Raw genomic sequence first — 60,948 nt, forward strand, 5'->3', positions numbered from 1 at the left:
GTTAGAGTTGGGTCAGGCTGAGGCTCAGGGTTAGGGCTATTGTCTGAGTCATTGTCAGGGTTAAGGTTAGGGTCAGGGTTAGGATCTGGGTCAGGGTCTGGGTCAGTTTTAGGGTCAGGGTCATTGTCAGGGTTACATTTAGCGTCAGGGTCAAGGTCAGTGTCAGATCAATGTTACTGTTAGGGTCAGTGTTAGGGTTAGGTTTAGGCTCACGTTTAGGGTAAGGGTCAGGCTTAGGTTCAGGGTTAGGGTCAGTGTTAGAGTTAAGGGTTAGGTTTAGGGTCAGAGTTAGGGGTTAGTGTAGGGTTAGTGTTAGGGTTAGGGTTAAGGTCAGGGTTAGGCTTATGGTTAGGGTTGGGGTTAGGGAGGGGGTTAGGCTTAGGGTTAGAGTTAGGGTAGGGGTTAGGGTTATGGTTGGGGTTAGGTTAGGGTTAGGGTTAGTGTTAAGGGTTAGGGTTAGGGTTAGAATTAGTGTTAGGGTTAGCGTTATGGTTAGGCTTAGGGTTATGGTTAGGGTCAAGGTCAAGGTCAGGATAAGGGTCAGTGTCAGGGTTAGGGTTAGGGTCAGTGTTAGGGTTTGGGTTGGGTTTAGGGTTAGGGTTAGGGTTAGGGTCAGGGTTAGGGTTTGAGTTGGGGTTAGGTTTGGGGTTGGGGTTAGGGTTAGGGTTGGGGTTAGGGTTAGGGTTAGGGTTAGGGTTAGGTTTAGGGTTAGGCTTTGGTTTAGGGTCAAAGTCAGTTTCAGGGTCAGGGTTAGGTTTGGGGTTAGGGTTAGGGTTGTGGTTAAGGTTAGGGTTAGGTTTCAGGTTCGGATCAGGATTAGGGTTGGAGTTGGGGATAGGGTTGGGTTTGGCATTAGGGTTAGGGTTGGGGTTAAAGTTAGGGTTAGGGTTGGTGTTAGCGATTGGGTTGGGGTTAGGGTTAGAATTAGGGTTGGGGTTAGGGTTAGGTTTATGCTTGGGGTTAGAGTTAGGGTTAGGGTTGGGGTTAGGGTTAGGGTTAGGGTTGGGTTAGGCTTAGGGTAGGGTTAGGGTTAGCGTTAGGGTTATGGTTACGGTTGTGTTTAGGGAGGGGGTTAGGTTTATGTTTGATGTTAGGGTTGGGGTTAGGGTTAGTGTTTGGTTTAGGGTTAGTTTTAGCGTTGGGGTTAGGGTTAGGGTTAGGCTTGGGGTTAGGGTTAGGGTTCGGTTAGTGTTAGGGTTAGGGTTGCGGATAGGGTTAGGGTTAGGGTTGAGTTTAGGGTTAGGGTTAGGGTTGAGTTAGGGTTAGTGTTAGGGTTAAGGTTAGCGTGGGGGTTAGGTTTAGGGTTAGGGTTGGGGTTAGGGTTAAGTGTTGGGATTAGGGTAGCTTTACAGTTAGGGTTGGGGTTAGGGTGAGAGTTCGGGTTGGGGTTAGTGTTTGGTTTATGGTTAGGGTTAGGGTTAGGTTTCGGGCTATGGAGGCTGTTAGGGTTAGGGTGGGGTTTAGGGTTAGGATTAGGGTTTGTGTTTGGGTTAAGAGTTGGGATTAGGGTAGCGTTAGGGTTAGGGTTGGGTTTAGGGTTAGGGTTGTTTTTAGGGTTTGGGCTAGTTTTGGGTTTAGGATTAGGGTTAGGTTTAGTTTTAGGCTTAGGTTTAGGTTCAGGGTTAGTGTCAGGGTCAGGGTCAGCGTTAGGGTTGGGGTTAGGGTTAGAGTTGGGGTTAGGGTCACTGTTAGGGTTGGAGTTGGGCTTATGGTTGGGTTTGGGTTTAGGGTTAAGTTTGGAGTTAAAGTTAGGGTTAGGGTTGGTATTAGGGAGAGGGTTAGGGTATGGGTTAAATTTAGTGTTGGGGTTATCGTTAGTGTTAGGTTTCGGTTTAGGGTTAGGGTTAGGGTTGGGGTTAGTGTGAGGGTTAGGGTTGGGTTTAAGGTTAGGGTTAGAGTTAGGGTTAGGTTTACGTGTTGATGTTAGGGTTAGGGTTAGGGTTAAGTGTTAGGGTTACGGTTAGGTTAGGGTTTGGGTCAGGGTTAGGTTTGGAGTTGGGGTTAGAATTGGGGTTGGGGTTAAGGTTAGGGTTGGGTTTAGGGTTAGAATTAGGGTTAGGCTTAGAATTAGGGTTAGGGTTAGGGTTAGCGTTAGAGTTAGGGTTAGGTTTAGGGTTAAGGTTTAGCGTTGGTGTTAGGGTTACGGTTAGGGTTAGTGTTGGTTAGGTTTAGGGTTGTTGTTTCATTTAGGGTTGGCGTTGGGTTTAGGGTTAGTGTCAGGGTTTGGGTTAAAGTTACGGTTAGGGCTGGTGTTAGGGAGGGGGTTAGTGTTAAGGGATGGTGTTAGGGTTAGGGTAAGGGTTAAGGGTTAGGGTTTGTTTTAGGGTCAGGGTTCGGGTTTGAGTTGGGGTTAGGTTTGGATTTCGGGTTAGGGTTTTGGTTGTGGTTAGGGTTGGGGTTTGGGTTGGTGTTATGGAGGGGGTTAGGTTTAGGGTTAGGGTTAGGTTTGGGGATAGGGTTAGTGTTAGGTTTAGGGTTAGGTTTGGAGTTAGGTTAGGGTTAGGGTTGGGGTTAGGGTCAGGGTTAGGTTTTGGTTTAGGGTTAGGATTAGGGTTAGGGTTAAAGGTTGGGCTTAGGGATAGGGTTAGGGTTAAGTGTTAGGGTTAGGGTTAGAATTAGGGTTAGGTTTAGTGTTAGGGTTGGGGTTCGGGTTAAGGGTTGGGATTAGGGTAGCGTTAGTGTTGGGGTTAGGGTTAGGGTTGTTGTTAGGGTTAGGATTAGGGTTGAGGTTGGGTTAGGGTTGGGGTTCCGGTTAGGTTTAGGGTTAGGGTTAGGGTCAGTGTCAGGGTTAGGGTGAGAGTTAGGTTCGGGGTTAGGGTTAGGGTTGGGGATAGGCTTAAGGTTCGTGTTAGGGTGAGGATTAGGGTTGGGTTAGGGTTAGGTTTAGGGTTAGTGTTAGGGGTGGGTTAGGGTTAGGGTGAGGGTTAGTGTTAGGGTAAAGTGTTTAGGTTTAGGGTTAGAATTAGGGTTAGGATTAGGGTTAGTGTCGAGGTTAGGGTTAGGATTAGGGTTAAAGTTATAATTAGGGTTAGGGTTAGGGTTAGGGTTATGGTTGTGGTTATGGTTAGGGTTGGGTTTAGGGTTAGGGTTAGGGTTAGGTTTAGGTTTAGGGTTAGAGTCAGTGTTAGGCTGAGAGTTTCGGTCGGTGTTAAGGTTAGGATTGGGTTAGGGTTAGAGTTAGAGTTAGAATTAGGGTTATGTTTAGGGTTATGGTTAGGGTTGGAGTTAAGGAGGAGGTTAGGGTTAGGGTTAGGTTTGGGGTTAGAGGTAGGATTGGAGTTAGGTTTAGGGTTAGGATTAAGATTTGCGGTTATGGTTAGGGTTTGTGTTAAGTGTTAGGTTTGTTGTTAGTGTTAGGGTTAGAGTTAATGTTAGGGTTAGGGTTAGGGTCAGTGTTAGGGTGAGGGATAAGGTCGGGGTTAGGGTTAGCGTTTGGGATAGGCTTAGGGTTGGGGTTAGGGTGACGGTTAGGGTTGGGGTTGTGGTTAGGGTTGGGGTTGGGGTTATGGTTAGGGTTGGGTTAGGGTTAGGGTTAGGGTTAAGTGTTAGGGTTATTGTTAGAATTAAGGTTAGGGTCGGGGTTATGGTTAGGGTTGCGGTTAGGGTCAGGGTTAGAGTTGGAGTTGGGGTTACGGTTGGTGTTGGGTTTAGGGTTAGGGTTGTGGTTAGTGTTAGGGTACAGTTGGGGTTAGGGAGGGGGTTAGGGATAGGGTTAGTATTCGGGTTAGGGTTAGTTTGGGGTTAGGGTTAGGGTTAGGGTTAGGTTTAGAATTAGGGTTAGGATTTGGGTTAGGGTTAGGTTTGCAGTTAAGGGGGGGTTAGTGTTAGGGTTATGGTTGGGGTTAGGGTTCGGTTTAGGGTTAGGTTTAGGGTTAGGCTTAAGAGTTGGGCATAGGATTAAGGGTTGGTGTTAGGGTTAGTTTTTGGGGTAGGGTTAAATGTTAGGGTTAGTGTTAGAATTAGGGTTATGGTTATGGTTAGGGTTGGGGTTAGGGTTAGTGTTTAGGTTAGGGTTAGTGTTACGGTTGGGTTTAGGGAGGGGGTTAGGGTTAGGGTTACGGTTGGGGTTAAGTTTAGGGTTAGGTTTAGGTTTAGGGTTAGGGTTAGAATTAGTGTTAGGTTTAGGGTTAGAGTCAGTGTTAATGTGAGGGTTACTGTCGGTTTTAAGGTTAGGATTGTGTTAGGGTTAGGGTTAGGGTTAGAAGTAGTGTTATGATTAGGGTTAAGGTTAGGGTTAGGGCTGGAGTTAAGGATGGGGTTAGGGTGTGGGTTGGGGTTTTGGTTAGGGTTAGGATTGGGGTTAGGTTTAGGGTTATGGTTAAGAGTTGGGGTAGGGTTAGGGTTAGGGTTAAGGGTTATGTTTGGTGTTAGTGTTAGTGTTAGAGTTAGGGTTAGGGTTAGGGTTAGGTTTGGAGTTGGCTTTAGGGTTGGGGTTAGTGTTAGGGTTAGGATTAGGGTCGGGGTTAGTGTTAGTGTTGGGGTTAGGGTTAGGGTTCGTGTCAGGGTTAGGTTTAGGGTTAGGGTTAGGGTTAGGTTTAGGGTTCGAGATAGGCTTAGGGTTGGGGTTAGGGTGACGGTTAGGGTTGGGGTTGTGGTTAGGGTTGCGGTTGGGGTTAGGGTTAGTGTTGGGTTAGGGTTAAGGTTATGGTTAGGGTTAAGTATTAGGGTTAGGGTTAGAATTAGGGTTAGGGTTAAAGTCGGGGTTAGGGTTAGGGTTGCGGTTAGGATCAGGGTTAGAGTTGGAGTTGGGGTTACGTTTGGTGTAGGGTTTAGGGTTAGGGTTGTGGTTAGTGTTAGGGTTACGGTTGGGGTTAGAGAGGGGTTTAGGGATAATGTTAGTATTCGGGTTAGGGTTAGTGTTGGGTTAGGGTTAGGGTTAGGGTTAAGTGTTAGGGTTAAAGTTATAATTTGGTTTAGTGTTATTGTTAGGGTTAGGTTTAGGGTTAGGGTTAGGTTTCGGTTTAGGATTAGGGTTAGTGTTAGGTTTGGGGTTAGGGTTAGCATTGAGGTTAGGGTTAGGGTTACGCTTGTGGTTAGGGAGGGGGTTAGGGTTACGGTTATTGTCAAGTTTAGGGTTAGGTTTAGTGTTAGAATTAGGGTTAGGGTTAGGGTTAGGGTCGAGGTTAGGGTTAGGGTTAGGGTTAGGTTTATGGTTATAATTAGGGTTAGTGTTAGTGTTAGGGTTATGGTTGGGGTTAGGGTTAACGTTGCGTTTAGGGTTAGGGTTAGGGTTAGGGTTAAGGGTTAGGGTTAGGGTTAGGGTTAGTGTTAGGTTTAGGATTAGGGTTAAGGGTTAGGTTTGGTGTTAGTGTTAGGGTTAGAGTTAGGGTTAGGTTTAGGGTTAGGGTTAGATTTGGAGTTGGGGTCAACGTTGGGGTTAGTGTTATGGTTAGGGTTAGGGTCGGGGTTAGTGTTAGGGTTGGAGTTAGGGTTAGGGTTAGGGTTCGTGTCGGGGTTAGGGTTAGGGTTGGGGTTAAAGTTAGGTTTGGGTTTAGGGTCAGGGTTAGTGTTGGAGTTGGGGTTAGGTTTCGGGTTTGGTTTAGGGTTAGGGTTGGGCTAGGGTTAGGGTTATATTTGGGTTTCGGGAGGGTGTTAGGTTTAGGGTTAGGTTTAAGGTTCGTGTTGGGGTTAGGGGTAGGGTTAGCGTTAGGGTTGGGGTTAGGGTTAAGGTTTGGGATTAAGGTTAGGGTTGGTCTGGGTTATGGTTGGAGTTAGGGTAGGGTTAGGTTTGGGTTTACGGTTAGGGTTTGTGTTGGGTTTAGCGTTGGGGTTAGGTTTAGGGTTAGGGTTAGGGTTAAGAGTTAGGGTTATGGTTAGCGTTAGGGTTTCAATTGAGGTTAGGGCTGTGTCCACTCTCTCTCTGGAGACAAATAGGCAGGGCACTGTGTGAAACTAGCTGTGTCCACTCACCCACGGGAGACAGGCAGGCACAGTGCTTTGTGTAACTCTCTGTGTCCACTCACCCATTGAAGACGGGTAGTCAGAGCACTGTGTGGAACTTGCTGTGTCCATCAACGATGAGAGACGGGCAGGCAGGGCGATGTGTGTAACTGGCTGTGTCCACTCCCAAAGGGGATATGGGCAGGTACGGCGCTGTTTGGAACTGGCTGTGTCCACTCACCGATGAGAGATGGGCAGGCAGGATGCTGTGTGGAACTGGCGGATTGCACACACCCACGGAGACGGGCATGACGGGTACAGTGTGTAACTGGTTGTGTCCACTCACACACAGGAGACGGGCTGGCAGGACGCTGGGTGGAACTCGCTGTGTTCACATACCCACGGGAGACAGACATGCAGGGCACTGTGTGGAATTGGCTGTGTCCACACACTCATGGTAGACGGGCAGGCAGGGCGCTGTGTGGAACTGGCTGTGTCCACACACCCACGGTAGACAGGCAGGGTTAGGGTTAGAGTTAGGGTTAGGGTTATGGTTAGATTTAGGGTCAGGATTAGGGTTAGTGTGAGGGTGAGTGTTAAGGTTAGGGTGAGGCTGAAGGTGAGGGTTAGGGTTAGGGTTAGGGTGAGGGTGAGGGTTAGAGTGAGGGTCAGTGTCAGTGTTAGGGTCAGGGTCAGGGTTAGGATTAGGGTGAGGGTGAATGTTAGGGTGAGGGTTAGGATTAGGGTTAGGGTGAGGGTGAGGTTTAGGGTGAGGGTCAGGGTTAGAGTTAGGGTTAGGGTTAGGATCAGGGTTAGGGTCAGGGTCAGGGTGAGGGTGTGGGTTAGGGTCAGGTTCAGGGTGGGTCAGGTTCAGATCAGGGTTAGAGTTAGGGTCAGTGTTAGGGTTAGGTTTAGGGTAAGGTTCAGGGTTAGGTTTGGGTTTAGGGTTAGGGTTGGGGTTAGGGTTAGAGTTACGGTTGGGGTTTGGGTTAGGGTTAGGGTTAATGGTTAGGGTTAGAATTAGAATTAGGTTTAGGGTCACGGTCAGGGTTAGTGTTAGGGTTAGGGTTAGGGTTGGTGTTAGTGAGGGGGTTAGGGTTAGGTTTAGGGTTAGGGTTAGAGTTGCGATTAGGGTTAGGTTTAGGGTTGGAGTTAGGGAGGGGGTTAGGGTTAGGGTTAGGGGTAGGGTTGGGGTTATGGTTATGGTTAGGGTTAGGTTGGAGTTAGGGAGGGGATTAGGGTTAGGTTTAGGGTTAGGGTTAGGTGTAGGATGAGGTTTAGGGTTAGGGTGTCGGTGAGGGTGAGGGTTAAGGTTACGTTTAGGGTTAGGTTGAGGGTGAAGGTTAGGGTTAGGGTTAGTGTTAGAGTGAAGGTGAGGGTTAGGGTGAGGGTCAGGTTCAGAGTTAGGGTTAGGATCCGGGTGAAGGTTAGGGTCTTGGTCAGGTTGAGGATGTGGGTTAAGGTCAGGGTCAGGGTCAGTGTCAGATCTGGGTTAGAGTTAGGGTCAGTGTTAGGGTTAGGTTTAGGGTCAGGGTTTGGTTAAGGGTCAGGGTTAGTGTTGGGTTTGGGTTAGGGTTAGGGTTGGAGTTATGTTTAAGGTTAGGGTTGGTGTTAGGGTTAGGGTTAGGGTTGGGGTTAAGTTTAGGATTAGGGTTGGGGTTAGGGTTAGAGTTAAGGTTAGGGTTAGGGTTGGATTTAAGGAGGGGGTTAGTGTTAGGGTTATGGTTCAGGTTAGGGTTAGGATTGGGGTTAGGTTTAGGGTTAGGCTTAAGATTTGGGGTTATGGTTAAGTGTTGCGGTTAGGGTTAGTTTTATGGTTAGGGTTTAATGTTAGGGTTAGGGTTAGAATTAGGGTTAGGGTTAGGGTTAGGGTTGGGTTTAGGGTTAGCGTTGAAGTTAGGGTTAGGTTTACGGTTGGGGTTAGGGAGTGGGTTATGGTTAGGGTTACGGTTAGGGTTAAGGTTAGGGTTAGGTTTAGGGTTAGAATTAGGGTTAGGGTTAGGGTCAAGGTTAGGGTTAGGGTTAGGGTTATAGTTATAATTAGGGTTAGTGTTAGTGTTAGGGTTATGGTTGGGGTTAGGGTTAGGTTTGGTTTTTATGGTTATGGTTAGGGTTGGTGTTTAGGGTTAGGGTTAGGGTTAGGTTTAGTGTTAGGTTTAGGGTTAGAATCAGTGTTAGGGTGAGGGTTACTGTCGGTGTTAAGGTTAGGATTGGGTTAGTGTTAGGGTTAGAATTAGGGTTATGATTAGGGTTAGGGTTAGGGTTAGGGTTGGAGTTAAGGAGGGGTTTAGGGTTAGGGTTGGGTTTAGGCTTAGGTTTAGGATTGGGATTAGGTTTAGGGTTAGGGTTAAGGGTTGGGGTTAGGGTTAGGGTTAGTGTTAAGGTTTAGGTTTGGTGTTAGTGTTAGTGTTAGAGTTAGGGTTAGTGTTAGGGTTAGGTTTAGGCTTAGGTTTGGAGTTGGGGTTAGGGTTGGGGTTAGGGTTAGGGTTAAGGTTCGTGTCGGGGTTAGGGTTAGGGTTGGGTTTAGGGTTAGGGTTGGGTTTATGCTCAGGGTTAGGGTTGGAGTTGGGGTTAGGTTTGGGGTTGGGTTTAGGGTTAGGGTTATAATTAAGATTAGGATTGGGATTAGTTTTAGGGTTAGGGTTAAGGTTTGTGGTTAGCGTTAGGGTTAGGGTTAAGGGTTAGGTTTTGTGTTAGTGTTAGGGTTAGATTTAGGGTTAGGGTTAGGGTTAGGGTTAGGTTTGGAGTTGGGGTTAAGGTTGGGGTTAGTGTTAGGGTTAGGGTTAGGGTCGGGGTTAGGGTTAGGGTTATGGTTACGGTTATGTTTGGGGTTCGGGAGGGGGTGAGTTTTAGGGTTAGGGTTATGGTTCGAGTTGGGGTTAATGGTAGTGTTAAGGTTAGGTTTGGGGTTAGGTTTAAGGTTTGGGATTAAGGTTGGAGTTGGTCTGGAGTAGGGTTTGAGTTGGGGTTAGGTTTGGGGTTGGGGTTAGGGTTAGGGTTGGGGTTAAGGTTAGGGATAGGCTTGAGATTAGGGTTAGTGTTAGGGTTGGTGTTAGGTTTAGGTTTAGCTTTTGGTTAGGGTTACGGTAAGGATTATGGTTTGAGTTGGTGTTACATTTGGGGTTGGGGTTAGGGTTAGGGTTGGGATTATGGTTAGGGTTATGGTTGGGGTTAGGGATGGGGTTACAGTTAGGGTTAGGTTTAGGGTTGGGTTTAGGGAGGGATTAGGGTTAGGGTTATGTTAGGCTTAGGGTTAGGGTTAGGGTTAGGTTTGGGTTTAGGGTTAGGGTTTGGGTGGGGTTTAGCTTTAGGTTTAGGTTTAGGGTTAGGTTTAAGGTTAAGAGTTATGGTTATGGTTAGTGTTAGTGTTAGAGTTGAAGTTAGGGCTGTGTCTACTCAGTCTCTGGATACTGATAGGTAAGGCGCTGTGTGAAACTAGCTGTGTCCACTCACCCACGGGAGACAGGCAGGCACAGTGCTTTGTGTAACTTACTGTGTCCACTCACCCATTGAAGACGGGTAGTCAGGGCGCTATGTGGAACTTGCTGTGTCCATCAACGACGAGAGACGGGCAGGCAGGGCGATGTGTGTAACTGGCTGTGTCCACTCCCAAAGGGGATACGGGCAGGCACGGCGCTGTTTTGAAGTGGCTGTGTCCACTCACCGACGGGAGATGGGCAGGCAGGATGCTGTTTGGAACTGGTTGTTTCCACACACACACGGGAGACAGGTAGGCACGGCGCTGTGTGGAACTGGTTTTTTCCACTCATCCATGGGAGACGGGCAGCCATGGCTCTGTGTGGAACGGGTTGTGTCCACTCACCCATGAGAGACGGGCTGGCATGGTGCTGTTGGAACTGGCTGTATCCACTCACCCACAGGAGACAGGCAGGGTGCTAGCTGGAACTGGCTGTGTCCACACACCCATGGTAGATGGGCAGTCAGGGCGCTGTGTGGAATGGGTTGTGTCCACACACCTAAGGACACGGACAACCATGACTCTGTGTGGAAATACTGTGTCCACACACCCACGGGAGACGGGTTTGCAGTGCTCTGTGTGGATCTGGCTGTGTCCACGCACCCACTGGAGATGGGCGAGCAGGACGCGATGTGGAACTGGCAGTGTCCCCACACCCACGGGACACGGGCAGGCAGGGGGTTTTTGGAACTGGCTGTGTCCACGCACCCACAGGAGACGGGCGCGCAGGGCGTGTTGTGGAACTGGTTGTGTCCACACACCCACGGGAGACGGCAGGCAGGGCGTTGTGTGGAACTGGCGGATTCCACACACCCACGGAGACGGGCATGACGGGTACAGTGTGTAACTGGTTGTGTCCACTCACACACAGGAGACGGGCTGGAAGGACGCTGGGTGGAACTCGCTGTGTTCACATACCCACGGGAGACAGACATGCAGGGCACTGTGTGGAACTGGCTGTGTCCACACACTCATGGTAGACGGGCAGGCAGGGCACTGTGTGGAACTGGCTGTGTCCACACACCCATGATAGACGGGCAGGGTTAGGGTTAGAGTTAGGGTTAGGGTTATGGTTAGATTTAGGGTGAGGATTAGGGTTAGGGTGAGGGTGAAGGTGAGGGTTAAGGTTAGGTTTAAGGTTAAGGTGAGGCTGAAGGTGAGGGTTAGTGTTAGTGTTAGGGTTAGGGTTAGGGTCAGGGTTAGGGGTTAGGGTAGTGTTATGGTTATGGTTAGGGTTAAGGGTTAGAGTTAGGTTTTGGGTTAGGGTGAGAGTTAGGGTTAGGGTTAGGGTGAGGGTTATGGTTAGGGTGAGGTTAAGGCTTAGAGTGAGGGTCAGGGTCAGTGTTAGGGTTAGGGTCAGGGTTAGGATTATGGTGAGGGTGAGGGTTAGGGTGAGTGTGAGGGTTAGAGTGAGGGTCAGGGTTAGAGTTAGGGTTATGGTTAGGATCAGGGTTAGGGTCAAGGTCAGGGTGAGGGTGTGGGTTAGGGTCAGGTTCAGGGTCAGGATCAGGTTCAGACCAGGGTTAGAGTTAGGGTCAGTGTTAGGGTTAGGTTTAGTGTCAGAGTTAGGGTAAGTTTCAGGGTTAGGTTTGCGTTTAGGTTTAGGGTTAGGGTTGGGGTTAGGGTTAGGTTTACGGTTGCGGTTAGGGTTAGGGTTAGGTGTAGGTTGAGGTTTAGGGTTAGGGTGTAGGTGAGGGTGAAGGTTAGTGTTAGGGTGAGGGTGAGGGTTAGGTTGAGGGTCATGTTCAGAGTTAGGGTTAGGATCAGGGTCAGGGTTAGGGTCAGGGTCAGGGTGAGGGTTGAGTTAGGGTCAGGGTCAGGGTCAGGGTCAGATCAGGGTTAGAGTTAGGGTCAGTGTTAGGGTTAGTTTTAGGGTCAGGGTTTGGTTAAGGGTCAGGGTTAGTGTTGGGTTTAGGGTTAGGGTTAGGGTTGGAGTTAGGTTTAGGGTTAGGGTTAGGGTTGGGGTTAGGGTTAGGGTTAGGGTTGGAGTTAGGGATGGGGTTAGGGTTAGGGTTAGGGTTAGGTTTGAGGTTAGGTTTAGGGTCAGGGTCAGAATCAGGATTAGGCTCAGGGTTAGTGTTAGGGTCAGGGTTAGGGTTAGGGTTGGGGTTAGAGTCAGGGTTAGGGTTGGAGTTGGTGTTAGGTTTGGGGATGGGGTTATTGTTAGCGTTAGGGTTAGGTTTAGCGTTAGGTTTGGGGTCAAGCAGGGGTTAGGATTACATTTAGTGTCTCGACCCGCGGGACCCTCTGTTACTCGCGGGGGCGAGGGGGACCGTGCCTGAAAGAGATGAGCGAGAGAAAGAAACGAGACCAAGGGAATGATTGGCAAGGTCTAGTTTACTTGGATTTTTAGTAGGTTTTATATACAGAAAACAAGGAAGTAGAAACAGAAAAATAGAATGGCGGAATAATGAGGCTTTCCTGTGGGCTAATCAGCCCCCATCAGCATCCCAATGGCACCTAAGCTCTTTGTGATGGATCACTCAACCCCAACGTGGCAGGGGGTTGGGAACAATTGCAGGTAGCATGCCCTGGAGCAAGCACGGCATGGAATGCATTCTTCTCGGAGCTATAGCTGGGGGGCTGGGTGCTATTTTCGTCTTAGGCTATTTTCCATGGGCGAGGCCCGTGGGTAGGACAAGTCAGGACAAGTCGTTGGAATGTGGAGGGTCTTAGTTTCCAACAACTGGCTGTGTCCACACACTCACGGGAGACCGGCAGGCAGGGAGCTGTGTTGAACTGGCTGTGTCCACACATTCATGGGAGACGGGTAGGCAGGGCGATGTATGGAAGGGGCTCTGTCCAATCACCCACAGGAGACAGGCAGGCACAGCGTTTTTGGAACTGGTTTTGTCCACTCATCCACGGGAGATGGGCAGGCAGGGCGTGGTGTGGAACTGACTGTGTACACAAACCGATGGGAGACAGGCAGACAGGGCGCTGTGTGGAACTGGCTGTGTACACTCACCCACGGGAGACGGGCAGTCAGGGCACGGTATGGAACTAGCAGTATCCAATCACCCACGAGAGACGGGCAGGCATGGCGCTGTGTGGAACTGGCTATGTCCACTCACCAACAGGAGACGGACAGGCAGGGCGCAGTGTGGAACTGGCTGTGTCCACTCACCCACGAGAGATGGGCAGGCAGGGCGCTGTGTGGTACTGGCTGTGTCCACTCACCCTTGGGAGACGGGTAGGCACGGCGCTGTGTGGAACTGGTTGTGTACACTCGGCCACGGGAGACAGGCAGGTAGGGTGCTGTGTTGAACTGGCTGTGTCCATACACCCACGCTAGAAGTGCAGGCACAGTGCTGTGTTGAACTGTCTCTGTCCACACAACCACGGCAGACGGGCATGCTGGGTGCTGTGTGGAACAGGCTGTGTCCACTCACCCATGGGATACGAGCAGGCAGGGCACGGTGTGGAACTAGCTGTGTCCAAAGAGCCACGGGAGATGGGCAAGCACGGCGCAGTATGGAACTGGCTCTGTCCACTCACCTTGGGAGACGGGCAGGCTGGGTGATGTGTGGAACAGGCTGTGTCCACTCACCCACGGGAGACGGGCAGACATGGTGCTGTGTTGAACTGGCTGTGTCCACACACTCACAGGAGACAGGCAGGCAGGGTGCTGTGTGGAACTGGCTGTGTCCTCACACCCACGGGAGATGGGCAGGTAGTGCGTTATGTGGAACTGGCTGTGTCCACTCACCCACGGAAGATGGGGAGGCACGAGGCTGTGTTGAACTGGCCATGTCCTCACACCCACAGGAGACAGCCAGGCAGGGCGCAGTGTGGACCTGGCTGTGTCCACTCACCCACGGGAGATGGGTGGGCACGGCGCTGTGTGGAACTGGCTGTGTCCACTCTCCCATGGGAGATGGGCAGGCAGGGCGCTGTGTGGAACTGGCTGTGTACACTCAGCCACAGGAGACAGGCAGGAAGGGTGCTGTGTTGAACTGACTGTGTCCATACACCCACGCTACAAGTGCAGGCACAGCGCTGTGTTGAACTGTCTCTGTCCACACAACCACGGCAGACGGGCATGCTGGGTGCTGTGTGGAACAGGCGGTGTCCACTCACCCATGGGATACGGGCAGGCATGGCATTGTTTGGAACTGGCTGTGTCCACTCACATTCGGGACAGGCAGGCAGGGCGCTGTGTGGAACTGGCTGTGTCCAGTCTCCCAAGGGAGACGAGCAGGCAGGGCACGGTGTGGAACTGGCTGTGTCCAAAAAGCCACGGGAGACGGGCAAGCATGGCGCAGGATGGAACTGGCTCTGTCCACTCACCTTGGGAGACGGGTAGGCTGGGTGATGTGTGGAACAGGCTGTGTCCACTCACCCACGAGAGACGGGCAGACATGGCGCTGTGTTGAACTGGCTGTGTCCACACACTCACAGGAGACGGGCTGGCAGGGCACTATGTGGAACTGGCTGTGTCCTCACACCCACGGGAGACGGGCAGGTAGTGCGTTGTGTGGAACTGGCTGTGTCCACTCACCCACGGAAGACGGGGAGGCACGAGGCTGTGTTGAACTGGCCGTGTCCTCACACCCACGGGAGACGGCCAGGCAGGGCGCAGTGTGGACTAGGCTGTGTCCACTCACCCATGGAAGACGGGTAGGCACGGCGCTGTGTGGAACTGGCTGTGTCCACTCACCCACGGGAGATGGGCAGGCAGGGTGCTGTGTGGAACTGGCTGTGTCCACTCACCCACGGAAGACGGGGAGGCACGAGGCTGTGTTGAACTGGCCGTGTCCTCACACCCACGGGAGACGGCCAGGCAGGGCGCAGTGTGGACCTGGCTGTGTCCACTCACCCATGGGAGACGGGTAGGCACGGCGCAGTGTGGACCTGGCTGTGTCCACTCATCCACGGGAGACGGGCAGGCAGGGTGCTGTTTGGAACTGGCTGTGTCCACTCACCCACGGGAGATGGGTAGTCATGGTGCTGTGTGGAACTGGCTGTGTCCCCTCACCCATGGGAGATGGGCAGGCAGGGTGCTGTGTGGAACTGGCTGTGTCCACTCACCCTTGGGAGACGGGTAGGCACGGCGCTATGTGGAACTGGCTGTGTACACTCAGCCATGGGAGACAGGCAGGTAGGGTGCTGTGTTGAACTGGCTGTGTCCATACACCCATGCTAGAAGTGCAGGCACAGCGCTGTGTTGAACTGTCTCTGTCCACACAACCACGGCAGACGGGCATGCTGGGTGCTGTGTGGAACAGGCTGTGTCCACTCACCCATGGGATACGAGCAGGCAGGGCACGGTGTGGAATTGGCTGTGTCCAAAAAGCCACGGGAGACGGGCAAGCATGGTGCAGGATGGAACTGGCTCTGTCCACTCACCTTGGGAGATGGGTAGGCTGGGTGATGTGTGGAACAGGCTGTGTCCACTCACCCACGAGAGACGGGCAGACATGGTGCTGTGTTGAACTGGCTGTGTCCACACACTCACAGGAGACGGGCTGGCAGGGCACTATGTGGAACTGGCTGTGTCCTCACACCCACGGGAGACGGGCAGGTAGTGCGTTGTGTGGAACTGGCTGTGTCCACTCACCCACGGAAGACGGGGAGGCACGAGGCTGTGTTGAACTGGCCGTGTCCTCACACCCACGGGAGAGGGCCAGGCAGGGTGCAGTGTGGACCTGGCTGTGTCCACTCACCCATGGGAGACGGGTAGGCACGGCGCTGTGTGGAACTGGCTGTGTACACTCACCCACGGGAGACAGGCAGGTAGGGTGCGGTGTTGAACTGGCTCTGTCCACACACCCACGCTAGAAGTACAGGCACTGCACTGTGTTGAACTGTCCACACAACCACAGTAGACAGGCATGCTGGGTACTGTGTGGAACAGGCTGTGTCCACTCACCCATGGGATACGGGCAGGCATGGCGCTGTGTTGAACTGGCTTTGCCCACACACCCACAGGAGACGGGCAGTCAGGTCGCCGTGTGGACCTGGCTGAGTCCACACACCCACGGGAGACGGACAGGCAGCACGTTGTGTGGAACTGGCTATGTCCCCTCACCCATGGGAGATGGGCAGGCAGGGCGATGTGTGGAACTGGCTGTGTCCAGACACACATGGGAGATGGGCAGGCACGGTGCTGTGTGGATCTGGCTGTGTCCAGACACACACGAGAGACGGGCAGGCAGGGCACTGTGTTGAACTGGCTGTGTCCACTGACCCACGGGAGATGTGCATGTTGGGCGGGGTGTGGAACTGGCTGTGTCCACACACTCACGGGTTAGTGGTAGGCAGGGCACTGTGTGGAACTGGCTGTGTCCAGACACTCATGTGAGACGGGCAGTCAGGGCGCTGTGTGGAACTGGCTGTGTCCACTCACCCATGGGAGATGGGTAGGAAGGGCCCTGCTTGGATCTGGCTGTGTCCACTCACCCAGGGGAGAGGGGCAAGCGACGCGCTGTGTGGAACTGACTGTGTCCAGACACAAACGGGAGACGGGCAGGCAGGGCCCTGTGTTGATCTAGCTGTGTCCACTCACCCACGGGAGACGGGCAGGCAGGGCACTGTGTGGAACTGGCTGTGTCCACTCACCCACGCGAGACGGGCAGGCAGGGTGCAGTGTGGAACTGGGTGTGTCAACTCACCCATAGGAGATGCGCAGATAGGGTGGGCTGGGGAACTGGCTGTGTCCACACACTCATGGGATAGTGGCAGGCAGGGCACTGTGTGGAACTGGCTGTGTCCACTCACGCAACGGAGATCGGCAGGTATGGTGTTGTGTTGAATTGGCTATGTCAACACAGCCATGGCAGACCGTCAGGCACGGTGCTGTGTGGAACTGGTTGTGTCCACTCACCGACGGGAGATGGGCAGGCACGGTGCTGTGTTTAACTGGCCGTTTCCTCACACCCACGGGAGACGAGCAGGAAGGGCGCTGTGAGGAACTGGCTGTGTCCACACACCGATGGGAGATGGCCAGGTAGGGTGCTGTGTGGAATTGACTGTGTCCACTCACCCACGGGAGACTGACAGGCAGGGTGCTGTGTGGAACTGGCTGTGTCCACACACCCACGGGAGATGGGCAGGCTGGGTGCTGTGTTGAAATGGCTGTGTCCACACACCCACGGGAGACAGACAGGCTGGGTGCTCTGTTGAAATGGCTGGGTCCAAACACCCACGGGAGAAGGGCAGGCAGGGTGCTGTGTGGAACTGGTTGTTTCCACTCACCCACGGGAGACAGGCAGGCACGGCGCTGTGTCGAACTGGCTGTGTCCACTCACCCAGGGGAGATGGGCAGGTAGGGTGCTGTGTTGAACTGCCTATGTCCACACACCCACGGGAGATGGGCAGGTAGAGCGCTGTGTTTAACTGGCTGTGTCCACTCACCCACACATGACGGGCAGGCAGGGCACTGTGTGGGACTGGCTGTGTCCTCACACCCACGCCAGATGGGCCAGTAGGGCGCACTGTGGAACTGGCTGTGTCCACTCACTCTCGGGTGATGGGCAGGTAGGGCGCGGTGTGGAACTGGCTGTGTCCACAGACCCACGTCAGACAGGCAGGTAGGGCGCACTGTGGAACTGGCTGTGTCCACTCACCCACAGGAGACGGGCAGGCAGGGCGCTGTGTGGAACTGGCTGTGTCCACTCACCCAAGGGAGACGGGCAGGCAGGGCGCTGTGTGGAACTGGCTGTGTCCACACACCCTCGGGTCGGGCAGGCAGTGCCCTGTGTGGATCTAACTGTGTCCACACACCCACGGGACACGGACAGGCAGGGATCTGTGTGGATCTGGCTGTGTCCACTCACCCACGGGAGATGAGCTGGCAGCGCGCTGTGTGGATCTGTCTGTGTCCCCTCACCCACAGGAGACGGGCAGACAGTGTGCTGTGTGGATCTGGCTGTGTCCACACACCCATGGGAGATGGGTAAGTACAGTGCTGTGTGGATCTGGCTGTGTCCACACACCCATGAGAGACGGGCAGGTAGGGTGCTGTGTTGAATCGCCTGTGTCCACACACCCACGGGAGACGGGCACGCAGAGCGCTGGGTTTAACTGGCTGTGTCCACTCACCCACATGTGACGGGCAGGCAGGGCACTGTGTGGGACTGGCTGTGTCCTCACACCCACGCCCGACGGGCCGGTAGGGCGCACTGTGGAACTGGCTGTGTCCACTCACCCTCGGGTGATGGGCAGGTAGGGCGTGGTGTGGAACTGGCTGTGTCCACAGACCCACGTCAGACAGGCAGGTAGGGCACACTGTGGAACTGGCTGTGTCCACTCACCCACAGGAGACGGGCAGGCAGGGCGCTGTGTGGAACTGGCTGTGTCCACACACCCTCGGGTCGGGCAGGCAGCGCCCTGTGTGGATCTAACTGTGTCCAAACACCCAAGGGACACGGACAGGCAGGGATCTGTGTGGATCAGGCTGTGTCCACTCACCCACGGGAGACGGGCAGGCAGAGCGCAGTGTGGATCTGTCTGTGTCCACTCACCCACGGGAGACGGGCAGACAGGGTGCTGTGTGGATCTGGCTGTGTACACACACCCATGGGAGACGGGTAGGTTGGGTGCTGTGTTGAATTGGCTATGTCCACACACCCACGAGAGACGGGCAGAGAGGGTGCTGTGTGGAACTGGCTGTCTCCACACACCCATGGGAGACGGGCAGAGAGGGCGCTGTGTGGAACTGGCTGTGTCCACACACCGATGGGAGACGGCCAGGTAGGGTTCTGTGTGGAATTGGCTGTGTACACTCACCCACGGGAGACAGACAGGCAGGGCGCTGTGTGGAACTGGCTGTGTCCACACACCCACAGGAGATGAGCAGGCTGGGTGCTGTGTTGAAATGGCTGTGTCCACACACCCACGGGAGAAGGGCAGGCAGGGTGCTATGTGGAACTGGTTGTTTCCACTCACCCACGGGAGACAGGCAGGCACGGCGCTGTGTCGAACTGGCTGTGTCCACTCACCCAGGGGAGATGGGCAGGTAGGATGCAGTGTTGAACTGCCTGTGTCCACACACCACGGGAGATGGGCAGGTAGAGCGCTGGGTTTAACTGGCTGTGTCCACTCACGCACACGTGATGGGCAGGCAGGGCACTGTGTGGAACCTGCTGTGTCCTCACACCCACGCCAGACGGGCCGGTAGGGCGCACTGTGGAACTGGCTGTGTCCACTCACCCATGGGAGATGGGCAGGTAGGGCGCGGTGTGGAACTGGCTGTGTCCACACACCAACGGGAGACGTGCAGACAGCGCGCTGTGTGAAACTGGCTGTGTCCACTCACCCAAGGGAGACGGGCAGGCAGGGCGCGGTGTAAAACTGGCTGTGTCCACACACCCTCGGGTCGGGCAGACAGCGCCCTGTGTGGATCTAACTGTGTCCACACACCCACGGACACGGACAGGCAGGGATCTGTGTGGATCCTGCTATGTCCACTCACCCACGGGAGACGGGCAGGCAGGGCGCTGTGTGGAACTGGGTGTGTCCACTCACCCACGGTGGACGGGCAGGTAGGGCACTCTGTGGAACTGGCTGTGTCCACTCACCCTTCGGAGACCGGCAGGCAGGGCGCAGTGTGGATCGGGCTGTGTCCACTCACCCATGGGAGATGGGCAGCTAGGGCACAGTGTGGATCTGGCTGTGTCCACACACCCATGGGAGACGGGCATGTAGGGCGCTGAGTGGAACTGGCTGTGGCCACTGACCCACGGGAGTTGGGCATGAAGGGTGCTGTGTGGATCTGGCTTTTTCCACACACCCATGGGAGACAGGCAGGCAGGGCGCTCTATGGATCTGGCTGTGTCCACTCAGCCACGGGAGAGGGGCAGGCAGGGCGCTGTGTGGATCTGGCTGTGTCCACTCACCCACGAGAGATGGGCAGGTAGGGCGCTGTGTGGAACTGGATGTGTCCACTCAGCCACGGGAGACAGGTAAACAGGTCGCTGTTTGGATCTGGCTGTGTCCACACACTCATGGGAGAGTGGCTGGCACAGCACTGGGTAGAACTCGCTGTGTCCACTCACCCACGGGAGACAGGCATTCAGTGCGCTGAGTGTAACTGGCTCTGTCCACTCACCCACCGGAGATGGGCAGGCAGGGTACTGTGTGGATCTGGCTCTGTCCACACACCCACGGGAGACGGGCAGGCAGTGCGCTGTGTGTTACTGGCTATGTCTACTCACCCACGGGAGATGGGCAGGTAGGGCGCTGTGTGGATCTGGCTGTGTCCATACACCCATGAAAAACGGGCAGGCAGGGCGCTGTGTTGAACTGGCTGTGTCCACTCACTCACCGGAGACGGGCAGGTAGGGCGCTGTGTGATTCTGGCTGTGTCCACACACCCACGGGTGATGGGCAGGCAAGGGGCTGTTTGGAACTGGCTGTGTCGACTCACCCACGGTAGACGGCCAAGTAGGGTGCAGTGTGGATCTGGCTGTGTCCACACACCCACAAGAGACGGGCAGGTAGGACGCTGTGCGAATTGGCTCTGTTCACTAACCCACGGGAGACGGGCAAGCAGGGTACTGTGTGGATCTGGCTGTGTCCACACACACAAAGGAGACGGGCAGGCTGGGGTCTCTGTGGAACTGGCTGTGTCCACTCACCCACTGGAGACAGGCAGGTAGGGGGCTGTGTGGATCTGGCTGTGTCCACACACCCACGGGAGACGGGCAGGTAGGGCGCTGTGTGGAACTGGCTGTGTCCGCTGACCCACGGGAGACGGGCAGGCAGGGTAATGTGTGGATCTGGGTGTGTCCACTCACCCATGGGAGATGTGCAGGCAGGGCGCTGTGTGGAACTGGCTGTGTCCTCTCACCCATGGGAGACGGGCAGTCAGGGCACAGTGTGGAGCTGGCTGTGTCCACACACCCATGGGAGACAGGCAGGCAGGGCACTGTGTGGATCAGGCTATGTCCACTCATCCACGGGAGATGGACAGGTAGGGTGCTGTTTGGAACTGGCTGTGACAACTCACTCACCAGAGACGGGCCGGCAGGGTGCTGTGTTGAACTGGTTGTGTCCACTCATCCACCAGAGACGGGCAAGTTGGGTACTGTGTGGTTCTGGCTTTGACCACACACCCACGGGATACGTGCAGGCAGGGCTCTCTGGGTAACTGGCTGTGACCACTCACCCACGGGAGAGGGGCATGTAGGGCGCTGTGTGGAACTGGCTGTGTCCACTCATCCACGGGAGACGGGCAGGCAGTGCGTTGTGTGGATCTGGCTGTGTCCATTCACCCATGGGAGATGGTCAGTTATGGCACTGTGTGGATCTGGCTGTGTCCACACACCCTCGGGAGATGGGCAGGCAGGATGCTGTGTGGAACTGGCTGTGTCCACTCACCCACGGGAGATCTCATGTAGGGCGCTGTATGTATCTGGCTGTGTCCACATACCCACGGGAGACAGGCAGGCAGGGAGCTGTGTGGAATTGGCTGTGTCCACTGGACCACGGGAGATAGGCATGATGGGCGCTGTGTGGAACTGGCTGTGTCCACAAACCCATGGGAGACGGGCAGGTAGGGCACTGTGTGGAACTGGTTATGTCCACTCACACACGGGAGATGGCCAGGCAGGGCACAGTGTGGATCTGGCTGTGTCCACACACCCACAGGAGACGGGAAGGCAGTGCGCTGTATGGATCTAGCTGTGTCCACACACCCACGGGAGATGGGCAGGCAGAGCGCTGTATTGAACTGGCTGTGTCCACTCAGCCATGGGAGAAGGGCAGGCAGGGTGCTGTGTGAATCTGGCTATGTCCACTCAACCACGGGAGATGCGCAGGTAGGGCGGGGTGTGGAACTAGCTGTGTCCACACACTCACGGGAAAGTGGCAGGCTGGGAGCTGTGTTGAATTGGCTGTGTCCACTCACCCACGGGAGACGGGATGGTAGGGCACTATGTGGAACTTGCTTTGTCCACTCACCCACGAGAGATGGGCAGGTAGGGTGCTGTGTGGAACTAGCTGTGTCCGCTGACCAACGGGAGATGGGCAGGCAGGGTGCTGTGTAGATCAGGCTGTGTCCACACACTCACGGGAGAGTGGCATGCAGGGCGCTCTGTGAAACTTGCTGTGTCCACTCAACCACGGGAGATGGGCAGGCAGGGCGCTGTGTGGAACTGCCTGTGTGCACTCACCCATGGGAGATGGGCAGGGAGGGCGCTGTGTGGATCTAGCTGTGTCCACACCCACAGGTGATGGGCAGGCAGGGCGCTGCGTGGATCTTGCTGTGTCCACACACCAACGGGAGATGGGCAGGCAGAGCGGTGTGTGGAACGGTCTATGTCCACTGAGCCATGGGAGACGGACAGGCAGGGCACTGTGTGGATCTGGCTGTGTCCACTCACCCACGGGAGATGGGCAGGTAGGCCGGGGTGTGGAACTGGCTATGTCCATACACTCACGGGTGAGTGGGAGGCAAGGCGCTGCGTGGATCTAGCTGTGTCCACACATCCACAGGAAAAGGGCAGGCAGTGCGCTGTGTGGAACTGGCTATGCCCACACACCCACGGGTGACGGGCAGGCAGGGCGCTGTGTGGATCTTGTTGTGTCCACACACCCATGGGAGATGGGCAGGCAGAGCGCTGTCTGGAACGGGCTGTGTCCACTGAGCCATGGGAGACGGGCAGGCAGGGCGCTGTGTGGATCTGGCTATGTCCACACACCCACGGGAGATGGGCATACAAGGCACTGTGTGGATCTGGCTGTGTCCACACACCCATGGGAGACGGTCAGGCAGGGCGCTGTGTGGAACTGGCTGTGTCCAGTCACCCACCGGAGACGGGCATGTAAGGCGCTGTGTGGATCTGGCTGTGTCCACTCACCCACAGGAGATGGGCAAGCAGGGCGCTGTTTTGATCTGGCTGTGTCCACTCACCCACCGGAGACGGGCATGTAGGGCGCTGTTTTGATCTGGCTGTGTCCACTAACCCACGGGAGATGGGCAAGCAGGGCGCTGTGTGGATCTGGCTGTGTCCACATACCCACAGGAGACGGGCAGGCCGAGCGCTTGCAGAACTGGCTGTGCGCAGTCAGTCACGGGAGAAGAGCTGGCCGGTAGCTGTGTGGATCTGGCTGTGTCCAGTCACCCACGGGAGAAGACCAGGTAGGGCAGGCTGTGGAACTGGCTGTGTCCACACACTCACAGGAGAGTGGCAGACAGCGCTCTGTGGATCTGGCTGTGTCCACTAACCCAGGGGACACGGGCAGGCAGGGGGCAGTGTGGAACTCGCTATGTCCACTCATGAAACGGAGACGGGCAGGTAGGGCGCTGTGTGGATCTGGCTGTGTCCACACACCCACGGGAGATGGGTAGGTAGGGCGCTATGTGGATCTGGCTGTGTCCACACACATATGGGATAGTGGCAGGCAGGGTGCTGTCTGGAACGGGCCGTGTCCACTCACCCATGGGAGACGGGCAGGCAGGGCACTCTGTGGAACTGGCTGTGTCCACTCACCCACGGGGGATGGGCAGGTGCGGCGCTGTGTGGAATTGGCTTTCTCTACTCACCCACCGGAGACGGGCAGGTAGGGTGCCGTGTTGAACTGGGTGTGACTACGAAACCAGGAAGGACGTGTAGGCAGGGTGCTGTGTGGAACTCGCTGTGTCCACTCACCAAACGGAGACGCGCAGGTAGGGCGCTGTGTGGAACTGGCTGTGTCCACTCAGGCACGGGATCCGGGCAGGCCGGGCGCAGTGTGGATCTGGCTGTGTCCACACACCCACAGGAGATGGGCCGGTAAGTCGGGGTGTTGAACTGGCTGTGTCCACACACTCACGGGAGCATGGCAGGCAGGGCGCTGGGTGGAACTGGCTGTCTCCACTCAAACAATGGAGACAGGCAGGTAGGGCGCTGTGTGAAACTGGCTATGGCCACTCACCTTCAGGAGATAGGCAGGTAGGGCGCTCTGGGGAACTGGCTGTGTCCACTCAGCCACGGTAGACTGGTAGGTATTCATTTACCTCTCATGTTGTTCCAGCGTATTGTGGGGGTACCAATGTTAAGGTCGGGTACGTTGCCCTCTCCCACCCTCCCCCCAGGGTGGTTGGGGTCCAATCCAGCCCCGGCCAGGCCAGGCCCAGGCCCCTTGGACTGGGCCACAGGAGGACACAGAGCAGGGTCCCGGCCCCACTCAGTCAGCGGCGGCGGCGGCGCGCTGGGGGTGGGGGGTATGGGGGCGGGGAGGTGAAGGAGGCCAGGCGAGGAGAGGAGGGGGGCTGGAAGGTCTCCACCTTGGCGGGTCCAGCCGTGGAGGCGCATCTTGTGTGAGTGTGAGTGAGTGAGTGAGTGAGTGTGAGTGTGTGTGTATAGAGAGACAGCCCCCAACACCGGCCCGCCGCTCACCTGCCCGCCCCGCCCCGCCCATCACCCCGGTCCCTCGGAGCCCGCCGGACCCGGCCGGCGAACTCAACAGGCCCGGCCCCCGCGGGGCCTGGGGCAGGAGGAGGCGGCGGGGAAGCGCAGAGAGGCTCGGCTTCTTGAGCGGGGCAGGGGCGCCCTCCGCCGTCCACGGCCACACCACCCCGAACGCGCCCCATCTCGTCTGATCTCGGAAGCTAAGCAGGGTCGGGCCTGGGAATACCGGGTGCCATAGGCTTCTTCTTTTTTTTTTGGCCTCTTGTTCTGTCCCCTTTCTGGGAGCGCGGCGGCGGCCCGGGCTGGGGGTCACCCCCACCCTCAGCGCCCGCCGCGGTGCCTGGCGCCCCAGCCCGCACCGTGGGGCCTCCTCTTGTCCCGAGCCGCGACACCGCCGCCACGCGGCAGCATGCGTGGCTTCTGGACTGTCAGGTCTCAGACCAAAGGTCTGCTCTGTGCGAACCGACACGCTGGAGGAAACCTTGAGAGCCTGAGAGGGGAGGGAGTTCCAGAAGAAGGCCAGGATGTCATTTTGAGGGAGTATGTGACCAGAACTCTTCCCGTTGCTTTTGGGGTTCTATGGGCTACACGTAGGAATCTTTGGGGGTGGCACCTGATGTTGGGGGATCCGGAGTCACACCCAGACCTGCTCCACAGGCCTCCTTTTACTTTTCTCTTCGGATTCATTTTTTTTTTTTTTTTTTTTTTTGAGACAGAGTCTTGGTTTGTTGCCCAGGCTAGAGTGAGTGCCGTGGCGTCAGCCTAGCTCACAGCAACTTCAAACTCCTGGGCTCGAGTGATCCTTCTGCCTCAGCCTCCCGGGTAGCTGGGACTGCAGGCATGCGCCACCATGGCCCGCTAATTTTTTATATATATATCAGTTGGCCAATTAATTTCTTTCTATTTATAGTAGAGACGGGGTCTCGCTCTTGCTCAGGCTGGTTTTGAACTCCTGACCTTGAGCAATCCGCCCGCCTCGGCCTCCCAAGAGCTAGGATTACAGGCGTGAGCCACAGCGCCCGGCCGGATTCATTATTTTTAAAAAGTGTCTCTTATCTCTATTATTGCATTTTCCTTTCTCTCTCTTTTCAAGCAGATGATGGGAGTCCAAGTATTAAGGTGACATGTGTTGCCCGTGCCCCCCTCCCCCCCCCGTGTTCTTATTCATTTACCTCTCATGTTGTTCCAGCATATTGTGGGGGCACCAATGTTAAGGTCGGGTGCGTTGCCCTCTCCCAGCCTCCCCCCTCGGGTCAGAGCTTCAAGTGCGCCCATCCCCCAGTCGGTGCGCACCCACCCCATTCCTAATGGATGTGTATGCCCATCCCCTCCCCCCACCCGCCCGACACCCACCCGAAGAAGGTGATTCCTCTGTGTCCACTTAGGTGTCCATCGGTTCGTACCCATTTGCTGGTGAGCGCGAGCACGTGGTGCTCGTGTGTCCATTCTTGGGATACTTGGCTTACTGGAACGGGTTCCAGCTCTGGCCAGGAGAACCACGAGAGGTGCCCCCTCACCGCTGCTCCTCATAGCCGAATAGCACTCCGTGGTGTCCACGCGCCACATTTTATTTACCCACTCGTGGGTCGATGGGCACTCGGGTCGCTTCCAGGTCTTTGCGATTGTGACTTGTGCCCTGACTCTAACCCTAACCCTTACCCAGCCCGTCTCCTCCACGGCCCCTGCCTGACTGACTCCTTCCCGCCCGGCCTGTCACCTGTCACCGTCCTCTGCCCCTGCCTGACACGCTCCTCCCCGCCCGGGCCGTCACCGTCCTCGGCCCCTGCCTGACGGGGCTCCTCCGTCGCCTGGGCCTTCCAAGGGCTTGGTGTGGACGCTGGTTCCAGGACGCCCTCCCAGGAACCCGGTAGCAGGGCGGCCGCAGCGTCTCGCGCAACCCAACCGTCCGCCGGCTGGCCGCCTTCGCTAAGTGGCCTGCGGGGGACGTGCTCCCGCTGTGCCGTGGGGGCCCAGCCTGGTGTCTTCTCTGAGGCCCCGCGGCTGCCGCTCCCCGCAAGGGGATAGCCGCGGAGGTGGGGACCGCCTCCTCATGGGGACGTACACCCAGCTCTCCACGTCGGATTCCGGGGCTCTCTGTCCTGCCAGAAGGCCCAGCTGGCCTGTGGGTCCTTAGAGTGGCAAAAACATCCGAAAACTGAGATTGAGTTTTCGGGTCCGGTGGGTGTCTGCACTTTTGTGCTGGGCACCCCAGGGAGGCCCGGGGGCTGGCTGGACAACGCGGTCTGCTGGGCTGGGGGGGGGTTTGGAGGAGCAACTGATGCCCTTTGCACTTTGGGTAGCAAGTGTCTGAGGTGTCTCTGGGCCCTGTGCCATGTGGGGGCGGGGGCGGGGTGGGAGGAGGAGGAGGAGGAGGAGGAGCAGGAGGAGGAGGAGGAGGAGGAGGTGGGAAGGGCCCTGGCCTGCAGTCGTGTTCCCCGGGGTGGCACAGCATGTGGCTTCTTCCACAGGCTGCTTGGCCTGGGCTCCCTGCACCTGGGACTTTGGAGGACTGGCCCTGTGCTTGCCAACACTTCCTGCAGGGACCCAGAGCTGGGAGGTTGCATCTCTTAGCCCTGGGTCGGGCAGAGCCCCAGCGGGCCATGCCCACAACCTCTCTCAGCACGGGTCCCCCAGAAGGCTCCTTTGGGACCAGGATTCTCTTGCGGGTGACTCTTTAAGGTCTGGCCCCTGGATGGAGGGGCACCAGGAGTAGAGGAGCAGGAAGGGGAAGGGGGTGGCCATGCGAGGGGACACTTTGAGGCCAAGTCCCAGCTTCAGCCTGATCCTCCTGGGAACCCCGGGGTGGACATCACACCTCCTGGTTGCCCCGCTCTGAGACAAGGAGCCGGGCTTCGCATTCCCACAGCAGCCAGTCGTGGGCTGAGGACACCCGGGGCGTTGGGAACTCCCTGGCTTCTCCTTGGATTAACATCTGGAGCTGCTTGTGAATTGCGCCGCCACACACACCCGAGTGCAGGTGTCTTCCGCACAGACTGCGGGCCTCGCTCTTCTGAACGCCGCTAGCTCGCCACCCACCCACGGGAGAACCTGGTCAGGGTACTTTCTCTCGGGGGCAGACTCTCCTCCGGGCGGGCGACCGGTGTCTCTGTTTGCTCGTTTCTTTCTTCCATTTCGGGAAAGGCTTCCTTACTGGGTGTGGAAATCTCCTATGCCTTTCCTCGCCTATTCTGTCAGCTCTAAAATTCTCTTTCGGTTGCCACCCTCACAGATGGATTAGGAAACTCTTTGCGGTGCACTCATTAGTGAAATGACCTCAATGACGCTGGAATCCAATATCTAATCGCCGATTTCTAGCGAGTCCACACGCCAGGGTGGTTGGGGTCCAATGCAGCCCCGGCCAGGCCCAGGCCCCTTGGACTGGGCCACAGGAGGACACAGAGGAGGGTCCCGGCCCCCACGAAGCGGTGCCGGCAGTTCTCCAAGGGCTTGGGTGTTTTCCAGAGGGAGGAGATGGAGGGGACTGATTTCTTCAGCGCCCCACAAACCACGCCACCCCACCCCACCCATGGGACACATCCGGAGAGAGAGAGACGCCCCATACACTCGCTCCCCTCCCCCATGCGCTGTGCCCCAGCCCTGGCCCGGGGGAATAGGCGGCCGCCGGGCCACAGGGTGGGGGGCGCAGCTGAAAGGGGTTGTGGGGGAGGGCGGCCCCTGGCTGGGGTCAAAGGGCGAGCGCCCCGCCCGCCCGTGCGCAGTCAGCGGCCGCGGCGCGCTGGGGGTGGGGGGCGGGGAGGTGAAGGAGGCCAGGCGAGGAGAGGAGGGGGGCTGGAAGGTCTCCACCTTGGCGGGTCCAGCCGTGGAGGCGCATCTTGTGTGAGTGTGAGTGAGTGAGTGAGTGAGTGTGAGTGTGTGTGTATAGAGAGACAGCCCCCAACCCCGGCCCGCCTGTCACCCCCGTCCCTCGGAGCCCGCCGGACCCGGCCGGCGAACTCAACAGGCCCGGCCCGGCCCGGCGCGGGGCCTGGGGCGGGAGGAGGCGGCGGGGAAGCGCAGAGAGGCTCGGCTTCTTGAGCGGGGCAGGGGCGCCCTCCGCCGTCCACGGCCACACCACCCCGAACGCGCCCGATCCCGTCTGGTCTCGGAAGCTAAGCAGGGTCGGGCCTGGTTAGAACTTGGATGGGAGACCGCCCGGGAATACCGGGTGCCCTAGGCTTCTTCTTCTTTTTTTTTTTTTTTTGCCGCGGGTTCTGTCGCGTTTCTGGGAGTGCGGGGGCGGCCCGGGGTGGGGGTGACCCCCACCCTCAGCGCCCGCCGCGGTGCCTGGCGCCCCAGCCCGCACCGTGGGGCCTCCTCTTGTCCCGAGCCGCGACACCGCCGCCACGCGACAGCATGCGTGGCTTCTGGACTGTCAGGTCTCAGACCAAAGGTCTGCTCTGTGGGAACCGACACGCTGGAGGAAACCTTGAGAGTCTGAGAGGGGAGGGAGTTCCAGAAGAAGGCCAGGATGTCATTTTGAGGGAGTATGTGACCAGAACTCGTCCCGTTGCTTTTGGGGTTCTATGGGCTACACGTAGGAATCTTTGGTGGTGGCACCTGATGTTGGGGGATCCGGAGTCACACCCAGACCTGCTCCACAGGCCTCCTTTTACTTTTCTCTTCGGATTCATTTTTTTTTTTTTTTTTGAGACAGAGTCTCGGTTTGTTGCCCAGGCTAGAGTGAGTGCCGTGGCGTCAGCCTAGCTCACAGCAACTTCAAACTCCTGGGCTCGAGTGATCCTTCTGCCTCAGCCTCCCGGGTAGCTGGGACTGCAGGCATGCGCCACCATGCCCCGCTAATTTTTTATATATATATCAGTTGGCCAATTAATTTCTTTCTATTTATAGTAGAGACGGGGTCTTGCTCTTGCTCAGGCTGGTTTTGAACTCCTGACCTTGAGCAATCCGCCCGCCTCGGCCTCCCAAGAGCTAGGATTACAGGCGTGAGCCACAGCGCCCGGCCGGATTCATTATTTTTAAAAAGTGTCTCTTATCTCTATTATTGCATTTTCCTTTCTCTCTCTTTTCAAGCAGATGATGGGAGTCCAAGTATTAAGGTGACATGTGTTGCCCGTGCCCCCCTCCCCCCCCCCCGTGTTCTTATTCATTTACCTCTCATGTTGTTCCAGCATATTGTGGGGGCACCAATGTTAAGGTCGGGTGCGTTGCCCTCTCCCAGCCTCCCCCCTCGGGTCAGAGCTTCAAGTGCGCCCATCCCCCAGTCGGTGCGCACCCACCCCATTCCTAATGGATGTGTATGCCCATCCCCTCCCCCCACCCGCCCGACACCCACCCGAAGAAGGTGATTCCTCTGTGTCCACTTAGGTGTCCATCGGTTCGTACCCATTTGCTGGTGAGCGCGAGCACGTGGTGCTCGTGTGTCCATTCTTGGGATACTTGGCTTACTGGAACGGGTTCCAGCTCTGGCCAGGAGAACCACGAGAGGTGCCCCCTCACCGCTGCTCCTCATAGCCGAATAGCACTCCGTGGTGTCCACGCGCCACATTTTATTTACCCACTCGTGGGTCGATGGGCACTCGGGTCCCTTCCAGGTCTTTGCGATTGTGACTTGTGCCCTGACTCTAACCCTAACCCTTACCCAGCCCGTCTCCTCCACGGCCCCTGCCTGACTGACTCCTTCCCGCCCGGCCTGTCACCTGTCACCGTCCTCTGCCCCTGCCTGACACGCTCCTCCCCGCCCGGGCCGTCACCGTCCTCGGCCCCTGCCTGACGGGGCTCCTCCGTCGCCTGGGCCTTCCAAGGGCTTGGTGTGGACGCTGGTTCCAGGACGCCCTCCCAGGAACCCGGTAGCAGGGCGGCCGCAGCGTCTCGCGCAACCCAACCTTCTGCCGGCTGGCCGCCGTGGCTAAGTGGCCTGCGGGGGACGTGCTCCCGCTGTGCCGTGGGGGCCCAGCCTGGTGTCTTCTCTGAGGCCCCGCGGCTGCCGCTCCCCGCAAGGGGATAGCCGCGGAGGTGGGGACCGCCTCCTCATGGGGACGTACACCCAGCTCTCCATGTCGGATTCCGGGGCTCTCTGTCCTGCCAGAAGGCCCAGCTGGCCTGTGGGTCCTTAGAGTGGCAAAAACATCCGAAAACTGAGATTGAGTTTTCGGGTCCGGTGGGTGTCTGCACTTTTGTGCTGGGCACCCCAGGGAGGCCCGGGGGTGAGGGTCCGGTGGGTGTCTGCACTTTTGTGCTGGGCACCCCAGGGAGGCCCGGGGGCTGGCTGGACAACGCGGTCTGCTGGGCTGGGGGGGGGTTTGGAGGAGCAACTGATGCCCTTTGCACTTTGGGTAGCAAGTGTCTGAGGTGTCTCTGGGCCCTGTGCCATGTGGGGGCGGGGGCGGGGTGGGAGGAGGAGGAGGAGGAGCAGGAGGAGGAGGAGGAGGAGGAGGTGGGAAGGGCCCTGGCCTGCAGTCGTGTTCCCCGGGGTGGCACAGCATGTGGCTTCTTCCACAGGCTGCTTGGCCTGGGCTCCCTGCACCTGGGACTTTGGAGGACTGGCCCTGTGCTTGCCAACACTTCCTGCAGGGACCCAGAGCTGGGAGGTTGCATCTCTCAGCCCTGGGTCGGGCAGAGCCCCAGCGGGCCATGCCCACAACCTCTCTCAGCACGGGTCCCCCAGAAGGCTCCTTTGGGACCAGGATTCTCTTGCGGGTGACTCTTTAAGGTCTGGCCCCTGGATGGAGGGGCACCAGGAGTAGAGGAGCAGGAAGGGGAAGGGGGTGGCCATGCGAGGGGACACTTTGAGGCCAAGTCCCAGCTTCAGCCTGATCCTCCTGGGAACCCCGGGGTGGACATCACACCTCCTGCTTGCCCCGCTCTGAGACAAGGAGCCGGGCTTCGCATTCCCACAGCAGCCAGTCGTGGGCTGAGGACACCCGGGGCGTTGGGAACTCCCTGGCTTCTCCTTGGATTAACATCTGGAGCTGCTTGTGAATTGCGCCGCCACACACACCCGAGTGCAGGTGTCTTCCGCACAGACTGCGGGCCTCGCTCTTCTGAACGCCGCTAGCTCGCCACCCACCCACGGGAGAACCTGGTCAGGGTACTTTCTCTCGGGGGCAGACTCTCCTCCGGGCGGGCGACCGGTGTCTCTGTTTGCTCGTTTCTTTCTTCCATTTCGGGAAAGGCTTCCTTACTGGGTGTGGAAATCTCCTATGCCTTTCCTCGCCTATTCTGTCAGCTTTCAAATTCTCTTTCGGTTGCCACCCTCACAGATGGATTAGGAAACTCTTTGCGGTGCACTCATTAGTGAAATGACCTCAATGACGCTGGAATCCAATATCTAATCGCCGATTTCTAGCGAGTCCACACGCCAGGGTGGTTGGGGTCCAATGCAGCCCCGGCCAGGCCCAGGCCCCTTGGACTGGGCCACAGGAGGACACAGAGGAGGGTCCCGGCCCCCACGAAGCGGTGCCGGCAGTTCTCCAAGGGCTTGGGTGTTTTCCAGAGGGAGGAGATGGAGGGGACTGATTTCTTCAGCGCCCCACAAACCACGCCACCCCACCCCACCCATGGGACACATCCGGAGAGAGAGAGACGCCCCATACACTCGCTCCCCTCCCCCATGCGCTGTGCCCCAGCCCTGGCCCGGGGGAATAGGCGGCCGCCGGGCCACAGGGTGGGGGGCGCAGCTGAAAGGGGTTGTGGGGGAGGGCGGCCCCTGGCTGGGGTCAAAGGGCGAGCGCCCCGCCCGCCCGTGCGCAGTCAGCGGCCGCGGCGCGCTGGGGGTGGGGGGCGGGGAGGTGAAGGAGGCCAGGCGAGGAGAGGAGGGGGGCTGGAAGGTCTCCACCTTGGCGGGTCCAGCCGTGGAGGCGCATCTTGTGTGAGTGTGAGTGAGTGAGTGAGTGAGTGTGAGTGTGTGTGTATAGAGAGACAGCCCCCAACCCCGGCCCGCCGCTCCCTGCCCGCCCCGCCTGTCACCCCCGTCCCTCGGAGCCCGCCGGACCCGGCCGGCGAACTCAACAGGCCCGGCCCGGCCCGGCGCGGGGCCTGGGGCGGGAGGAGGCGGCGGGGAAGCGCAGAGAGGCTCGGCTTCTTGAGCGGGGCAGGGGCGCCCTCCGCCGTCCACGGCCACACCACCCCGAACGCGCCCGATCCCGTCTGGTCTCGGAAGCTAAGCAGGGTCGGGCCTGGTTAGAACTTGGATGGGAGACCGCCCGGGAATACCGGGTGCCCTAGGCTTCTTCTTCTTTTTTTTTTTTTTTTTTGCCGCGGGTTCTGTCGCGTTTCTGGGAGTGCGGGGGCGGCCCGGGGTGGGGGTGACCCCCACCCTCAGCGCCCGCCGCGGTGCCTGGCGCCCCAGCCCGCACCGTGGGGCCTCCTCTTGTCCCGAGCCGCGACACCGCCGCCACGCGACAGCATGCGTGGCTTCTGGACTGTCAGGTCTCAGACCAAAGGTCTGCTCTGTGGGAACCGACACGCTGGAGGAAACCTTGAGAGTCTGAGAGGGGAGGGAGTTCCAGAAGAAGGCCAGGATGTCATTTTGAGGGAGTATGTGACCAGAACTCGTCCCGTTGCTTTTGGGGTTCTATGGGCTACACGTAGGAATCTTTGGTGGTGGCACCTGATGTTGGGGGATCCGGAGTCACACCCAGACCTGCTCCACAGGCCTCCTTTTACTTTTCTCTTCGGATTCATTTTTTTTTTTTTTTTTTGAGACAGAGTCTCGGTTTGTTGCCCAGGCTAGAGTGAGTGCCGTGGCGTCAGCCTAGCTCACAGCAACTTCAAACTCCTGGGCTCGAGTGATCCTTCTGCCTCAGCCTCCCGGGTAGCTGGGACTGCAGGCATGCGCCACCATGCCCCGCTAATTTTTTATATATATATCAGTTGGCCAATTAATTTCTTTCTATTTATAGTAGAGACGGGGTCTCGCTCTTGCTCAGGCTGGTTTTGAACTCCTGACCTTGAGCAATCCGCCCGCCTCGGCCTCCCAAGAGCTAGGATTACAGGCGTGAGCCACAGCGCCCGGCCGGATTCATTATTTTTAAAAAGTGTCTCTTATCTCTATTATTGCATTTTCCTTTCTCTCTCTTTTCAAGCAGATGATGGGAGTCCAAGTATTAAGGTGACATGTGTTGCCCGTGCCCCCCTCCCCCCCCCGTGTTCTTATTCATTTACCTCTCATGTTGTTCCAGCATATTGTGGGGGCACCAATGTTAAGGTCGGGTGCGTTGCCCTCTCCCAGCCTCCCCCCTCGGGTCAGAGCTTCAAGTGCGCCCATCCCCCAGTCGGTGCGCACCCACCCCATTCCTAATGGATGTGTATGCCCATCCCCTCCCCCCACCCGCCCGACACCCACCCGAAGAAGGTGATTCCTCTGTGTCCACTTAGGTGTCCATCGGTTCGTACCCATTTGCTGGTGAGCGCGAGCACGTGGTGCTCGTGTGTCCATTCTTGGGATACTTGGCTTACTGGAACGGGTTCCAGCTCTGGCCAGGAGAACCACGAGAGGTGCCCCCTCACCGCTGCTCCTCATAGCCGAATAGCACTCCGTGGTGTCCACGCGCCACATTTTATTTACCCACTCGTGGGTCGATGGGCACTCGGGTGGCTTCCAGGTCTTTGCGATTGTGACTTGTGCCCTGACTCTAACCCTAACCCTTACCCAGCCCGTCTCCTCCACGGCCCCTGCCTGACTGACTCCTTCCCGCCCGGCCTGTCACCTGTCACCGTCCTCTGCCCCTGCCTGACACGCTCCTCCCCGCCCGGGCCGTCACCGTCCTCGGCCCCTGCCTGACGGGGCTCCTCCGTCGCCTGGGCCTTCCAAGGGCTTGGTGTGGACGCTGGTTCCAGGACGCCCTCCCAGGAACCCGGTAGCAGGGCGGCCGCAGCGTCTCGCGCAACCCAACCGTCCGCCGGCTGGCCGCCGTGGCTAAGTGGCCTGCGGGGGACGTGCTCCCGCTGTGCCGTGGGGGCCCAGCCTGGTGTCTTCTCTGAGGCCCCGCGGCTGCCGCTCCCCGCAAGGGGATAGCCGCGGAGGTGGGGACCGCCTCCTCATGGGGACGTACACCCAGCTCTCCATGTCGGATTCCGGGGCTCTCTGTCCTGCCAGAAGGCCCAGCTGGCCTGTGGGTCCTTAGAGTGGCAAAAACATCCGAAAACTGAGATTGAGTTTTCGGGTCCGGTGGGTGTCTGCACTTTTGTGCTGGGCACCCCAGGGAGGCCCGGGGGTGAGGGTCCGGTGGGTGTCTGCACTTTTGTGCTGGGCACCCCAGGGAGGCCCGGGGGCTGGCTGGACAACGCGGTCTGCTGGGCTGGGGGGGGGTTTGGAGGAGCAACTGATGCCCTTTGCACTTTGGGTAGCAAGTGTCTGAGGTGTCTCTGGGCCCTGTGCCATGTGGGGGCGGGGGCGGGGTGGGAGGAGGAGGAGGAGGAGCAGGAGGAGGAGGAGGAGGAGGAGGTGGGAAGGGCCCTGGCCTGCAGTCGTGTTCCCCGGGGTGGCACAGCATGTGGCTTCTTCCACAGGCTGCTTGGCCTGGGCTCCCTGCACCTGGGACTTTGGAGGACTGGCCCTGTGCTTGCCAACACTTCCTGCAGGGACCCAGAGCTGGGAGGTTGCATCTCTCAGCCCTGGGTCGGGCAGAGCCCCAGCGGGCCATGCCCACAACCTCTCTCAGCACGGGTCCCCCAGAAGGCTCCTTTGGGACCAGGATTCTCTTGCGGGTGACTCTTTAAGGTCTGGCCCCTGGATGGAGGGGCACCAGGAGTAGAGGAGCAGGAAGGGGAAGGGGGTGGCCATGCGAGGGGACACTTTGAGGCCAAGTCCCAGCTTCAGCCTGATCCTCCTGGGAACCCCGGGGTGGACATCACACCTCCTGCTTGCCCCGCTCTGAGACAAGGAGCCGGGCTTCGCATTCCCACAGCAGCCAGTCGTGGGCTGAGGACACCCGGGGCGTTGGGAACTCCCTGGCTTCTCCTTGGATTAACATCTGGAGCTGCTTGTGAATTGCGCCGCCACACACACCCGAGTGCAGGTGTCTTCCGCACAGACTGCGGGCCTCGCTCTTCTGAACGCCGCTAGCTCGCCACCCACCCACGGGAGAACCTGGTCAGGGTACTTTCTCTCGGGGGCAGACTCTCCTCCGGGCGGGCGACCGGTGTCTCTGTTTGCTCGTTTCTTTCTTCCATTTCGGGAAAGGCTTCCTTACTGGGTGTGGAAATCTCCTATGCCTTTCCTCGCCTATTCTGTCAGCTTTCAAATTCTCTTTCGGTTGCCACCCTCACAGATGGATTAGGAAACTCTTTGCGGTGCACTCATTAGTGAAATGACCTCAATGACGCTGGAATCCAATATCTAATCGCCGATTTCTAGCGAGTCCACACGCCAGGGTGGTTGGGGTCCAATGCAGCCCCGGCCAGGCCCAGGCCCCTTGGACTGGGCCACAGGAGGACACAGAGGAGGGTCCCGGCCCCCACGAAGCGGTGCCGGCAGTTCTCCAAGGGCTTGGGTGTTTTCCAGAGGGAGGAGATGGAGGGGACTGATTTCTTCAGCGCCCCACAAACCACGCCACCCCACCCCACCCATGGGACACATCCGGAGAGAGAGAGACGCCCCATACACTCGCTCCCCTCCCCCATGCGCTGTGCCCCAGCCCTGGCCCGGGGGAATAGGCGGCCGCCGGGCCACAGGGTGGGGGGCGCAGCTGAAAGGGGTTGTGGGGGAGGGCGGCCCCTGGCTGGGGTCAAAGGGCGAGCGCCCCGCCCGCCCGCCCGTGCGCAGTCAGCAGCCGCGGCGCGCTGGGGGTGGGGGGCGGGGAGGTGAAGGAGGCCAGGCGAGGAGAGGAGGGGGGCTGGAAGGTCTCCACCTTGGCGGGTCCAGCCGTGGAGGCGCATCTTGTGTGAGTGTGAGTGAGTGAGTGAGTGAGTGTGAGTGTGTGTGTATAGAGCGACAGCCCCCAACCCCGGCCCGCCGCTCCCTGCCCGCCCCGCCTGTCACCCCCGTCCCTCGGAGCCCGCCGGACCCGGCCGGCGAACTCAACAGGCCCGGCCCGGCCCGGCGCGGGGCCTAGGGCGGGAGGAGGCGGCGGGGAAGCGCAGAGAGGCTCGGCTTCTTGAGCGGGGCAGGGGCGCCCTCCGCCGTCCACGGCCACACCACCCCGAACGCGCCCGATCCCGTCTGGTCTCGGAAGCTAAGCAGGGTCGGGCCTGGTTAGAACTTGGATGGGAGACCGCCCGGGAATACCGGGTGCCCTAGGCTTCTTCTTCTTTTTTTTTTTTTTTTTGCCGCGGGTTCTGTCGCGTTTCTGGGAGTGCGGGGGCGGCCCGGGGTGGGGGTGACCCCCACCCTCAGCGCCCGCCGCGGTGCCTGGCGCCCCAGCCCGCACCGTGGGGCCTCCTCTTGTCCCGAGCCGCGACACCGCCGCCACGCGACAGCATGCGTGGCTTCTGGACTGTCAGGTCTCAGACCAAAGGTCTGCTCTGTGGGAACCGACACGCTGGAGGAAACCTTGAGAGTCTGAGAGGGGAGGGAGTTCCAGAAGAAGGCCAGGATGTCATTTTGAGGGAGTATGTGACCAGAACTCGTCCCGTTGCTTTTGGGGTTCTATGGGCTACACGTAGGAATCTTTGGTGGTGGCACCTGATGTTGGGGGATCCGGAGTCACACCCAGACCTGCTCCATAGGCCTCCTTTTACTTTTCTCTTCGGATTCATTTTTTTTTTTTTTTTTTGAGACAGAGTCTCGGTTTGTTGCCCAGGCTAGAGTGAGTGCCGTGGCGTCAGCCTAGCTCACAGCAACTTCAAACTCCTGGGCTCGAGTGATCCTTCTGCCTCAGCCTCCCGGGTAGCTGGGACTGCAGGCATGCGCCACCATGCCCCGCTAATTTTTTATATATATATCAGTTGGCCAATTAATTTCTTTCTATTTATAGTAGAGACGGGGTCTCGCTCTTGCTCAGGCTGGTTTTGAACTCCTGACCTTGAGCAATCCGCCCGCCTCGGCCTCCCAAGAGCTAGGATTACAGGCGTGAGCCACAGCGCCCGGCCGGATTCATTATTTTTAAAAAGTGTCTCTTATCTCTATTATTGCATTTTCCTTTCTCTCTCTTTTCAAGCAGATGATGGGAGTCCAAGTATTAAGGTGACATGTGTTGCCCGTGCCCCCCTCCCCCCCCCGTGTTCTTATTCATTTACCTCTCATGTTGTTCCAGCATATTGTGGGGGCACCAATGTTAAGGTCGGGTGCGTTGCCCTCTCCCAGCCTCCCCCCTCGGGTCAGAGCTTCAAGTGCGCCCATCCCCCAGTCGGTGCGCACCCACCCCATTCCTAATGGATGTGTATGCCCATCCCCTCCCCCCACCCGCCCGACACCCACCCGAAGAAGGTGATTCCTCTGTGTCCACTTAGGTGTCCATCGGTTCGTACCCATTTGCTGGTGAGCGCGAGCACGTGGTGCTCGTGTGTCCATTCTTGGGATACTTGGCTTACTGGAACGGGTTCCAGCTCTGGCCAGGAGAACCACGAGAGGTGCCCCCTCACCGCTGCTCCTCATAGCCGAATAGCACTCCGTGGTGTCCACGCGCCACATTTTATTTACCCACTCGTGGGTCGATGGGCACTCGGGTGGCTTCCAGGTCTTTGCGATTGTGACTTGTGCCCTGACTCTAACCCTAACCCTTACCCAGCCCGTCTCCTCCACGGCCCCTGCCTGACTGACTCCTTCCCGCCCGGCCTGTCACCTGTCACCGTCCTCTGCCCCTGCCTGACACGCTCCTCCCCGCCCGGGCCGTCACCGTCCTCGGCCCCTGCCTGACGGGGCTCCTCCGTCGCCTGGGCCTTCCAAGGGCTTGGTGTGGACGCTGGTTCCAGGACGCCCTCCCAGGAACCCGGTAGCAGGGCGGCCGCAGCGTCTCGCGCAACCCAACCGTCCGCCGGCTGGCCGCCGTGGCTAAGTGGCCTGCGGGGGACGTGCTCCCGCTGTGCCGTGGGGGCCCAGCCTGGTGTCTTCTCTGAGGCCCCGCGGCTGCCGCTCCCCGCAAGGGGATAGCCGCGGAGGTGGGGACCGCCTCCTCATGGGGACGTACACCCAGCTCTCCATGTCGGATTCCGGGGCTCTCTGTCCTGCCAGAAGGCCCAGCTGGCCTGTGGGTCCTTAGAGTGGCAAAAACATCCGAAAACTGAGATTGAGTTTTCGGGTCCGGTGGGTGTCTGCACTTTTGTGCTGGGCACCCCAGGGAGGCCCGGGGGTGAGGGTCCGGTGGGTGTCTGCACTTTTGTGCTGGGCACCCCAGGGAGGCCCGGGGGCTGGCTGGACAACGCGGTCTGCTGGGCTGGGGGGGGGTTTGGAGGAGCAACTGATGCCCTTTGCACTTTGGGTAGCAAGTGTCTGAGGTGTCTCTGGGCCCTGTGCCATGTGGGGGCGGGGGCGGGGTGGGAGGAGGAGGAGGAGGAGGAGGAGCAGGAGGAGGAGGAGGAGGAGGAGGTGGGAAGGGCCCTGGCCTGCAGTCGTGTTCCCCGGGGTGGCACAGCATGTGGCTTCTTCCACAGGCTGCTTGGCCTGGGCTCCCTGCACCTGGGACTTTGGAGGACTGGCCCTGTGCTTGCCAACACTTCCTGCAGGGACCCAGAGCTGGGAGGTTGCATCTCTCAGCCCTGGGTCGGGCAGAGCCCCAGCGGGCCATGCCCACAACCTCTCTCAGCACGGGTCCCCCAGAAGGCTCCTTTGGGACCAGGATTCTCTTGCGGGTGACTCTTTAAGGTCTGGCCCCTGGATGGAGGGGCACCAGGAGTAGAGGAGCAGGAAGGGGAAGGGGGTGGCCATGCGAGGGGACACTTTGAGGCCAAGTCCCAGCTTCAGCCTGATCCTCCTGGGAACCCCGGGGTGGACATCACACCTCCTGGTTGCCCCGCTCTGAGACAAGGAGCCGGGCTTCGCATTCCCACAGCAGCCAGTCGTGGGCTGAGGACACCCGGGGCGTTGGGAACTCCCTGGCTTCTCCTTGGATTAACATCTGGAGCTGCTTGTGAATTGCGCCGCCACACACACCCGAGTGCAGGTGTCTTCCGCACAGACTGCGGGCCTCGCTCTTCTGAACGCCGCTAGCTCGCCACCCACCCACGGGAGAACCTGGTCAGGGTACTTTCTCTCGGGGGCAGACTCTCCTCCGGGCGGGCGACCGGTGTCTCTGTTTGCTCGTTTCTTTCTTCCATTTCGGGAAAGGCTTCCTTACTGGGTGTGGAAATCTCCTATGCCTTTCCTCGCCTATTCTGTCAGCTCTCAAATTCTCTTTCGGTTGCCACCCTCACAGATGGATTAGGAAACTCTTTGCGGTGCACTCATTAGTGAAATGACCTCAATGACGCTGGAATCCAATATCTAATCGCCGATTTCTAGCGAGTCCACACGCCAGGGTGGTTGGGGTCCAATGCAGCCCCGGCCAGGCCCAGGCCCCTTGGACTGGGCCACAGGAGGACACAGAGGAGGGTCCCGGCCCCCACGAAGCGGTGCCGGCAGTTCTCCAAGGGCTTGGGTGTTTTCCAGAGGGAGGAGATGGAGGGGACTGATTTCTTCAGCGCCCCACAAACCACGCCACCCCACCCCACCCATGGGACACATCCGGAGAGAGAGAGACGCCCCATACACTCGCTCCCCTCCCCCATGCGCTGTGCCCCAGCCCTGGCCCGGGGGAATAGGCGGCCGCCGGGCCACAGGGTGGGGGGCGCAGCTGAAAGGGGTTGTGGGGGAGGGCGGCCCCTGGCTGGGGTCAAAGGGCGAGCGCCCCGCCCGCCCGTGCGCAGTCAGCGGCCGCGGCGCGCTGGGGGTGGGGGGCGGGGAGGTGAAGGAGGCCAGGCGAGGAGAGGAGGGGGGCTGGAAGGTCTCCACCTTGGCGGGTCCAGCCGTGGAGGCGCATCTTGTGTGAGTGTGAGTGAGTGAGTGAGTGAGTGTGAGTGTGTGTGTATAGAGAGACAGCCCCCAACCCCGGCCCGCCTGTCACCCCCGTCCCTCGGAGCCCGCCGGACCCGGCCGGCGAACTCAACAGGCCCGGCCCGGCCCGGCGCGGGGCCTGGGGCGGGAGGAGGCGGCGGGGAAGCGCAGAGAGGCTCGGCTTCTTGAGCGGGGCAGGGGCGCCCTCCGCCGTCCACGGCCACACCACCCCGAACGCGCCCGATCCCGTCTGGTCTCGGAAGCTAAGCAGGGTCGGGCCTGGTTAGAACTTGGATGGGAGACCGCCCGGGAATACCGGGTGCCCTAGGCTTCTTCTTCTTTTTTTTTTTTTTTTGCCGCGGGTTCTGTCGCGTTTCTGGGAGTGCGGGGGCGGCCCGGGGTGGGGGTGACCCCCACCCTCAGCGCCCGCCGCGGTGCCTGGCGCCCCAGCCCGCACCGTGGGGCCTCCTCTTGTCCCGAGCCGCGACACCGCCGCCACGCGACAGCATGCGTGGCTTCTGGACTGTCAGGTCTCAGACCAAAGGTCTGCTCTGTGGGAACCGACACGCTGGAGGAAACCTTGAGAGTCTGAGAGGGGAGGGAGTTCCAGAAGAAGGCCAGGATGTCATTTTGAGGGAGTATGTGACCAGAACTCGTCCCGTTGCTTTTGGGGTTCTATGGGCTACACGTAGGAATCTTTGGTGGTGGCACCTGATGTTGGGGGATCCGGAGTCACACCCAGACCTGCTCCACAGGCCTCCTTTTACTTTTCTCTTCGGATTCATTTTTTTTTTTTTTTTTGAGACAGAGTCTCGGTTTGTTGCCCAGGCTAGAGTGAGTGCCGTGGCGTCAGCCTAGCTCACAGCAACTTCAAACTCCTGGGCTCGAGTGATCCTTCTGCCTCAGCCTCCCGGGTAGCTGGGACTGCAGGCATGCGCCACCATGCCCCGCTAATTTTTTATATATATATCAGTTGGCCAATTAATTTCTTTCTATTTATAGTAGAGACGGGGTCTCGCTCTTGCTCAGGCTGGTTTTGAACTCCTGACCTTGAGCAATCCGCCCGCCTCGGCCTCCCAAGAGCTAGGATTACAGGCGTGAGCCACAGCGCCCGGCCGGATTCATTATTTTTAAAAAGTGTCTCTTATCTCTATTATTGCATTTTCCTTTCTCTCTCTTTTCAAGCAGATGATGGGAGTCCAAGTATTAAGGTGACATGTGTTGCCCGTGCCCCCCTCCCCCCCCCCCGTGTTCTTATTCATTTACCTCTCATGTTGTTCCAGCATATTGTGGGGGCACCAATGTTAAGGTCGGGTGCGTTGCCCTCTCCCAGCCTCCCCCCTCGGGTCAGAGCTTCAAGTGCGCCCATCCCCCAGTCGGTGCGCACCCACCCCATTCCTAATGGATGTGTATGCCCATCCCCTCCCCCCACCCGCCCGACACCCACCCGAAGAAGGTGATTCCTCTGTGTCCACTTAGGTGTCCATCGGTTCGTACCCATTTGCTGGTGAGCGCGAGCACGTGGTGCTCGTGTGTCCATTCTTGGGATACTTGGCTTACTGGAACGGGTTCCAGCTCTGGCCAGGAGAACCACGAGAGGTGCCCCCTCACCGCTGCTCCTCATAGCCGAATAGCACTCCGTGGTGTCCACGCGCCACATTTTATTTACCCACTCGTGGGTCGATGGGCACTCGGGTCCCTTCCAGGTCTTTGCGATTGTGACTTGTGCCCTGACTCTAACCCTAACCCTTACCCAGCCCGTCTCCTCCACGGCCCCTGCCTGACTGACTCCTTCCCGCCCGGCCTGTCACCTGTCACCGTCCTCTGCCCCTGCCTGACACGCTCCTCCCCGCCCGGGCCGTCACCGTCCTCGGCCCCTGCCTGACGGGGCTCCTCCGTCGCCTGGGCCTTCCAAGGGCTTGGTGTGGACGCTGGTTCCAGGACGCCCTCCCAGGAACCCGGTAGCAGGGCGGCCGCAGCGTCTCGCGCAACCCAACCGTCCGCCGGCTGGCCGCCGTGGCTAAGTGGCCTGCGGGGGACGTGCTCCCGCTGTGCCGTGGGGGCCCAGCCTGGTGTCTTCTCTGAGGCCCCGCGGCTGCCGCTCCCCGCAAGGGGATAGCCGCGGAGGTGGGGACCGCCTCCTCATGGGGACGTACACCCAGCTCTCCATGTCGGATTCCGGGGCTCTCTGTCCTGCCAGAAGGCCCAGCTGGCCTGTGGGTCCTTAGAGTGGCAAAAACATCCGAAAACTGAGATTGAGTTTTCGGGTCCGGTGGGTGTCTGCACTTTTGTGCTGGGCACCCCAGGGAGGCCCGGGGGTGAGGGTCCGGTGGGTGTCTGCACTTTTGTGCTGGGCACCCCAGGGAGGCCCGGGGGCTGGCTGGACAACGCGGTCTGCTGGGCTGGGGGGGGGTTTGGAGGAGCAACTGATGCCCTTTGCACTTTGGGTAGCAAGTGTCTGAGGTGTCTCTGGGCCCTGTGCCATGTGGGGGCGGGGGCGGGGTGGGAGGAGGAGGAGGAGGAGCAGGAGGAGGAGGAGGAGGAGGAGGTGGGAAGGGCCCTGGCCTGCAGTCGTGTTCCCCGGGGTGGCACAGCATGTGGCTTCTTCCACAGGCTGCTTGGCCTGGGCTCCCTGCACCTGGGACTTTGGAGGACTGGCCCTGTGCTTGCCAACACTTCCTGCAGGGACCCAGAGCTGGGAGGTTGCATCTCTCAGCCCTGGGTCGGGCAGAGCCCCAGCGGGCCATGCCCACAACCTCTCTCAGCACGGGTCCCCCAGAAGGCTCCTTTGGGACCAGGATTCTCTTGCGGGTGACTCTTTAAGGTCTGGCCCCTGGATGGAGGGGCACCAGGAGTAGAGGAGCAGGAAGGGGAAGGGGGTGGCCATGCGAGGGGACACTTTGAGGCCAAGTCCCAGCTTCAGCCTGATCCTCCTGGGAACCCCGGGGTGGACATCACACCTCCTGCTTGCCCCGCTCTGAGACAAGGAGCCGGGCTTCGCATTCCCACAGCAGCCAGTCGTGGGCTGAGGACACCCGGGGCGTTGGGAACTCCCTGGCTTCTCCTTGGATTAACATCTGGAGCTGCTTGTGAATTGCGCCGCCACACACACCCGAGTGCAGGTGTCTTCCGCACAGACTGCGGGCCTCGCTCTTCTGAACGCCGCTAGCTCGCCACCCACCCACGGGAGAACCTGGTCAGGGTACTTTCTCTCGGGGGCAGACTCTCCTCCGGGCGGGCGACCGGTGTCTCTGTTTGCTCGTTTCTTTCTTCCATTTCGGGAAAGGCTTCCTTACTGGGTGTGGAAATCTCCTATGCCTTTCCTCGCCTATTCTGTCAGCTTTCAAATTCTCTTTCGGTTGCCACCCTCACAGATGGATTAGGAAACTCTTTGCGGTGCACTCATTAGTGAAATGACCTCAATGACGCTGGAATCCAATATCTAATCGCCGATTTCTAGCGAGTCCACACGCCAGGGTGGTTGGGGTCCAATGCAGCCCCGGCCAGGCCCAGGCCCCTTGGACTGGGCCACAGGAGGACACAGAGGAGGGTCCCGGCCCCCACGAAGCGGTGCCGGCAGTTCTCCAAGGGCTTGGGTGTTTTCCAGAGGGAGGAGATGGAGGGGACTGATTTCTTCAGCGCCCCACAAACCACGCCACCCCACCCCACCCATGGGACACATCCGGAGAGAGAGAGACGCCCCATACACTCGCTCCCCTCCCCCATGCGCTGTGCCCCAGCCCTGGCCCGGGGGAATAGGCGGCCGCCGGGCCACAGGGTGGGGGGCGCAGCTGAAAGGGGTTGTGGGGGAGGGCGGCCCCTGGCTGGGGTCAAAGGGCGAGCGCCCCGCCCGCCCGTGCGCAGTCAGCGGCCGCGGCGCGCTGGGGGTGGGGGGCGGGGAGGTGAAGGAGGCCAGGCGAGGAGAGGAGGGGGGCTGGAAGGTCTCCACCTTGGCGGGTCCAGCCGTGGAGGCGCATCTTGTGTGAGTGTGAGTGAGTGAGTGAGTGAGTGTGAGTGTGTGTGTATAGAGAGACAGCCCCCAACCCCGGCCCGCCGCTCCCTGCCCGCCCCGCCTGTCACCCCCGTCCCTCGGAGCCCGCCGGACCCGGCCGGCGAACTCAACAGGCCCGGCCCGGCCCGGCGCGGGGCCTGGGGCGGGAGGAGGCGGCGGGGAAGCGCAGAGAGGCTCGGCTTCTTGAGCGGGGCAGGGGCGCCCTCCGCCGTCCACGGCCACACCACCCCGAACGCGCCCGATCCCGTCTGGTCTCGGAAGCTAAGCAGGGTCGGGCCTGGTTAGAACTTGGATGGGAGACCGCCCGGGAATACCGGGTGCCCTAGGCTTCTTCTTCTTTTTTTTTTTTTTTTTTTGCCGCGGGTTCTGTCGCGTTTCTGGGAGTGCGGGGGCGGCCCGGGGTGGGGGTGACCCCCACCCTCAGCGCCCGCCGCGGTGCCTGGCGCCCCAGCCCGCACCGTGGGGCCTCCTCTTGTCCCGAGCCGCGACACCGCCGCCACGCGACAGCATGCGTGGCTTCTGGACTGTCAGGTCTCAGACCAAAGGTCTGCTCTGTGGGAACCGACACGCTGGAGGAAACCTTGAGAGTCTGAGAGGGGAGGGAGTTCCAGAAGAAGGCCAGGATGTCATTTTGAGGGAGTATGTGACCAGAACTCGTCCCGTTGCTTTTGGGGTTCTATGGGCTACACGTAGGAATCTTTGGTGGTGGCACCTGATGTTGGGGGATCCGGAGTCACACCCAGACCTGCTCCACAGGCCTCCTTTTACTTTTCTCTTCGGATTCATTTTTTTTTTTTTTTTTTGAGACAGAGTCTCGGTTTGTTGCCCAGGCTAGAGTGAGTGCCGTGGCGTCAGCCTAGCTCACAGCAACTTCAAACTCCTGGGCTCGAGTGATCCTTCTGCCTCAGCCTCCCGGGTAGCTGGGACTGCAGGCATGCGCCACCATGCCCCGCTAATTTTTTATATATATATCAGTTGGCCAATTAATTTCTTTCTATTTATAGTAGAGACGGGGTCTCGCTCTTGCTCAGGCTGGTTTTGAACTCCTGACCTTGAGCAATCCGCCCGCCTCGGCCTCCCAAGAGCTAGGATTACAGGCGTGAGCCACAGCGCCCGGCCGGATTCATTATTTTTAAAAAGTGTCTCTTATCTCTATTATTGCATTTTCCTTTCTCTCTCTTTTCAAGCAGATGATGGGAGTCCAAGTATTAAGGTGACATGTGTTGCCCGTGCCCCCCTCCCCCCCCCGTGTTCTTATTCATTTACCTCTCATGTTGTTCCAGCATATTGTGGGGGCACCAATGTTAAGGTCGGGTGCGTTGCCCTCTCCCAGCCTCCCCCCTCGGGTCAGAGCTTCAAGTGCGCCCATCCCCCAGTCGGTGCGCACCCACCCCATTCCTAATGGATGTGTATGCCCATCCCCTCCCCCCACCCGCCCGACACCCACCCGAAGAAGGTGATTCCTCTGTGTCCACTTAGGTGTCCATCGGTTCGTACCCATTTGCTGGTGAGCGCGAGCACGTGGTGCTCGTGTGTCCATTCTTGGGATACTTGGCTTACTGGAACGGGTTCCAGCTCTGGCCAGGAGAACCACGAGAGGTGCCCCCTCACCGCTGCTCCTCATAGCCGAATAGCACTCCGTGGTGTCCACGCGCCACATTTTATTTACCCACTCGTGGGTCGATGGGCACTCGGGTGGCTTCCAGGTCTTTGCGATTGTGACTTGTGCCCTGACTCTAACCCTAACCCTTACCCAGCCCGTCTCCTCCACGGCCCCTGCCTGACTGACTCCTTCCCGCCCGGCCTGTCACCTGTCACCGTCCTCTGCCCCTGCCTGACACGCTCCTCCCCGCCCGGGCCGTCACCGTCCTCGGCCCCTGCCTGACGGGGCTCCTCCGTCGCCTGGGCCTTCCAAGGGCTTGGTGTGGACGCTGGTTCCAGGACGCCCTCCCAGGAACCCGGTAGCAGGGCGGCCGCAGCGTCTCGCGCAACCCAACCGTCCGCCGGCTGGCCGCCGTGGCTAAGTGGCCTGCGGGGGACGTGCTCCCGCTGTGCCGTGGGGGCCCAGCCTGGTGTCTTCTCTGAGGCCCCGCGGCTGCCGCTCCCCGCAAGGGGATAGCCGCGGAGGTGGGGACCGCCTCCTCATGGGGACGTACACCCAGCTCTCCATGTCGGATTCCGGGGCTCTCTGTCCTGCCAGAAGGCCCAGCTGGCCTGTGGGTCCTTAGAGTGGCAAAAACATCCGAAAACTGAGATTGAGTTTTCGGGTCCGGTGGGTGTCTGCACTTTTGTGCTGGGCACCCCAGGGAGGCCCGGGGGTGAGGGTCCGGTGGGTGTCTGCACTTTTGTGCTGGGCACCCCAGGGAGGCCCGGGGGCTGGCTGGACAACGCGGTCTGCTGGGCTGGGGGGGGGTTTGGAGGAGCAACTGATGCCCTTTGCACTTTGGGTAGCAAGTGTCTGAGGTGTCTCTGGGCCCTGTGCCATGTGGGGGCGGGGGCGGGGTGGGAGGAGGAGGAGGAGGAGGAGGAGCAGGAGGAGGAGGAGGAGGAGGAGGTGGGAAGGGCCCTGGCCTGCAGTCGTGTTCCCCGGGGTGGCACAGCATGTGGCTTCTTCCACAGGCTGCTTGGCCTGGGCTCCCTGCACCTGGGACTTTGGAGGACTGGCCCTGTGCTTGCCAACACTTCCTGCAGGGACCCAGAGCTGGGAGGTTGCATCTCTCAGCCCTGGGTCGGGCAGAGCCCCAGCGGGCCATGCCCACAACCTCTCTCAGCACGGGTCCCCCAGAAGGCTCCTTTGGGACCAGGATTCTCTTGCGGGTGACTCTTTAAGGTCTGGCCCCTGGATGGAGGGGCACCAGGAGTAGAGGAGCAGGAAGGGGAAGGGGGTGGCCATGCGAGGGGACACTTTGAGGCCAAGTCCCAGCTTCAGCCTGATCCTCCTGGGAACCCCGGGGTGGACATCACACCTCCTGGTTGCCCCGCTCTGAGACAAGGAGCCGGGCTTCGCATTCCCACAGCAGCCAGTCGTGGGCTGAGGACACCCGGGGCGTTGGGAACTCCCTGGCTTCTCCTTGGATTAACATCTGGAGCTGCTTGTGAATTGCGCCGCCACACACACCCGAGTGCAGGTGTCTTCCGCACAGACTGCGGGCCTCGCTCTTCTGAACGCCGCTAGCTCGCCACCCACCCACGGGAGAACCTGGTCAGGGTACTTTCTCTCGGGGGCAGACTCTCCTCCGGGCGGGCGACCGGTGTCTCTGTTTGCTCGTTTCTTTCTTCCATTTCGGGAAAGGCTTCCTTACTGGGTGTGGAAATCTCCTATGCCTTTCCTCGCCTATTCTGTCAGCTCTCAAATTCTCTTTCGGTTGCCACCCTCACAGATGGATTAGGAAACTCTTTGCGGTGCACTCATTAGTGAAATGACCTCAATGACGCTGGAATCCAATATCTAATCGCCGATTTCTAGCGAGTCCACACGCCAGGGTGGTTGGGGTCCAATGCAGCCCCGGCCAGGCCCAGGCCCCTTGGACTGGGCCACAGGAGGACACAGAGGAGGGTCCCGGCCCCCACGAAGCGGTGCCGGCAGTTCTCCAAGGGCTTGGGTGTTTTCCAGAGGGAGGAGATGGAGGGGACTGATTTCTTCAGCGCCCCACAAACCACGCCACCCCACCCCACCCATGGGACACATCCGGAGAGAGAGAGACGCCCCATACACTCGCTCCCCTCCCCCATGCGCTGTGCCCCAGCCCTGGCCCGGGGGAATAGGCGGCCGCCGGGCCACAGGGTGGGGGGCGCAGCTGAAAGGGGTTGTGGGGGAGGGCGGCCCCTGGCTGGGGTCAAAGGGCGAGCGCCCCGCCCGCCCGTGCGCAGTCAGCGGCCGCGGCGCGCTGGGGGTGGGGGGCGGGGAGGTGAAGGAGGCCAGGCGAGGAGAGGAGGGGGGCTGGAAGGTCTCCACCTTGGCGGGTCCAGCCGTGGAGGCGCATCTTGTGTGAGTGTGAGTGAGTGAGTGAGTGAGTGTGAGTGTGTGTGTATAGAGAGACAGCCCCCAACCCCGGCCCGCCTGTCACCCCCGTCCCTCGGAGCCCGCCGGACCCGGCCGGCGAACTCAACAGGCCCGGCCCGGCCCGGCGCGGGGCCTGGGGCGGGAGGAGGCGGCGGGGAAGCGCAGAGAGGCTCGGCTTCTTGAGCGGGGCAGGGGCGCCCTCCGCCGTCCACGGCCACACCACCCCGAACGCGCCCGATCCCGTCTGGTCTCGGAAGCTAAGCAGGGTCGGGCCTGGTTAGAACTTGGATGGGAGACCGCCCGGGAATACCGGGTGCCCTAGGCTTCTTCTTCTTTTTTTTTTTTTTTTTGCCGCGGGTTCTGTCGCGTTTCTGGGAGTGCGGGGGCGGCCCGGGGTGGGGGTGACCCCCACCCTCAGCGCCCGCCGCGGTGCCTGGCGCCCCAGCCCGCACCGTGGGGCCTCCTCTTGTCCCGAGCCGCGACACCGCCGCCACGCGACAGCATGCGTGGCTTCTGGACTGTCAGGTCTCAGACCAAAGGTCTGCTCTGTGGGAACCGACACGCTGGAGGAAACCTTGAGAGTCTGAGAGGGGAGGGAGTTCCAGAAGAAGGCCAGGATGTCATTTTGAGGGAGTATGTGACCAGAACTCGTCCCGTTGCTTTTGGGGTTCTATGGGCTACACGTAGGAATCTTTGGTGGTGGCACCTGATGTTGGGGGATCCGGAGTCACACCCAGACCTGCTCCACAGGCCTCCTTTTACTTTTCTCTTCGGATTCATTTTTTTTTTTTTTTTTGAGACAGAGTCTCGGTTTGTTGCCCAGGCTAGAGTGAGTGCCGTGGCGTCAGCCTAGCTCACAGCAACTTCAAACTCCTGGGCTCGAGTGATCCTTCTGCCTCAGCCTCCCGGGTAGCTGGGACTGCAGGCATGCGCCACCATGCCCCGCTAATTTTTTATATATATATCAGTTGGCCAATTAATTTCTTTCTATTTATAGTAGAGACGGGGTCTCGCTCTTGCTCAGGCTGGTTTTGAACTCCTGACCTTGAGCAATCCGCCCGCCTCGGCCTCCCAAGAGCTAGGATTACAGGCGTGAGCCACAGCGCCCGGCCGGATTCATTATTTTTAAAAAGTGTCTCTTATCTCTATTATTGCATTTTCCTTTCTCTCTCTTTTCAAGCAGATGATGGGAGTCCAAGTATTAAGGTGACATGTGTTGCCCGTGCCCCCCTCCCCCCCCCCGTGTTCTTATTCATTTACCTCTCATGTTGTTCCAGCATATTGTGGGGGCACCAATGTTAAGGTCGGGTGCGTTGCCCTCTCCCAGCCTCCCCCCTCGGGTCAGAGCTTCAAGTGCGCCCATCCCCCAGTCGGTGCGCACCCACCCCATTCCTAATGGATGTGTATGCCCATCCCCTCCCCCCACCCGCCCGACACCCACCCGAAGAAGGTGATTCCTCTGTGTCCACTTAGGTGTCCATCGGTTCGTACCCATTTGCTGGTGAGCGCGAGCACGTGGTGCTCGTGTGTCCATTCTTGGGATACTTGGCTTACTGGAACGGGTTCCAGCTCTGGCCAGGAGAACCACGAGAGGTGCCCCCTCACCGCTGCTCCTCATAGCCGAATAGCACTCCGTGGTGTCCACGCGCCACATTTTATTTACCCACTCGTGGGTCGATGGGCACTCGGGTCCCTTCCAGGTCTTTGCGATTGTGACTTGTGCCCTGACTCTAACCCTAACCCTTACCCAGCCCGTCTCCTCCACGGCCCCTGCCTGACTGACTCCTTCCCGCCCGGCCTGTCACCTGTCACCGTCCTCTGCCCCTGCCTGACACGCTCCTCCCCGCCCGGGCCGTCACCGTCCTCGGCCCCTGCCTGACGGGGCTCCTCCGTCGCCTGGGCCTTCCAAGGGCTTGGTGTGGACGCTGGTTCCAGGACGCCCTCCCAGGAACCCGGTAGCAGGGCGGCCGCAGCGTCTCGCGCAACCCAACCGTCCGCCGGCTGGCCGCCGTGGCTAAGTGGCCTGCGGGGGACGTGCTCCCGCTGTGCCGTGGGGGCCCAGCCTGGTGTCTTCTCTGAGGCCCCGCGGCTGCCGCTCCCCGCAAGGGGATAGCCGCGGAGGTGGGGACCGCCTCCTCATGGGGACGTACACCCAGCTCTCCATGTCGGATTCCGGGGCTCTCTGTCCTGCCAGAAGGCCCAGCTGGCCTGTGGGTCCTTAGAGTGGCAAAAACATCCGAAAACTGAGATTGAGTTTTCGGGTCCGGTGGGTGTCTGCACTTTTGTGCTGGGCACCCCAGGGAGGCCCGGGGGTGAGGGTCCGGTGGGTGTCTGCACTTTTGTGCTGGGCACCCCAGGGAGGCCCGGGGGCTGGCTGGACAACGCGGTCTGCTGGGCTGGGGGGGGGTTTGGAGGAGCAACTGATGCCCTTTGCACTTTGGGTAGCAAGTGTCTGAGGTGTCTCTGGGCCCTGTGCCATGTGGGGGCGGGGGCGGGGTGGGAGGAGGAGGAGGAGGAGCAGGAGGAGGAGGAGGAGGAGGAGGTGGGAAGGGCCCTGGCCTGCAGTCGTGTTCCCCGGGGTGGCACAGCATGTGGCTTCTTCCACAGGCTGCTTGGCCTGGGCTCCCTGCACCTGGGACTTTGGAGGACTGGCCCTGTGCTTGCCAACACTTCCTGCAGGGACCCAGAGCTGGGAGGTTGCATCTCTCAGCCCTGGGTCGGGCAGAGCCCCAGCGGGCCATGCCCACAACCTCTCTCAGCACGGGTCCCCCAGAAGGCTCCTTTGGGACCAGGATTCTCTTGCGGGTGACTCTTTAAGGTCTGGCCCCTGGATGGAGGGGCACCAGGAGTAGAGGAGCAGGAAGGGGAAGGGGGTGGCCATGCGAGGGGACACTTTGAGGCCAAGTCCCAGCTTCAGCCTGATCCTCCTGGGAACCCCGGGGTGGACATCACACCTCCTGCTTGCCCCGCTCTGAGACAAGGAGCCGGGCTTCGCATTCCCACAGCAGCCAGTCGTGGGCTGAGGACACCCGGGGCGTTGGGAACTCCCTGGCTTCTCCTTGGATTAACATCTGGAGCTGCTTGTGAATTGCGCCGCCACACACACCCGAGTGCAGGTGTCTTCCGCACAGACTGCGGGCCTCGCTCTTCTGAACGCCGCTAGCTCGCCACCCACCCACGGGAGAACCTGGTCAGGGTACTTTCTCTCGGGGGCAGACTCTCCTCCGGGCGGGCGACCGGTGTCTCTGTTTGCTCGTTTCTTTCTTCCATTTCGGGAAAGGCTTCCTTACTGGGTGTGGAAATCTCCTATGCCTTTCCTCGCCTATTCTGTCAGCTTTCAAATTCTCTTTCGGTTGCCACCCTCACAGATGGATTAGGAAACTCTTTGCGGTGCACTCATTAGTGAAATGACCTCAATGACGCTGGAATCCAATATCTAATCGCCGATTTCTAGCGAGTCCACACGCCAGGGTGGTTGGGGTCCAATGCAGCCCCGGCCAGGCCCAGGCCCCTTGGACTGGGCCACAGGAGGACACAGAGGAGGGTCCCGGCCCCCACGAAGCGGTGCCGGCAGTTCTCCAAGGGCTTGGGTGTTTTCCAGAGGGAGGAGATGGAGGGGACTGATTTCTTCAGCGCCCCACAAACCACGCCACCCCACCCCACCCATGGGACACATCCGGAGAGAGAGAGACGCCCCATACACTCGCTCCCCTCCCCCATGCGCTGTGCCCCAGCCCTGGCCCGGGGGAATAGGCGGCCGCCGGGCCACAGGGTGGGGGGCGCAGCTGAAAGGGGTTGTGGGGGAGGGCGGCCCCTGGCTGGGGTCAAAGGGCGAGCGCCCCGCCCGCCCGTGCGCAGTCAGCGGCCGCGGCGCGCTGGGGGTGGGGGGCGGGGAGGTGAAGGAGGCCAGGCGAGGAGAGGAGGGGGGCTGGAAGGTCTCCACCTTGGCGGGTCCAGCCGTGGAGGCGCATCTTGTGTGAGTGTGAGTGAGTGAGTGAGTGAGTGTGAGTGTGTGTGTATAGAGAGACAGCCCCCAACCCCGGCCCGCCGCTCCCTGCCCGCCCCGCCTGTCACCCCCGTCCCTCGGAGCCCGCCGGACCCGGCCGGCGAACTCAACAGGCCCGGCCCGGCCCGGCGCGGGGCCTGGGGCGGGAGGAGGCGGCGGGGAAGCGCAGAGAGGCTCGGCTTCTTGAGCGGGGCAGGGGCGCCCTCCGCCGTCCACGGCCACACCACCCCGAACGCGCCCGATCCCGTCTGGTCTCGGAAGCTAAGCAGGGTCGGGCCTGGTTAGAACTTGGATGGGAGACCGCCCGGGAATACCGGGTGCCCTAGGCTTCTTCTTCTTTTTTTTTTTTTTTTTTGCCGCGGGTTCTGTCGCGTTTCTGGGAGTGCGGGGGCGGCCCGGGGTGGGGGTGACCCCCACCCTCAGCGCCCGCCGCGGTGCCTGGCGCCCCAGCCCGCACCGTGGGGCCTCCTCTTGTCCCGAGCCGCGACACCGCCGCCACGCGACAGCATGCGTGGCTTCTGGACTGTCAGGTCTCAGACCAAAGGTCTGCTCTGTGGGAACCGACACGCTGGAGGAAACCTTGAGAGTCTGAGAGGGGAGGGAGTTCCAGAAGAAGGCCAGGATGTCATTTTGAGGGAGTATGTGACCAGAACTCGTCCCGTTGCTTTTGGGGTTCTATGGGCTACACGTAGGAATCTTTGGTGGTGGCACCTGATGTTGGGGGATCCGGAGTCACACCCAGACCTGCTCCACAGGCCTCCTTTTACTTTTCTCTTCGGATTCATTTTTTTTTTTTTTTTTTGAGACAGAGTCTCGGTTTGTTGCCCAGGCTAGAGTGAGTGCCGTGGCGTCAGCCTAGCTCACAGCAACTTCAAACTCCTGGGCTCGAGTGATCCTTCTGCCTCAGCCTCCCGGGTAGCTGGGACTGCAGGCATGCGCCACCATGCCCCGCTAATTTTTTATATATATATCAGTTGGCCAATTAATTTCTTTCTATTTATAGTAGAGACGGGGTCTCGCTCTTGCTCAGGCTGGTTTTGAACTCCTGACCTTGAGCAATCCGCCCGCCTCGGCCTCCCAAGAGCTAGGATTACAGGCGTGAGCCACAGCGCCCGGCCGGATTCATTATTTTTAAAAAGTGTCTCTTATCTCTATTATTGCATTTTCCTTTCTCTCTCTTTTCAAGCAGATGATGGGAGTCCAAGTATTAAGGTGACATGTGTTGCCCGTGCCCCCCTCCCCCCCCCGTGTTCTTATTCATTTACCTCTCATGTTGTTCCAGCATATTGTGGGGGCACCAATGTTAAGGTCGGGTGCGTTGCCCTCTCCCAGCCTCCCCCCTCGGGTCAGAGCTTCAAGTGCGCCCATCCCCCAGTCGGTGCGCACCCACCCCATTCCTAATGGATGTGTATGCCCATCCCCTCCCCCCACCCGCCCGACACCCACCCGAAGAAGGTGATTCCTCTGTGTCCACTTAGGTGTCCATCGGTTCGTACCCATTTGCTGGTGAGCGCGAGCACGTGGTGCTCGTGTGTCCATTCTTGGGATACTTGGCTTACTGGAACGGGTTCCAGCTCTGGCCAGGAGAACCACGAGAGGTGCCCCCTCACCGCTGCTCCTCATAGCCGAATAGCACTCCGTGGTGTCCACGCGCCACATTTTATTTACCCACTCGTGGGTCGATGGGCACTCGGGTGGCTTCCAGGTCTTTGCGATTGTGACTTGTGCCCTGACTCTAACCCTAACCCTTACCCAGCCCGTCTCCTCCACGGCCCCTGCCTGACTGACTCCTTCCCGCCCGGCCTGTCACCTGTCACCGTCCTCTGCCCCTGCCTGACACGCTCCTCCCCGCCCGGGCCGTCACCGTCCTCGGCCCCTGCCTGACGGGGCTCCTCCGTCGCCTGGGCCTTCCAAGGGCTTGGTGTGGACGCTGGTTCCAGGACGCCCTCCCAGGAACCCGGTAGCAGGGCGGCCGCAGCGTCTCGCGCAACCCAACCGTCCGCCGGCTGGCCGCCGTGGCTAAGTGGCCTGCGGGGGACGTGCTCCCGCTGTGCCGTGGGGGCCCAGCCTGGTGTCTTCTCTGAGGCCCCGCGGCTGCCGCTCCCCGCAAGGGGATAGCCGCGGAGGTGGGGACCGCCTCCTCATGGGGACGTACACCCAGCTCTCCATGTCGGATTCCGGGGCTCTCTGTCCTGCCAGAAGGCCCAGCTGGCCTGTGGGTCCTTAGAGTGGCAAAAACATCCGAAAACTGAGATTGAGTTTTCGGGTCCGGTGGGTGTCTGCACTTTTGTGCTGGGCACCCCAGGGAGGCCCGGGGGTGAGGGTCCGGTGGGTGTCTGCACTTTTGTGCTGGGCACCCCAGGGAGGCCCGGGGGCTGGCTGGACAACGCGGTCTGCTGGGCTGGGGGGGGGTTTGGAGGAGCAACTGATGCCCTTTGCACTTTGGGTAGCAAGTGTCTGAGGTGTCTCTGGGCCCTGTGCCATGTGGGGGCGGGGGCGGGGTGGGAGGAGGAGGAGGAGGAGCAGGAGGAGGAGGAGGAGGAGGAGGTGGGAAGGGCCCTGGCCTGCAGTCGTGTTCCCCGGGGTGGCACAGCATGTGGCTTCTTCCACAGGCTGCTTGGCCTGGGCTCCCTGCACCTGGGACTTTGGAGGACTGGCCCTGTGCTTGCCAACACTTCCTGCAGGGACCCAGAGCTGGGAGGTTGCATCTCTCAGCCCTGGGTCGGGCAGAGCCCCAGCGGGCCATGCCCACAACCTCTCTCAGCACGGGTCCCCCAGAAGGCTCCTTTGGGACCAGGATTCTCTTGCGGGTGACTCTTTAAGGTCTGGCCCCTGGATGGAGGGGCACCAGGAGTAGAGGAGCAGGAAGGGGAAGGGGGTGGCCATGCGAGGGGACACTTTGAGGCCAAGTCCCAGCTTCAGCCTGATCCTCCTGGGAACCCCGGGGTGGACATCACACCTCCTGCTTGCCCCGCTCTGAGACAAGGAGCCGGGCTTCGCATTCCCACAGCAGCCAGTCGTGGGCTGAGGACACCCGGGGCGTTGGGAACTCCCTGGCTTCTCCTTGGATTAACATCTGGAGCTGCTTGTGAATTGCGCCGCCACACACACCCGAGTGCAGGTGTCTTCCGCACAGACTGCGGGCCTCGCTCTTCTGAACGCCGCTAGCTCGCCACCCACCCACGGGAGAACCTGGTCAGGGTACTTTCTCTCGGGGGCAGACTCTCCTCCGGGCGGGCGACCGGTGTCTCTGTTTGCTCGTTTCTTTCTTCCATTTCGGGAAAGGCTTCCTTACTGGGTGTGGAAATCTCCTATGCCTTTCCTCGCCTATTCTGTCAGCTTTCAAATTCTCTTTCGGTTGCCACCCTCACAGATGGATTAGGAAACTCTTTGCGGTGCACTCATTAGTGAAATGACCTCAATGACGCTGGAATCCAATATCTAATCGCCGATTTCTAGCGAGTCCACACGCCAGGGTGGTTGGGGTCCAATGCAGCCCCGGCCAGGCCCAGGCCCCTTGGACTGGGCCACAGGAGGACACAGAGGAGGGTCCCGGCCCCCACGAAGCGGTGCCGGCAGTTCTCCAAGGGCTTGGGTGTTTTCCAGAGGGAGGAGATGGAGGGGACTGATTTCTTCAGCGCCCCACAAACCACGCCACCCCACCCCACCCATGGGACACATCCGGAGAGAGAGAGACGCCCCATACACTCGCTCCCCTCCCCCATGCGCTGTGCCCCAGCCCTGGCCCGGGGGAATAGGCGGCCGCCGGGCCACAGGGTGGGGGGCGCAGCTGAAAGGGGTTGTGGGGGAGGGCGGCCCCTGGCTGGGGTCAAAGGGCGAGCGCCCCGCCCGCCCGTGCGCAGTCAGCGGCCGCGGCGCGCTGGGGGTGGGGGGCGGGGAGGTGAAGGAGGCCAGGCGAGGAGAGGAGGGGGGCTGGAAGGTCTCCACCTTGGCGGGTCCAGCCGTGGAGGCGCATCTTGTGTGAGTGTGAGTGAGTGAGTGAGTGAGTGTGAGTGTGTGTGTATAGAGAGACAGCCCCCAACCCCGGCCCGCCGCTCCCTGCCCGCCCCGCCTGTCACCCCCGTCCCTCGGAGCCCGCCGGACCCGGCCGGCGAACTCAACAGGCCCGGCCCGGCCCGGCGCGGGGCCTGGGGCGGGAGGAGGCGGCGGGGAAGCGCAGAGAGGCTCGGCTTCTTGAGCGGGGCAGGGGCGCCCTCCGCCGTCCACGGCCACACCACCCCGAACGCGCCCGATCCCGTCTGGTCTCGGAAGCTAAGCAGGGTCGGGCCTGGTTAGAACTTGGATGGGAGACCGCCCGGGAATACCGGGTGCCCTAGGCTTCTTCTTCTTCTTTTTTTTTTTTTTTGCCGCGGGTTCTGTCGCGTTTCTGGGAGTGCGGGGGCGGCCCGGGGTGGGGGTGACCCCCACCCTCAGCGCCCGCCGCGGTGCCTGGCGCCCCAGCCCGCACCGTGGGGCCTCCTCTTGTCCCGAGCCGCGACACCGCCGCCACGCGACAGCATGCGTGGCTTCTGGACTGTCAGGTCTCAGACCAAAGGTCTGCTCTGTGGGAACCGACACGCTGGAGGAAACCTTGAGAGTCTGAGAGGGGAGGGAGTTCCAGAAGAAGGCCAGGATGTCATTTTGAGGGAGTATGTGACCAGAACTCGTCCCGTTGCTTTTGGGGTTCTATGGGCTACACGTAGGAATCTTTGGTGGTGGCACCTGATGTTGGGGGATCCGGAGTCACACCCAGACCTGCTCCACAGGCCTCCTTTTACTTTTCTCTTCGGATTCATTTTTTTTTTTTTTTTTTGAGACAGAGTCTCGGTTTGTTGCCCAGGCTAGAGTGAGTGCCGTGGCGTCAGCCTAGCTCACAGCAACTTCAAACTCCTGGGCTCGAGTGATCCTTCTGCCTCAGCCTCCCGGGTAGCTGGGACTGCAGGCATGCGCCACCATGCCCCGCTAATTTTTTATATATATATCAGTTGGCCAATTAATTTCTTTCTATTTATAGTAGAGACGGGGTCTCGCTCTTGCTCAGGCTGGTTTTGAACTCCTGACCTTGAGCAATCCGCCCGCCTCGGCCTCCCAAGAGCTAGGATTACAGGCGTGAGCCACAGCGCCCGGCCGGATTCATTATTTTTAAAAAGTGTCTCTTATCTCTATTATTGCATTTTCCTTTCTCTCTCTTTTCAAGCAGATGATGGGAGTCCAAGTATTAAGGTGACATGTGTTGCCCGTGCCCCCCTCCCCCCCCCGTGTTCTTATTCATTTACCTCTCATGTTGTTCCAGCATATTGTGGGGGCACCAATGTTAAGGTCGGGTGCGTTGCCCTCTCCCAGCCTCCCCCCTCGGGTCAGAGCTTCAAGTGCGCCCATCCCCCAGTCGGTGCGCACCCACCCCATTCCTAATGGATGTGTATGCCCATCCCCTCCCCCCACCCGCCCGACACCCACCCGAAGAAGGTGATTCCTCTGTGTCCACTTAGGTGTCCATCGGTTCGTACCCATTTGCTGGTGAGCGCGAGCACGTGGTGCTCGTGTGTCCATTCTTGGGATACTTGGCTTACTGGAACGGGTTCCAGCTCTGGCCAGGAGAACCACGAGAGGTGCCCCCTCACCGCTGCTCCTCATAGCCGAATAGCACTCCGTGGTGTCCACGCGCCACATTTTATTTACCCACTCGTGGGTCGATGGGCACTCGGGTGGCTTCCAGGTCTTTGCGATTGTGACTTGTGCCCTGACTCTAACCCTAACCCTTACCCAGCCCGTCTCCTCCACGGCCCCTGCCTGACTGACTCCTTCCCGCCCGGCCTGTCACCTGTCACCGTCCTCTGCCCCTGCCTGACACGCTCCTCCCCGCCCGGGCCGTCACCGTCCTCGGCCCCTGCCTGACGGGGCTCCTCCGTCGCCTGGGCCTTCCAAGGGCTTGGTGTGGACGCTGGTTCCAGGACGCCCTCCCAGGAACCCGGTAGCAGGGCGGCCGCAGCGTCTCGCGCAACCCAACCGTCCGCCGGCTGGCCGCCGTGGCTAAGTGGCCTGCGGGGGACGTGCTCCCGCTGTGCCGTGGGGGCCCAGCCTGGTGTCTTCTCTGAGGCCCCGCGGCTGCCGCTCCCCGCAAGGGGATAGCCGCGGAGGTGGGGACCGCCTCCTCATGGGGACGTACACCCAGCTCTCCATGTCGGATTCCGGGGCTCTCTGTCCTGCCAGAAGGCCCAGCTGGCCTGTGGGTCCTTAGAGTGGCAAAAACATCCGAAAACTGAGATTGAGTTTTCGGGTCCGGTGGGTGTCTGCACTTTTGTGCTGGGCACCCCAGGGAGGCCCGGGGGTGAGGGTCCGGTGGGTGTCTGCACTTTTGTGCTGGGCACCCCAGGGAGGCCCGGGGGCTGGCTGGACAACGCGGTCTGCTGGGCTGGGGGGGGGTTTGGAGGAGCAACTGATGCCCTTTGCACTTTGGGTAGCAAGTGTCTGAGGTGTCTCTGGGCCCTGTGCCATGTGGGGGCGGGGGCGGGGTGGGAGGAGGAGGAGGAGGAGCAGGAGGAGGAGGAGGAGGAGGAGGTGGGAAGGGCCCTGGCCTGCAGTCGTGTTCCCCGGGGTGGCACAGCATGTGGCTTCTTCCACAGGCTGCTTGGCCTGGGCTCCCTGCACCTGGGACTTTGGAGGACTGGCCCTGTGCTTGCCAACACTTCCTGCAGGGACCCAGAGCTGGGAGGTTGCATCTCTCAGCCCTGGGTCGGGCAGAGCCCCAGCGGGCCATGCCCACAACCTCTCTCAGCACGGGTCCCCCAGAAGGCTCCTTTGGGACCAGGATTCTCTTGCGGGTGACTCTTTAAGGTCTGGCCCCTGGATGGAGGGGCACCAGGAGTAGAGGAGCAGGAAGGGGAAGGGGGTGGCCATGCGAGGGGACACTTTGAGGCCAAGTCCCAGCTTCAGCCTGATCCTCCTGGGAACCCCGGGGTGGACATCACACCTCCTGCTTGCCCCGCTCTGAGACAAGGAGCCGGGCTTCGCATTCCCACAGCAGCCAGTCGTGGGCTGAGGACACCCGGGGCGTTGGGAACTCCCTGGCTTCTCCTTGGATTAACATCTGGAGCTGCTTGTGAATTGCGCCGCCACACACACCCGAGTGCAGGTGTCTTCCGCACAGACTGCGGGCCTCGCTCTTCTGAACGCCGCTAGCTCGCCACCCACCCACGGGAGAACCTGGTCAGGGTACTTTCTCTCGGGGGCAGACTCTCCTCCGGGCGGGCGACCGGTGTCTCTGTTTGCTCGTTTCTTTCTTCCATTTCGGGAAAGGCTTCCTTACTGGGTGTGGAAATCTCCTATGCCTTTCCTCGCCTATTCTGTCAGCTTTCAAATTCTCTTTCGGTTGCCACCCTCACAGATGGATTAGGAAACTCTTTGCGGTGCACTCATTAGTGAAATGACCTCAATGACGCTGGAATCCAATATCTAATCGCCGATTTCTAGCGAGTCCACACGCCAGGGTGGTTGGGGTCCAATGCAGCCCCGGCCAGGCCCAGGCCCCTTGGACTGGGCCACAGGAGGACACAGAGGAGGGTCCCGGCCCCCACGAAGCGGTGCCGGCAGTTCTCCAAGGGCTTGGGTGTTTTCCAGAGGGAGGAGATGGAGGGGACTGATTTCTTCAGCGCCCCACAAACCACGCCACCCCACCCCACCCATGGGACACATCCGGAGAGAGAGAGACGCCCCATACACTCGCTCCCCTCCCCCATGCGCTGTGCCCCAGCCCTGGCCCGGGGGAATAGGCGGCCGCCGGGCCACAGGGTGGGGGGCGCAGCTGAAAGGGGTTGTGGGGGAGGGCGGCCCCTGGCTGGGGTCAAAGGGCGAGCGCCCCGCCCGCCCGTGCGCAGTCAGCGGCCGCGGCGCGCTGGGGGTGGGGGGCGGGGAGGTGAAGGAGGCCAGGCGAGGAGAGGAGGGGGGCTGGAAGGTCTCCACCTTGGCGGGTCCAGCCGTGGAGGCGCATCTTGTGTGAGTGTGAGTGAGTGAGTGAGTGAGTGTGAGTGTGTGTGTATAGAGAGACAGCCCCCAACCCCGGCCCGCCGCTCCCTGCCCGCCCCGCCTGTCACCCCCGTCCCTCGGAGCCCGCCGGACCCGGCCGGCGAACTCAACAGGCCCGGCCCGGCCCGGCGCGGGGCCTGGGGCGGGAGGAGGCGGCGGGGAAGCGCAGAGAGGCTCGGCTTCTTGAGCGGGGCAGGGGCGCCCTCCGCCGTCCACGGCCACACCACCCCGAACGCGCCCGATCCCGTCTGGTCTCGGAAGCTAAGCAGGGTCGGGCCTGGTTAGAACTTGGATGGGAGACCGCCCGGGAATACCGGGTGCCCTAGGCTTCTTCTTCTTTTTTTTTTTTTTTTTTGCCGCGGGTTCTGTCGCGTTTCTGGGAGTGCGGGGGCGGCCCGGGGTGGGGGTGACCCCCACCCTCAGCGCCCGCCGCGGTGCCTGGCGCCCCAGCCCGCACCGTGGGGCCTCCTCTTGTCCCGAGCCGCGACACCGCCGCCACGCGACAGCATGCGTGGCTTCTGGACTGTCAGGTCTCAGACCAAAGGTCTGCTCTGTGGGAACCGACACGCTGGAGGAAACCTTGAGAGTCTGAGAGGGGAGGGAGTTCCAGAAGAAGGCCAGGATGTCATTTTGAGGGAGTATGTGACCAGAACTCGTCCCGTTGCTTTTGGGGTTCTATGGGCTACACGTAGGAATCTTTGGTGGTGGCACCTGATGTTGGGGGATCCGGAGTCACACCCAGACCTGCTCCACAGGCCTCCTTTTACTTTTCTCTTCGGATTCATTTTTTTTTTTTTTTTTTGAGACAGAGTCTCGGTTTGTTGCCCAGGCTAGAGTGAGTGCCGTGGCGTCAGCCTAGCTCACAGCAACTTCAAACTCCTGGGCTCGAGTGATCCTTCTGCCTCAGCCTCCCGGGTAGCTGGGACTGCAGGCATGCGCCACCATGCCCCGCTAATTTTTTATATATATATCAGTTGGCCAATTAATTTCTTTCTATTTATAGTAGAGACGGGGTCTCGCTCTTGCTCAGGCTGGTTTTGAACTCCTGACCTTGAGCAATCCGCCCGCCTCGGCCTCCCAAGAGCTAGGATTACAGGCGTGAGCCACAGCGCCCGGCCGGATTCATTATTTTTAAAAAGTGTCTCTTATCTCTATTATTGCATTTTCCTTTCTCTCTCTTTTCAAGCAGATGATGGGAGTCCAAGTATTAAGGTGACATGTGTTGCCCGTGCCCCCCTCCCCCCCCCGTGTTCTTATTCATTTACCTCTCATGTTGTTCCAGCATATTGTGGGGGCACCAATGTTAAGGTCGGGTGCGTTGCCCTCTCCCAGCCTCCCCCCTC

At 59.7% G+C, this 60,948-nt stretch overlaps 9 pseudogenes; all 9 read left to right on the forward strand.

Annotated features, from left to right (window-relative positions):
* The first annotated feature begins 27,752 nt into the window (after positions 1–27,752).
* LOC142871613 (uncharacterized) lies at positions 27,753–27,871 on the forward strand (annotated as a pseudogene).
* Positions 27,872–31,762: 3,891 nt separating this feature from the next.
* LOC142871724 (uncharacterized) lies at positions 31,763–31,881 on the forward strand (annotated as a pseudogene).
* A 3,896-nt stretch (positions 31,882–35,777) lies between these two features.
* Positions 35,778–35,896, forward strand: LOC142871820 (uncharacterized; annotated as a pseudogene).
* A 3,878-nt stretch (positions 35,897–39,774) lies between these two features.
* On the forward strand, positions 39,775–39,893 carry LOC142871831 (uncharacterized; annotated as a pseudogene).
* Positions 39,894–43,784: 3,891 nt separating this feature from the next.
* Positions 43,785–43,903, forward strand: LOC142871551 (uncharacterized; annotated as a pseudogene).
* A 3,880-nt stretch (positions 43,904–47,783) lies between these two features.
* On the forward strand, positions 47,784–47,902 carry LOC142871555 (uncharacterized; annotated as a pseudogene).
* A 3,891-nt stretch (positions 47,903–51,793) lies between these two features.
* Positions 51,794–51,912, forward strand: LOC142871556 (uncharacterized; annotated as a pseudogene).
* Positions 51,913–55,804: 3,892 nt separating this feature from the next.
* Positions 55,805–55,923, forward strand: LOC142871557 (uncharacterized; annotated as a pseudogene).
* A 3,892-nt stretch (positions 55,924–59,815) lies between these two features.
* LOC142871558 (uncharacterized) lies at positions 59,816–59,934 on the forward strand (annotated as a pseudogene).
* Positions 59,935–60,948: the final 1,014 nt, after the last annotated feature.

This window comes from Microcebus murinus, chromosome 6 (assembly GCF_040939455.1).
Source record: "Microcebus murinus isolate Inina chromosome 6, M.murinus_Inina_mat1.0, whole genome shotgun sequence".
Taxonomy (NCBI): domain Eukaryota; kingdom Metazoa; phylum Chordata; class Mammalia; order Primates; family Cheirogaleidae; genus Microcebus; species Microcebus murinus.